Source organism: Protopterus annectens, chromosome 3.part1, assembly GCF_019279795.1.
Source record: "Protopterus annectens isolate FY-2018-M chromosome 3.part1, PAN1.0, whole genome shotgun sequence".
In the NCBI taxonomy this organism is placed as follows: domain Eukaryota; kingdom Metazoa; phylum Chordata; order Ceratodontiformes; family Protopteridae; genus Protopterus; species Protopterus annectens.
Genome location: NC_056732.1, coordinates 692,054,611 through 692,126,699, shown reverse-complemented (window position 1 = coordinate 692,126,699; position 72,089 = coordinate 692,054,611).

Below are 72,089 nucleotides of genomic sequence, written 5' to 3'. Positions count from 1 at the left end.
GGAGTATTACTGATGTGTGAAGGAACAGTTATAAGTGTAAAAGTCACCAAATGAGTTTTACTGAGTCATTTAGACATCAGTTTCCCCTGTCCCCATGAGGGAAGCCCTCCCTCCTTCACAACTCAATATAATGTACTCCAGGGCCATAGCACCTCAGAATATGTTATAAACTAGGGCAGTATTTTTGACATTTAAATGAGTCAGGAAAAATAATCAAGTCGATTTTAATTTGTCAGCTAATTCTTTGGATATTTGTGCTGCTCTACTGATGATTCACATAATGGGAGGGAACTTAATAAAATGTAACTTGCTTAATGCCAGTTGCCAACTGGCATTTGCCTGAAAGAGCAATTAACTGAATTGTCACTGATGTGTGAAATACTTACAGTGAATCATTTATGAGACATAGTCAGACAGGTAACTGTAAAGAAACATTATCAAGCTAAAATTAGCTCACCCTTATCTAACTGTTCTTTCTGCAAACATAGTGCAATGTCTGTGTTGGAATAATAAAACTGGGTAGAGTTATATGAAGGTTTAACCCACCAATGGAGGTGAAGCAAAATGAATACTGCTTAAATGGTGTTTTTGATGCCTTTTTCATTAATTAACAATAATCTTCTTTTTTGTCTCTTCCTGGAAATCTTTTTCATTCTTCAGGTGTACAATTGACAGTAGCAGTTCAGAGGGTACTGGTACTCAGTGCTGAGTAGCTGCTTAGCTATTTAATATCACCACATGTCTGCTGATGCACTATACTCCCTGTTATGGGATGATATCTGTTCTGCCTGATTTACATTTATTTGCATAACAAGGAACAACTTATTTATTTACTTGTTCATTTCTGATGTTATCCTATTCACCCGGGCTGTGCCTGCAAATGGTCCACTGAGATCAGTGCACTACCCCAGTAAACAAATACAAATAAATAAACAAAACATATTTACAGATGCAAGGATATACCGAAAAAAGCAAGTTTATATAAATATTTATAGATGCAACAACATGCTGCAAAATTCACTTCAGTAAGCAGTTTATAATGTCAAAACATGATAGAGAAATGGAAATATGCTTAGCAAAATTTTGTGAATAAGATGTAGCCATAATGACTGAGATGGCTTACGCTACAGGGATAGCAGCATATCATTATTTAGAGAGGTATAAAGGCACTAGAAGAGGCAAGTGAGAATATTTGCTCGAAGGATACCATGGGGAAAAGACAGAGAAAAGATGAGAGAGACATGCAGAGGAATAGAAAAGAGAAGACGTGTGAGACAGATGCAAAGAGAAGAGGGAAGTAAGATGAATGAGAGGCAGGCAGTAAGTAAGGGGATGACAAGATTAGATAAGGATTGATGAAATAGGGACAAAGGGGTGTCTGAAAGAGCTGCAGGGCTCATGTAATGTGACCTGACTGAGTGCAGCTGCACTTTACTTGGGCAAAGAGGTGTTCCTTGTGCTGTTGTCTGAAGTCCTGAGTACATTTGGATGTCTCAGACTGAGAAAGGAATGAAGTCCCATAGTTTATGTGCCAGGATTGGGAACGCACGGTCAGTGCAATAGAGTTTAGTTTTTGTAGTTAGTAGCTTAGCACCCTTTAAAGCAGAAAGAGTATGTAGACAGATGGTAGAAGCTTGTCTAGCATACCAGGTTAAGGTATCAGCCTAGTGGGAATAACCTAGGCAACGATGCATAAATAAAATACCTGAAAATCTAACTATTGACACTATGGTATGCCTTAAGCCCAAGTGCTCCATTTCCATATTATCTTAAAGTAAACGGAGATAAGCAAAGTAAAATGATGGTACAATAAATGGTAACTTGTAGCAGGTGGATATCTTGCAAATCATTGCTGTACCTTTAAAGGCCATCTGCTACATAACTTTAAAATTTTCTCTATGTCAGATTTGCAGTACGGAAAAAAACAACTTTTCCTAGTCTATAGACATTCTAAAATCTGAGTCAGAGTGGTAAGTTTTTTGGTGTTTTGTTACTTGTCTTGTTTTGTGTCTTTTAATATAAGATGTTTGTAACAGCTTTTATTTTTGTAAATACTTGCATATTTGCACATAACAGCCCCTAGCAAATAGCTGGTAACATGACTAAATACAATCAACTTCCAGTAGCTAATATAAATTAAACATGAAAACAAGAAGGGAGAGGTAGCAAACAGAAAAATGTCAGACAGCTAAACTATTTACAGAATATTTGGCAGCAGTTAAAACTTGCTTGCATGACAAAATGTATTAACTGTTGGCTTAATAAGACTGAAAAGTCTCGAACACACTGAGTATGATTAGACTTCAAAGACTAAATCTGTGTTCTTAGTGACTCATCATCTGCTGTCAATAAAATCTGTCATAAAGTACAGTCCTTCCTTCGATCCATCCATCCACAACCCTTTTTCCCCTTTTTATAGGTTCATAGGTTCATACTAGGCTATCTGCCCTAGGGCATTTATAAGCCTAGCCAGAGTGTGTTTGGCTTTCGCCACCCATTTTAAATTAATTTTGCTATGCCCTTTTTCGAGGTTAGTATACTGTGCCTCTGTCTAACAGTGACACAGAAGTGATATCCAGGGTAAACCTACGATCTCCCATCCACTCATCAAGATTCCTCTTGAAGAGAGTCAATGAGGGACTCTGCCTAACCTGGACTGGGATTTTATTCCAGAGTAAAGGGAGCCTCTGGGTTATGAATCTGTCCCTCCAGCATGTCCTATTTATTTCAGTGCTGAGGTTCAAATCTCTCGAGCGCGTAGCTCGATGGAATTTGGATTTTCTGAGGTGCAGCATGTCCATTAATTCCGGGTTGGACATGGCTTTATACGTCAGGCACAGACAGGGTTGCCAGATGTCCCTATTTGGGCGGGACTGTCTCGAGATCAGCAGCCTGATCCCGAGCCCCGGCCAGCCTCCGCTGATTGTCCCGTATACCTGGCATACTGGCCAATCAAAAATTAAAAAACACGGAGCTTCTTGTGTTCCACATTAAACACGAGAAGCTCCGTGTTTAGCGATTTTTGATTGGTCCATATTCCGGTATACGGGCCAATGAAAAACCGGTAAACACGGAGCTACTTGTGTTGAATGCGGAACTGCAATGCATTAAACACGAGAAGCTCCGTGTTTAGTGCAGAGCTACTGAGTGAGCTCAGTTCTTTAATGTGGAGCTCTGGTTTTTTTTTTTTTTTGGTCTTCAGTTGCCGAAGTTTTTTTTTTTTTTTTTTGGTCTCCACTTGCCGTGAGAGACCTTCTTTTTTTTTTTGTCCCTACCTGGGGTGCTGGAAATCTGGCAACCCTGTGCACACGCCTCTGAGCAGGCGGTATGCCACTGAGTAGAGCTGGAGTTTCTTAACCGGGCAGCATATGGCATCTGTTTGAGCCCTTTGATCCTCTTGGTGAGGTACTTTTGGGATCTTTCCAGTTGCTGCAGGTGTCTGGTAAGGTACATCCCAAAAGGGGCATTGTACTAAATTATGGGCCTGATGAGGGATAAGTAAAGAGGCACGATGACCTCCGCTGATCTAGATGTGAATCCCTTCATGAATAGGTGGGCTATATAAAATGTTTTTCTAACCTCTTTGGCCACGTGGTTGTCAAATGAGAGATTGCTATCAACTTGGGTCCCCAGGTCCCTAATTACTTCTTCTGTACTTAATGGATTACCACCTATGTGGTAATTTGTGGGCACTTTGTTTTTGACAAAGGGGATGACTGTACACTTTTTGGCGTTTAGCTTGAGGCCATGGCTCTGGCACCAGTTGTCTGTTTCTATGAGGCCCTTTTGGATGATGCTTGTGTCGGCTGGAGAGTCGATTATGGCGCCCAGTTTGCAGTCATCTGCGAATTTGGTCAGCCACAGTCCTTCCGTGTTGGCCTGTACCTCCGAGAAATATATACTGAACAAGAGAGGTCCCAGGACTGAGCCTTGTGGGATGCCACTTGTAACTGGTTTGGAGTCTGACATGGCTCCAGCAATTCTAACCATGTGGGTTCTGTCCTTGAGCCAGTTTGCAACCCATCTAGTGACATAGGGGTTTATATTTAAGCTGGTGAGCTTATCTATAATGCCCGAGTGGGGTATTGTATCGAAGGTTTTGCGAGGTCCAGGTAGGCTGTGTGGACCACCTTCCCCTCGTCAATGGCCTTAGTGACTGTTTCAAAGAAATCAACCAGGATTAAGAGGCAGGATCTGCCCTTAACAAAGCCGAACTGGGTAGGATCCAGTGTCTGTAGGTCCCCAATATCTTTATTTATGAGGTCCATGATGATCCTTTCCATAGCTTTGCAGACCAAGCTAGTCAGGCTTATGGGGCGATAGTTTCCAGGATCCGTTGAGGCACCACCTTTGTGGAGAGGGACCACTGTTGCTGTACGCCACTCTTTGGGTACATATCCTGTAGTAAGGCTGAGATTGAACAGTAGTTTTATGTTTGGGTTTAGCTCTTCTTGGAGTTCATGTAGGGGCAGCCCGGGACACCGCCTGGTCCCATTGATGCTGTGTTTTTGCTTTGGAGAGGGCAGCTCTTACCTGAGCATCTGAGATGTCAGGGGCAGCACTCTGCTGGGATAGATATTTGCCCTTTGGTGGAGGGGAGAAGTTTGCACTGAACCTGTCAGCTAGGATGTTGGCAATGTCTGTGGGTTCGTGTATTTTTGTCATTTTGGACTAATTTTGAGCATATCTGGGAATTCCCACCCAGGTTCCTAGCATAACTAAAGAAAGCCTTGTGATTATCCTTAGTGTCCTGTTCAACTTTTCTCTCGAAGCTGGCCTTAGACGATTTTATGAGTGCCCGTAGTTTTTTGCTAATACTGATCAGAGATGCCTTCCCTTTTTGGGATTTTGCTCTATCATGTAGTAGCTTCCTCCTTCTATTGTATAGTTTGTTTATGGCTGGGGTCCACCAGACAGAACGTCTGCCTTTGGGGGATTGGGTCTTGGTTTTATTTGGGATTGCATGATCCATGCATTCCTGAAGGTGTTCATAGAATGCGTTTATAAAGGATTCTGCGGTCTGGGCCGTATTTTCCACAGGCCCGGGGGCTTTGAAGGATTCCACCTCGGTTTTGAGGAGTGTGAAATTTGCTTTAGAGAAGTTTTTCACTGTGGTTTTCAGGGCAGTCGGGATGTGAATATCCAGTGAGATTAGTTTATGGTCTGATCTTACCAGTGAGGGATACACTTCTGGTCTGGAGCATAGAGTCCCCATGTTGGTGATGATCAGGTCCAGTATGTTTTCCCCTCTTGTGGGAGTGGTAACAAGTTGTTCCATAGCATTTGAGTTTATAAATTCTAGGAACCTTTGGGCTAGGGTGTTGGAGCTAGAGTAATGCTCCCAGTCTATGTTTGGGTAGTTGAAGTCGCCCAATATAATGGTGTTTGGAGAGACCTTCATATTTTCCAGTGTTCTCAGGAAGGCCGAGTGGGGTTCCTGGGTTTGGGAGGGTGGTCTGTAGCAGGCTATAAACTGGAAGGCAATTTTACCCACTGTTAGTTGCACATGGATAGTCTCTGATGCTTCGTGCTGTGCCACCAACCTGGAGGTGTGGGTATCTTTGACGAATATTGATACTCCCCCTCCTTTTGTGGTTCGGTCCAAGCATAGTATGAGGTATAACCTGGTAGTGCTGGGGTGCTCTCGGGAGCCTTGAACCAGGTTTCTGTTACTGCACAGATATCGATGTTCTCCATGCTAAGGAGAGTTTTGAGTGCATGCATCTTGAGGTTTAGACTTCTGGCGTTGAGTAGCATTACTCTTAGTTTCTTATCCCTTGTGATACCTATGGAGGTGGGTTTGTCTTTTGAGCCTTGCCTAAAAAAGGTACTATGGGGGTAGCAAGAGCATTTGCCAATATCCGAAAGTCCAGGGGTGACAGGTGCAAGCCGTCCCTAGCAAAGCATCATGGCTTGTCGAGCATGTCATCCCAGGCTGACAGGCATTGGATCCCCTTTGAATGACACCAATACTTAAGCCAATTGTTGAAATTGATCATCTTCTCTTCATATTGTGGCATCATTCTTGGTGAGGGTAAGATGCTACTCAAGGTCAGGGTCATACCGGCCTGGGCTACATGCTCAGAGAGCTCCTCTATGTCTCTTTTCATGTAGTCCAGGGAGGTACGTCTCAGATCATTCATACCAACATGGACAATGACTGAGTCATATTTGTACTTGCCTTGGACCTGAGAGCTTGTGTTATGTGGCGGATCCTAGCGCCCGACAGGCAGTTCACCGTGACCTTCTCCTTGTTCAGCCTGGTGAGCGGGATGTCAGTGTGCCTGATGATAGAGTCACCTATTACAAGTGTATCAGGTGTGTTGTTTAGCCTTAAGGGCTGTGACTGTTCGGCACACTGGTTTTGTGAGCTATGTGTTGCACGTGTTTTGTTTTGGGGTAGCGGTTGCTTGGGTGTCTGCTTTGGAGGTCTCTGCTGCTTAGGCAGATTTTTATTTAGAGCCTCCGAGTATGTTTTCATGTGTTTGTGTTTGGTTTGTTGTCATGGTAGGTCTATGTGAGACTGGAATTGTAGTGAGTGTGGTTTCCTTCTCCTCCTGACTGTTTTCGCCAGTACTGAGTTGAGAGAGCTTAGCCTCCAGTATGGCTATATGATTGCATCTCTCACATGTGTTGGAATTTGTTGGGAGGAGGAGAGGGTTGTCTGTGTACATGAGGCAGTTGTAACATTGCCTCAAGATTCCCAGATTCACCAGCTGGACCGGAGAGGAGATTGACAACTGACCTTTGGGCATGCTATAATAGTATTGGGAATTCCTTTATAATTGAAAAAAGGGCCAATGGGGAACGAGGTACTCAAGGGGAGTTTGTGAGGGTGCAGTGCTTTTAATATTTTAGTGCTGACTTATATAATTGCTTTAGTGAGCAAGTGCCAGGTAACTTAAATGCAATGTGTTACAGGTAACTTAAATGCAAAAACGACAAACAGTAGCTTTCTTTCAAGTGAAACAAGAAAATAAGTACAGTAAGCAATGCAGATATCACTAGGGATCCACAGAAGCGCTGAAAAGCCGCGTTTTAGGTGGAATTAGCGTTTCAGGGAAATAACAAGCAAACAAACAACAAGCATACAAATAAAGCTAGATTCAGTAGGCCTGGATCTAGTCTATGCTACAGCAAACAAGGTGTACCAATTTCAGTAAGAAACAGTTAAAATATGCAGGCACTATAAGCCTTTAACCAGAAATTCCCAGCTCAGAAGGGCAGAGTCCAGCCTCTCCTCCCACAAGAGTGCAGGCCACGAACCTTCTTAATGTAAAATAACTGTCCTGAAGCCCAAGTGCTTAAACCAGACTAATACACTTTTAGAATAACAGACACTGAGCCCTCAATCAGCAGTTCACAACTTAGAAGGATGTAAGCTACCTGTCCTGCCACCACAGTGCAGGCCACAAACCTTCCTAATGTAAAACAACTGGTCTGAAGCCCAAGTGCTTAATCCAAAAGACTTAGAATGATAGCTACATTTTAATCAAGTTACTACCAAGCAGTAATAGATACAATTGAATACTTTAAAGAATGCCTGGATTAGTGCTCAAGTTATACAAACAAAGCTAGATTCAGCAGGCCTGGATCTAGTCTATGCTACAGCAAACAAGGTGTACCAATTTCAGTAAGAAGCAGTTCAGATATGCAGGCACTATAAGCCTTTAACCAGAAATTCCCAGCTCAGAAGGGCAGAGTCCAGCCTCTCCTCCCACAAGAGTGCAGACCACGAACCCTTTTAATGTAAAATAACTGGCCTGAAGCCCAAGTGCTTAAACCAGAAATGTTAAGTTGTCTATCTCGCCTTCATTCTTGCTGGATGGGTTCGGAGCCGACCTCGGCTCCGACTCGGCCACTCTAAAAGCTCGAGAGTTGGTTCCACCGGCTCGAGGCTCCCCTTATATCCCACAATGCTAGGCGTGAGTTACCTCAGATCTCGTTTGCCGCTACAGCGATCAAGGTGTGTTTTCTACCGGCTCCAGGTTAGTGAAAGTTTAGACTAGTTTAAATTCTTTAAACTTAGGCTAGTTAGTGTAAATTTCTTTACCACTTAGTGTAGTGGACTTGTTTATCCCCTTTTTATCTTTCCAGTCCCCTCCTTTTATAAAGAACACTAGTTCTTCCCTAAGGCCTTCGGGCCCTTCCTTCCCTTTCCTTAGAGTGTGTATGTGTTTTACTTAGGAATTTTATTAACTTACCTTTAGTTTTAAATAATTCTTTAAACCTATCAGTGTAATCTGTGTGTGTGTTTTTGTGTGTGATTACACTTCGGGTTCCTTGAGTATGTCCAAGGATACAAAGGTTCAGGCTTCAAGAAGTGTGACTCGTGCTGTCAGAAAATGTCTCTGACAGACGGTCACACTTCTTGTGTGTACTGCCTGGGACCTTTACACCTGCAGGACTCTTGTGCTGTATGTCATGGCTTCAGCCCTAGAGTCCTGCAGGAGACAAAAATAAGCTCATTTTGAGGGGTTATTAAGCCTGAAGGTTCCCTTCCTGTGTCTTCAGGGAAACCTTCTAAGGCTTCTAGGACCTCGGCTCCAGCTTCAGAGTCGAGGCCTAAGGCTTTGAAGCCTACTGCTTCATCGGCTCCGGCTGGAGCCGATGAGTCTCTGACAGCTGTTTCAGTGGTTTCCTCGGCTGGCCGAGCCGAGGCATTAGAGAGTCATGGGTCGGCTCCGATCATACCGCGGAGCCGACATCTAGAAAGAGATCGAGGTCACCGTCCCTTGGCTCCGTTCATTCGGCTCCAGCGCTGCTGTCTGAATGGAGCCATAGATCTCACTCCTCCAGGTCATCGAGGCTATCAGATCACGACCTCCAGAGGGTAGTGAGTAGACTTTTGAAGTCCGAGGCACTGGCCCAAATGCTCCAGAGTCCGACTCATCAGTCAATGCCTCAGCTTGTTCCAATTAATATTCCTCCTCCGACTCCTTTGAGCTCGAGCCGGGCGCCTCGAACCCGAGACTGTGGTAGCGCGGGAGCCTATACATTTGTCTTCGGCTCCGCTGCCGGCTCCGATTTCTTCTTTGAGGAATCTTGGCGCCGGCTTCCTCGCCGGCTCGAGGGGTGAGTGGCATCGGACCCTTGTCCGACCCCCCTCTCCCTCTCGGTGCTTCGGCGCTGGTGAGTTCGGCTCTGACATCGGCCTCGGAGCCATCCCTGTCGGTGCCGAGGGAGGTTCTCAGCTTCTCGGAGCAGGGACCTCTGGCTCTGCCTGACAGGGGTGCATTCGAGGTCATGCGGAGTGTGTTGGAACCTTGTTTGACTCCACAGTCGGCTCCGTCCGCCCCTCCCACTTCGGTGCCTTTGGTTATGTCGACTCACTCCCTCATCCCAGACTGCAGAGAGCAAGCTCCTCAAGAATCCCCTGTTGGGATCTCATCCTCTTCCGAGGCCTCTCCTGAATTGGCAGGGGAGCCCCCTAGGAAGAGAAAGTGTAAGAGGAAGCACTTAGACTCACCTGAGTCTGTCATCTCTGACACAGATTTAGAGGATTCCGAGGGTTCCCCACGTTCCCCTTCTGAAGATGTCTCTTTCGCAGACATTCTAGAGATCCTGAAACAGAGGGGAAATTGGCCAGCCCTTAACCCTTCGGAGGATGAATCTGTGTATCTTGAGGCGTTGGGCTCTCCCCCTCCCCCCTCCGGGGTGTCCCCCTTTGATCCCTCATGCAGGTGGTTGCAAGAAGGCCTGGACGGCTCCTGATTCAGTGGACCCTACCCCCAGGAGACCCTCCAAATTTATAACAGCACCAACTGACAAGCAATTCCTCACAAAAGGTGTTTCTGTGGATGCTATGGTGGTAGCTGCTGCCACCAAGAAGGAACTAGCTGATCCTTCGGTGCCTGTCCATCCACCTAACAAGGAATCCAGGTCTATGGACAGGTACGGGAAGCGGATGTTCTCGTCAGTGACCTTTGCAATGCGTTCGCTGAACTACCTATGCCATTTTACTCGTCTTCAAAGGGACTTGATCAAGGAAGCGAGTGATATGTTGAAGGATCCTACAGCTGTGGGTTTTCAAGACAAGATGAACACTCAGCTGGCTACCCTGAACTCCATAGCTAACTCCTCCATGCCTCCTTTCTTATGTGGCTGATGGAGCGAGCAGGGCCGCAGGGACAGGTGTGGCCTTACGCAGGCACGCCTGGATGCGGTTATGCAACTTTGCGGACCCCTTTAAAACGTTTTTCACTAATTCCCCGTTTGATGGATCATCTCTTTTTGGTCCTCAAGTGAAAGAAACCTTGACTAGGTGCGAGACAGATGGCAAGACTCTTTCTGCCGTCGGAGTCCGTTTTTCTACTCCTTCTAGGCCTTACCCCAAAGGCCAGAAAAGTGGGAAAATGTGGTTCCGTCAACAATCTCAAGGGACTTCGCCTGATGCACAAAGTCAGTTCCCCGCCAGAGGCAGAGGGGGGAACAACAATGGTAGACGTCGCCCTAGAGGCAGGGGGGGTCCGCAGAACCAGGGCAATCGTGAAGTCTTCTCTGATAAGCCCTTTCAGCATCCCTGAGGTGTTGCCCGACTGCCTACCTTCGGAGGCAGTCGGGGGAAGATTGTCACTGTACCCAAAAGCCTGGCTATCCCTGACTCAAGACAAATGGGTACAGTCCATCATTTCCAAGGGTTATTCCATTCCCTTCTTTCGCATTCCAAACCAATCAAAAAAATCCCTTCCAGATGTTCCACCCGCTCAAAGGGATCTTGCAGCTTTGGAAATTTCAAAGCTGCTTGCAAAAAGAGCAATTCAGCCAGTTCCAGCAGACCAGCAAGGATCCGGAATCTACTCCAGGTTCTTTTTAGTTCCAAAGAAAACAGGGGACTGGAGACCAATTTTGGATCTCAGTATCTTGAACAAGTCAGTCAAGAAATCAAGATTTCGGATGGTCACGCTGCAGTCCATCCTTCCCCTTTTGGGAAAGGGAAGCTGGATGTGCTCTATAGATCTTCAGGATGCGTACTATCACATAAAAATGAAAAGACGCTCCAGAAGATTCCTCCGCTTCAGGCTGGGAACCAGTCATTTTCAATTCAGGGCCCTGCCCTTTGGTCTCACCACTGCCCCCCGGGTGTTTACCAAATGCATGGCAGTGGTAGCTTCTCACCTGAGACAACAAGGATTCCAGGTGTTTCCATATTTGGACGACTGGCTCCTCACAGCTCCCACCAAGCATCTTCTTCTAATGGCCAGGGACTACACAAAATAGTCTCACTCCTCTTCAGCAGCAACAGAATCAAAGCCAGGCTAGTTCTGAAAGTGTTGGGGATTATGGCGGCTGCCATACCTCTGCTTCCATTAGCCAGATTCCACATGAGAATCCTTCAATGGATGCTCTTCACGCAATGGTCGTACCAGCAACTTCCAATGTCTCACACCATTATGATCATGCAATCATGCAGAAATCATCTTCTGTGGTGGATGTCTTCCCCTCAGCTCTTATTGGGAAGACCCTTTGTTCCTTCCCCTCCGGTTGCTACTCTGACAACGGACGCCTCCCTGATCGGGTGGGGGGGGCATTATCAGGGCAGAACTGTCCAGGGCACATGGCAACCAGACGAATGCCACTTGCACATAAATGTTCTAGAGATGAGAGCAGTGCTTTTAGCATTGCAAGCCCTTCAAGACTCTCTTCCCTTGGGAACGATAGCAATCCAGACGGACAATATGTCTGTAGTGTGGTTTATCAACAAACAAGGCGGAACCAGGTCCTACCCCCTGTGTCGAGAAGCACTCAGACTGTGGCAATTTCTTCTCAGCGTTTTCTGATAGCAACGCACATCCCCGGGAAGTCCAATCAAATCGCGGACAAGTTGAGCAGAGCTATTCTCATGCCTCACGAGTGGTCTCTGAAAGACTCTGTTGTGAGAGAAATTTTTCTCAAGTGGGGCCAGCCTTGCTGTGACCTTTTTGCTACTCCCCAAAACAGCAAGTGCAGAGATTTTTTCACTCTTTTCCCGTTACCAGGCCAACCCAGCAGAGACGCTCTAGTCCAGGTTTGGCCCCGGGGACTTCTGTATGCTTTTCCTCCCTTCCCACTAATCTCTCAAGTGATACAGAAAGCTATTGCTCAGAAGGCTTCATTGATCCTCATTGCTCCGTACTGGCCTCGACAGGTTTGGTTCCCCTTTCTACATCAGTTTCTGTTGAGCGACCTTGGCATCTGGACCTAGTTCCAGATCTTTTGATCCATCAGTCGGGTCAGTTTCATCGCTCCCTTCCCTCCTGAACCTCACTGCTTGGTTCCTCCAATTCCAACCTTAGCCAGGCTTCCTCAAATATCTCACTCTGTTAGAGATATTTTGATAGCTTCCATAAATCTTCCACTGAAAGATTTATTTGAGTAAGTGGAAACGTTTACTATTGGGCTCAAGGAAGGGACATAGATCCTTTCACTGCTTCCATCCAAATGGTCCTTGATTTCCTAGCTGAACTCTTCCATGCAGGTTCATCTCCTTCTACTCTTAAAGTTCAATTGGCAGCTATTTCTAACTTTCATGTGGGCATTTCAGATTCTGCCATCATGTCCCACAAGCTTTGCAAAGCTTTTTGAAAGGAGTTTTTCTACTCAGACCTCCGTAAGAAATCCTCCTCCTCCTTGGGACCTAAATTTAGTTCTCAGTTCTTTAATTCTCTCTCCTTTCGAACCTGCAGCTTCCTGTTCTTTAAAATTACTATCATGGAAGACTCTCTTTCTAGTAGCTATTACTTCAGCTAGAAGAGTTTCAGAACTTCATGCACTCAGCTGCCGACCTCCTTATCTGTTGTTCCATAAGGACAGAGTATCTTTATGAACCAATCCGTCCTTCTTACCAAAAATAGCCTCCTCGGCTAACCTAAATCAAAGCATTGACCTTCCGGTGTTTTTTCCAGAATATTCTAACAGATCTGAACAAAGATTGCATTGGCTAGATGTTCATCGTCAGTTAAGGTACTATTTGGATAGAACAAAACAATTCAGAAAATCTGACCAGCTGTTCGTCTCTTATGCAGAAGGCAGAAAGGGACTTTCAGTTTCAAAGGTATCATTATCCAGATGGCTAACATCTCTGATCTCCCTTGTTTATGAAATTAGACATCAAAAGCTGCCTAGCAAACCTAAAGCCCATTCTACCAGAGCTTTGGCTACTTTTATAGCTTTCCAAGATAGACTGCCTATTGACACCATTTGTGCAGCGGCTACTTGGGCTACTCCTCACACTTTCATTTCTCATTATAAGCTGGATTTAGCCTCTAGACATAGAGCTAACTTTGGTTCCACTGTTCTCAAGAGTCTGTTCCGTTAGGCCACCCGGGACAAGGTGCTAGGGACGCGGTCCCATCCAGCAAGAATGAAGGCGAGATAGACAACTTAACATATAGAAGTTATGTTCTTACCATAACGTTCCATGTTAGTTGTCTTCTCGCCTTCTTCTTAAGGCCCCACCCTCCTTCCCCTGGCCTGGACAGACCTAGAGGAGTTTTGATTGTGACCTCTCTTTCTACCACCTCTGTACTTTAGGTATATGCTCTGCTGTGCATATTTCCTGGATCAGGATGTAGGTCACCCTTCTCTTCTCCCTTGTTTATAGAGGTGGACTTTGTTACTAGTTATTCTATTACTATTATAGGCTGGGCCTAGCTTACAAACGAGATCTGAGGTAACTCACGCCTAGCATTGTGGGATATAAGGGGAGCCTCGAGCCGGTGGAACCAACTCTCGAGCTTTTAGAGTGGCAGTGGAGCCGAGGTCGGCTCAACCCATCCAGCAAGAAGAAGGTGAGAAGAAGACAACTAACATGGAACGTTATGGTAAGAACATAACTTCTATTTAATACACTTTTAGAATAACAGACACTGAGCCCTCAATCAGCAGTTCCCAACTTAGAAGGATGTAAGCTACCTGTTCTGCCACTACAGTGCAGACCACAAACCTTCTTAATGTAAAACAACTGGCCTGAAGCCCAAGTGCTTAAACCAGAATTAATACACTTTTAGAATAACAGACACTGAGCCCTCAATCAGCAGTTCCCAACTTAGAAGGATGTAAGCTACCTGTCCTGCCACCACAGTGCAGGCCACAAACCTTCCTAATGTAAAACAGCTGGTCTGAAGCCCAAGTGCTTAATCCAAAAGACTTAGAATGATAGTTGCACTTTAATCAAGTTACTACCAAGCAGTAATAAATACAATTGAATACTTTAAAGAATGCCTGGATTAGTGCTCAAGTTATACAAACAAAGCTAGATTCAGCAGGCCTGGATCTAGTCTATGCTACAGCAAACAAGCTGTACCAATTTCAGTAAGAAGCAGTTTAAATATGCAGTTACTATAAGCCTTTAACCAGAAATGCCCAGCTAGAAGGGCAGAGTCCAGCCTCTCCTCCCACAAGAGTGCAGTCCACGAACCCTTTTAATGTAAAATAACTGGCCTGAAGCCCAAGTGCTTAAAACAGAATTAATACACTTTTAGAATAACAGACAATAAGCCCTCAATCAGCAGCTCCCAACTTAGAAGGATGTAAGCTACCTGTCCTGCCACTACAATGCAGACCACAAACCTTCCTAATGTAAAACAACTGGTCTGAAGCCCAAGTGCTTAAACTAAAAGGCTTAGAATGAGTTACACCAAGCAGTAATAAATACAATTGAGTACTTTTAAGATGACGCAAAAAGCAAAATAAAGTAGGAAGAAACAAAAATACAGTAAAAGCAGATAATTTTTTTTTTTTTTTTTTTTTTTGAGTGAGCAAATGAGATGGGCCCAGGAGTTACAGGTCAGAAACAAGTGCAAATGCAGGCCTTCAAATCAGAAAGTTGAGAGAGATGGAAGACCGCCCAAATGGCCAATAACTACAAATTCTGGGCCAGAACCACTCCCTATGTGGTAGACAGGTTACCTAGTGCTTACCACTCCCACTGATAAGCTAGAAGGCTTCCCTCCAACACAGAAAGGCTTGGGGGCTCAGAAGCTTACAAATAGTCCTGGATACAGCAAATCTGTATCTGGAACACTAATTACAGGAAAGGTAGGAAACAGGCTTACAATTTTTTTTTCAGAAAAGTAGCAAAAACAGTAGTAAAACAATTCACATGCAGTGCAAGCTGGCACACTTGAGTATGTAGCAATATTAGTCCACACACAGTTTGAAAAAATGTAATTAAATTAAAAAGGACTAAAAGCAAGTGCAGAAAGGGTTTATTAGGTAGAATGCGGTAAAGAGATGGGACTAGGGGAGTGTTCTAGATCAAATCTACAGTGGGGCGGGCACTGCAAAAGCCACCAAATTTAAACTACAACCAAGAACAGGGAGGGGGTAGGGAAAAGTTTCAACAGAGATGTGAGGAATCAGAGTACAAATTATAAAACCAAAAAAATATATACTGATCTCTGTATATTTGCAGAACACTAAGACAACAGATATCTAAGCAACAATTTAGCTCTATAATACAGAATAATACAGAAAAATATACTCAGCTCTATATATTTGCAGATAGTCTTGTAAGGCTGTCTCTCAACACACAGGTCCACTTTAAATGCCACTTTAAATTTTGCTCATGGGGTAGGGGTGTCACTTCAACAGTGACAATCGTCTACAATCCTTCCATTTATATTCAAAGGAAAATGGAAGCTTTTGTAAAAGAGGGAGGAAAAATATTCATAGAAGGGGCCAGCTGGAGAGGACAAAGTCCCATACCCTTTATGAAGAGTGAAGGCATCATATTAGCAGCTAAGAAAACATGGTTTATGTAATCTGGAGCATGTCTTATAAGAATGGGTCAGGAAAGTAAGTGGCTAATAAAAACAGACTAAATTCTGAACTTCTAAAAAAGTATTTGATAAACTAAAGTGCTTCTCCATCATCAGGACCTTCACTCAAAAAAGAGCAATAAAGTGTATGCTAATATTGTGAAAAATAGTGCCTTATTGTTACAGCATCTATGCCAAGTGACAATTTAATCTATATTTTTTAGTGTTTGACTCAAATATGTGGCATGCTATAGTGCATAAATTGCTAGTAACTAGTTCAGGCTGAGGTAGTTTTCTCACTGTTATTGCTGTCATGAGAAAATTTGATTTAGCTGTCGTGGGTTGTGGTGATTTAAAAAACATCTGATGAGCCAGTCAGAGAGTAATAGAAATAAAATGATTCATCTGCCTTGGTTTATTCATGGACATCATGTTTTTCCTGTACATAAAATGAAGCACTTTCAGCTGTTTACTAAATCTTTGTGGTTCTGCTATGTATAAGATATTTGTCCAAGTCTCTTATTCTGTCAAATGCATAGAATGACTAGAATAAGCCAATCATTTTTTAGAGTCAATGTGCATATATTTTCTGGTTATTTTTCTACATGTTTTTATTATATATCTGTGTTTCTGAAGAGACTGGTATATTTTATGGTTCTTCTGACTAGTAAAACAGTTTTCAAATAGTCTACAAAGCTTATAGTTAAGAGTCTGCAGTCATTTGTCACATTTGAACTTGATTTTACATGCTTGAGCAAAGCTGTGGCAGTTTCTTTGAAAATCTAACACCTTGTGTCATTCATTCAACATGTAGCCTCCAGGGATACCCTGAGATGGTGAAGATTGTTCTCATTTCAGATTCTTGTCCTATTAGATGACCATAAGCTTCATATATTGCTGATGCCAGAGGAGCTGTGATGGCCATGGATTTTGGTCATGCTACTTAATGCATTTTAGACTAGTGCTTACAGGTTGTTCATTAACATACCTGTTTACTGTTGTCATTTTCTCTGCCGCTTCTTAATACAGCTGGTCAGAATTTCTTCTTTTTAACACACATTTTATTCAGAAGAATTATTTTATCTTATCAGAAAAACACAATAATAATAAACAACATCTGGTTGTATATTACAGAATTGTGATACGAGTTGCAAGGCTACTTTGTAAACTATGCTCATTTTCAGTCTTAATTACATATGATGATCACAGAGTGGGTTTCCATGACAGAGCCTGAAAACTACATGCATTTCTTTTGATTTTGGTTGAAGAAGGTGCACCATTTGAATACATCGTCCTGATGCTTTGACGGCTTTGCATTTAGGATCACCACAAATAGATATCAGAGGTGAATTAGACATATACCATTCAGATGAGACTAAAGCGTTAAATATTTTTTGTGTATTAATGAAACTTTGATGAAAGCCTCCATGAAGAGAGAGAAGACTTAATAGACATTCTATTTTAAAGCAAGATTTTGTCACTTGTTACTCCAGTGTTTAACAATAAAAAATAGCCCAAGCAATAGTATTACTGAATGCAGCACTGGTCAGAGATTTAATAAAAAGATGTTTAGCGCTTTCACCCATGTTGAATAAGGACTTCAGCAGAACAATACAAGTAAAACAAATACACATTCAAATTTTGACGCAGTCATCATATGATCAGCTAAACCAAACAGGTTTTAAAGTGCAAATGTAGAAAAATGGAACAGTAGTGTTAAATAACATAAATGCTTGTAGACTGGACACATAATAAATATGTACCAGGTGTTTCAAGAAATCTAGACTTCTGAATAGTTTAAACAGCATGTGACATTCATACTAGAAATTGTAATGTTGTGCATTACTGAAATTCTCCAAACACAGCATTTGTAATAGCTTCTTACTAACACTTACTAAAGAGAAATGGAGGGGGGCTGATAAGTGTTAAGCATGGGTTTACTAGAACTGTTGCAGATTAGCTTATAGACAGAGCATTTTGTTGCATCAAATAGCCCCAGTGGGTGGATTTTGGCTGTTTCACACAAAATGTTCCAGCAAGAAATGATGGATCCTTTTAATTATGTGAGACTTTCAACAGCAACCAGGCAAAAAGAAACTCTGTTAAGTAAATAACTCTGTTTGATAGCAGTATGTTATATAAAACATGTATGGTGTTACATATGGTCTGGTACAAGTGCTAAAATGACTGCCTTAGGTGAGTAGAGTGGAATGTTTTTAATATAAATAGCAAGGGCATATATACGCCTTTTAATTATCCACAAGTTGGGAGTCAGAGTGCAACTGAAATAACAGGCAGGTTTGGTTTTGGATACAAAATTAAGTTGGACATAGCCTAGCAGAATTCTACCGAGATAATTTGGAGCAATATAGTCGGACACAGATTTAACAAGTTTCCGTTCATATGATTGAAATCTAACTATTTGAAATATATCAGTAAATTTACTTATAATTGATTCTTTAATATGCTTATACATTGCATGTATTTTTTTCATTGGTATTATCAGGACTCAGGAGATATTTCATCAGACAATAGATAACAGATACGCTTGCATGCAAACACTCATGAACTGATGCATGCTCACACAGACACACACATACTTATGAGAAAAGCTGTTCTTTCTGTCTTACTTCCTAGTCTCATTTGAATCTAAAAATATTCTGGTATTTTGCAGTTTTCTTTCTATATCTGGATTTTCTTGTCAGATAATCAGTTTATTTTTTCTTCTTTCAGGGTTGTTATGGTTGGAAATCCTTAAATACATAAAACGGTGTTACTAGAGACCAGTATTCTAGATGTAATTGTTCAAAAACATTTGAAAGTAATTCGGACACTCTGTGGTAACAGCTACCTGAACAGCTCAGCAAACAGAAAAGTTTCATTAAACAGTAATACAATCTATCTGGTTTGAGCTGACTACAGAATAAGCACTGCATCCCAGTTCAATATTTCCCTCTGTGCAGTGCACCATCTAGTTGCCTATGTGTTAGTACTTGAGCTCTAGCTATAGCCTTGTCATATCCACTGGTTTGGCAGTGTGATAAAGTGTGTGCACCTGGCAGGAACAATGTGGTGAAGAATCAGAGGTGCCGGAAGCTGCTGAAGCCTGCGTGGGTGGTAGGCAAAATGGGCACTTAGTGGTCTAAAGGGCATTTTTTTAGTTGTTTACTGCCATAACAGAAGCATCTCTGTAACTCAAGATGTATTTAGGGTATATACAGTGTATGCAGTGTAAATATGACTTACATTAGGAATGACTGCACAAACATTTCATAGAAATGTACAAATGATGCAAATGTTGTGCCTGCATGTGATTCAGTAGCCATATATACAAAAAGTTAGTCGTAAACTTGCAGTATTGCTGTAAGATGCTTACTGTTATCATACAGAGAACACCCACCACAGAAGAGTTGTGGGAAGCTGTTAGACATGTCATTTAGACTGTTAAACACTTTGGTTGGACTATAGAAAAAGAAGTGCTTGACAACTCGGAATTGCTCTTTTATGGTGACCAGGGATTGCTGTTAATGTACTAGTGTGTGACTAGAGCTTAACAGTAGTAAGAAATATTTAATAAAACCTTGTTAAGCACCTTTCTGGTGTTATAATGGTGCTAAACAAGCCTGATTTCCTCTAAATTCAGAGCATAATCACAGGGTTCCATATATTACAAATCATTGTCTTTCAAAAATAAAATGTGAAATACATCACAGAACGTCTAGATCCGATCAGTATCCACGACTCAGGTTGGTAGAAGTGGAGTTTGACATAAGCTTACGCGGGATTCTGCCATGGACTCACCTGTTGTACAACTGGCTCTGCTCAGAGGGGTGTGCACAGAAGGCTGCTATAGCTTGTGTTTGTGCATGGTGGGGGCTGGGAACTGTTTATTACATTCACCTCACAATTGAACTTCAGAGATAAACACAGAAGGTCACTGCAACTTGTTTGGGACTGGGGAAAGTGTGGTCATTATTTCTCAAATTTTTCTCACAACTAAACCTCAGAGGTATACAAAGACAATCCCTGTGACTTTTGTGTGGTTTTGACAGTACGGTCATTATTTCTTTAACTTTTCATAAATCATACCGCACAGGTATTCACATAATATCACTATAGTTTGTGTAAGAGCAGTGTACTGTTTAGGAGCAACAGGCTGGAATATAGGACTGTAATTATTTTTCTTTTTCACAATCACATATCAGAAGTGTATACGGGTGGCTAACTTTGGGAAGTAGGGATATGGTGGCATATGGTGAATATACACCTGTGATCATATTTTGGTTGTCACACGGATAGCTGTTTTTAGAGGTGGGGGCATACAAGTATCCAGATATTTGGACGTCTGGATTTCTGCTTCATATTTTCACCCCGTTCCTCATAAAATTTGTTGTTTTCTGCCAAATCACTCAGAAATGATATCACTAAATAATGGCACACAGTTGAGTTTCAGACTTCATATCCTTCAGAAAATCCATGTTAATGCAAAACCTGTTATTCTAGCAACTTTCTAAGTTTATAAGAGCAACATTTAAATTCTGTCCCTATTTTTTTACCTTTGTACTCCCATTATTTTAGGCTTTGTCCAGATTTTTTATGCTAAGAGTTGAGTGGTATGGGTGGGGATGAAGAGACAAGCTGTATGATGTGTGACAGCAGCAACTTCAATTACATGACTGAGGCCATTTTTTCATTCACTTTCATCCCAATCTAACATCAGAGAGATACACAGAAGGCGGTTATCTTTTTTTGACAGAGAGATGGATGCTTATTATAAGACATTATTCATGTAATTTTTTTTTTTTGCAGCCATCTTTTCATATTATTGGGAACTACTTTTTTGTCAGCTTTGATCATTAAGCCTTGGGCACAGCTTATTTCTTCCTTGGAAAAAAATAAGACTGAATTTCTTTATTTAGCTGTGTTTTTTGTCCAGTTTTGTCCAGGCCATAATTCTAACTAAAGGCTGGGGCAAATCGTTAAAAGGTATCTCACAGCATCTAGAATCCCTTGGCAGCTGAAGCCCAAGCAGCCTCCAGACTCTCAGAATAAGTCTGTTGCTTCCTCTACAGTTGTTACACTGCAGTTTTGACCATTTAGGGAGTAGTACAAGGATAAAAGTCTTTCGGCTTTTCCCGGTTAGGGGTCGCCACAGCGGAACTCCAGTCCGCTCATGATTGGCAGTGGATTTTTACAGTGCCAAGTTGCCAGCCCGACGCCCAACCTTCAAAGAAGGCACGCCCATTCACGCTCACACCTACCTGCATGTCTTTAGCATCACTCCGCCACAAGGAGGACATGCAGACTTCACACAGAAGGTGCTCCAGCCGAGAATTGAATGGAAGAACCTCTTGTTGTGAGGCGACAATGCTAATCACTGCACCACCGCTGCATAATGCAGGAAGAAAATTAAGAGTAAGAATGAATTTCTTTCTTTAGCCATGATTTTTGTTCTGGCCATTTTGTCTTATAAGGTTTGAAAAAGCTCTAAAAGACAACTAAGAGTACCTAGAACCCAATGGTTTGGGGGGGGGGGCAGACCTCTGGCTTAAATTGTTTTCTCCTAATTTATTATGGTATAATTGTGGACAGTCAGGATGTACTGAAATAGTGCAGGAAGAAACTCAAGTGTACAACAAAGTATGAGAAAACAAGAAGAAAATTAAGGTAAATGGTGTGGCAAGGCCATGATGGGGGGGGGCAGGGGGCACACTAGGGGTACAGTGGATAACAGGAGACTCATGAAATCTTTTCCAAGGGTTTCATTTCACCAAAGGCAAGAGTAAAAATATTCCAGTACTACCAGGGACTGCCCCATTTAAATACATCTCACAGCTTATCAACAAGTTTTTTTACTCTCTGTAAAGCAAAGCATGCCATATGTGTGGTTTTGTCAGACTTCTGGTATAGAGCAATCTTTTTTGCAACTTTATTTACTTCTACAAATCATATACCTGGTTGCATAATAGTGTTAAACATGTCCTTGCAGACAGTCCTCAAACTGGTTAAAATAAATGTAGCTACTGTTTTTGTGTCTGATGAGTAGTGCACTGCAATGGTGATACCCCCTTCTAAGTGTGGCCTTACATCCAACCTGGGTAATTACAGACCCATCAGCCTTAGAAGCCTCATCTGCAAAATTATGGGGTGTATTCTACGTAACCTCAAAAACTATGATATCAAAAGTATTGTTTGACTTGGCCCCCAACAGTTCAGATTTGTCAAGGATAGATCTTGTCTAGTTAACCTGGTAAACTTCTTAAAACTTCTTCAAAAGAGTTACAGAGGCTGTAGAGATGGTGGCTTTGCAGAACATGTGATGTATCTTAATCTGGTGAATGTCTTCAAAGCCATTCCCCATGCATCATACAAAATCTAATTGCTTTAAAAACTGACCCATATGTGGCAAGTTGTATAGCAAACTGGCTGAAAGACAGAGCCCACACAGTGCAGGTTGCAGATTCCTCATCAGTAAGTATGAAAGTCATCAGTGGTGTCCCTCAGGGACCAGTGCTAGGAGCTCTCCTTTTTGATATTTACTTCTCATATCTCCAAATGGAAAGACAAGACCTCTGGCTTAACAAAGTTTGCAGATGACTGCAAACTGGAGGTTGTTAAATCACCTTATGATAAACTAACTCTCCTGAATGAACCCTGTCTAGCAAAGCCTTGGTGCAAAAAAAGTGTAATGTCACTTAGTAAACAATCCCCTCCCCCATCATACTGTAACTCCAACACACCACTACAAAATGAATATTTTGTCAGGGACCTAGAATCTTGGGCTGATAGCTCCGTGTCTTTTGTACATCATGTGGCAACAGTTGTCAGTAAATCTTGACTGCCAAGGGAATATTAGCACAGTGTAAAGAGGTAATTATACCATTATAGTCAGCAAAGGTTAGGCCAATTATCAAGTACAATAGCCTCCTTTAGGATGTATTTCACTAAATCTATCAAACAGTTAGAAAGACCCCAAAGTCTCCTAACTAGTAAAATCACAGGCTTAAAGTCTCTGAGCTATCAAGAGAGGCTGGAAACCTTATTTATTCAATGTCTTACAGACTTTTGAGAAGAGATCTGTCTTGCTTACTGCATAATTAGAGAAACAGTTGTCCTGGACATTCTGTTTCTCTGCATGCCTATTATCTCCAACAATCTCCACCAGAATTAGAACCAGGAACCTAAATCTTCACCAAAAGCACAGTGGAGAGGCATGCCTATAAACAGGGCCGGCCTTAGCTGAAACGGCGCCCTAGGCGAACAACTGCTCTGGTGCCCCTTAAGCCCCACCCACACCATACTCAAGGAACACCCCTATTTGACCACGCCCACAGATGGGTCACTCCCACAAAAGCCACTCCAGTTCTTTCAAAGTTTAAATGCATGAAAAATCAGTCATACTGTAACAAACACCTTGTAGCCAAAGGTGGTTGCAGAGGGTGACCATCCACATGACCCAACACTAGGTGCAATGGCTGGAGCAGTCTAAGGTGGTTGCAGAGGGTGACCATCCCCATGTCCCAGCACTAGGTGCATTGGACGGAGCAGTCTAAGGCAGCTGCAGAGTCTACACATACTGCACCACAGCTGAATCTGCAGAAAGAGGAGACAAAACTAGGATTTCAGTTTGATGATTTTTTTACTGCTACTGTTACATCTTGAAGAAGTTTTGATCTGGGATGAAAACGCTGTGATACGTGAATGCGTTTTATGTTTTTATTTATTTGTTGGATAAATTTTATTTTAAGCCTGGTCAAGTGTTGGGCTGTCTTTTCAAAGTACCTTTTGTGGATTATTCGTGTTTGTGGTGGTTTTGGGAGCTTTTCCTCACTTTTTGTGTATTTGTATGTGACAGCACAATGTTTTATGGCCATGATTTAGAGATGATCATTACCTCACTGTTACAATCACCAAATTACGAAGCCTGTTAAAATGGGAGATTGCCATGTTGTGGATGACTACATTGTTGTCTTTCGGCTTTTCTCAGTTAGGGGTCGCCACAGCGGAACTCCGGTCTGCTAATGATTGGCAGTAGATTTTGATGAATGCCAAGGTGCCAGCTCGACGTTCAACCTTCAACAAAGGCATGCCCATTTACGCATGTCTTTCGAACGCCCACCCAACCGCAGGGAGGACATGTAGACTCCACACAGAAGGCACTCCCCGCACTCAAATACATACACATTATATATATTTTCTCCCAACAGCTCTGAAGAAAAGGGTCATCTACATATGTCTAATAAGAATATATTGGTTAACAAATGCAAATAAAAAAAGACAGATTTGTGTGCAGTGGGATTATGTACTTTACATGTCAACACCACCTCTAACAGTTAAAACAACTTGTCAGTGCACTGCTCGTTTCTTAATTATTAATGCCCCCCCCCCAACACATAAGCTACGCTCAACATCACATGTACGCACGGCTCTCAACCAAATCAGGGACAAATCCATAATTAGGGACATTTAAAATATCAGTGCTATCAAACTGGGGTATTAAAAGAATAAGGGAATGTGACTTAATATACATTTTATGTGTTGACAAGGTTTAGGTCCCTAGAGCATGTAGCTCGGAGGGACTGGGATTTCTTTAAGTGGAGCATGTCCAACAGCTCTGCGTTTGACATAGCTTTGAATGTTAGGCAGAGATCGCCTCTGAGTAGGTGATATGCGACAGAGGAAAAGCTGGAGTTTTTTGAGTCGGTCTGCGTAGGGCATCTGTTTGAGGCCAGGAATCCTCTTTGTGAGGTATTTCTGCGGCCTTTCCAGTTGCTGTAGATGTCTTGTGAGGTACATACCAAAAGGGGCGTTGTACTCTATAATGGGTCTAATGAGTGATGAGTAGAGGGGAACAATGACCTATTTTTTTCTGGATGACAAACCTTTTGTGATGAGTTGTGCCACGTAGAAGGATTTCCTGACCACTGTGGCAATGTGATTATCAAAGGAGAGACTACTGTCCACCTGTGTCCCAAGGTCTCTTATCACACTTTCAGTGTTAAGTAGACTTCTGCCTACATCGTAGTGCATGGGTATAGAGTTTTTACCAAAGGGGATGACGACGCACTTTTTGGCATTGAGCTTGAGACCATGGCTTTGATACCAGGCATCTGTCTCAGTGAGGCCCTTTTGTAGGATGTCCACATCGTTAGGAGTTTCTATTATGGCTCCTGGTTTGCAGTCATCTGCGAATTTAGTTAGCCAAAGACCTTCTGTGTTAGCCTCTACTTCAAAGAAGTAGATACCAAACAGGAGAGGACCCAGGACTGAACCCTGTGGTACTCCAGTTGTAACTGGTCTGAAGTTTGACTTAGAGTTTGCTACTTTCACCAGTTGACCAAAGGCAGGCCCTGCTAGCAGAGAGATCATCTGCTATGTTAATGCTCTACTCACGATATGCAAAACTGTCATATTTTGTTAGTTTTGCATCTGTGATAATACCTGCATTAAACATGCAATACTAACATTTCACTGTTTTTTCAAAGACCTACACAGCATCCATATGCAGACTATAAAATCAGCACGTACGAAATTTTATAAAGCCACTTGGGCAGAAACCTAAAATGTGTTGCTGTGTACCACAAACTGCCCTAATAACTACTGCAATATAATATTTTACAAAAAGAGTGCACACCCCTACCCCCTACAGCCATATCTAAATAGTTTGCGTCAACGCACCTATAAACGTACACAGAACACCAAATGCTTAAGACCACAGTAATTTTACTTGTGATTTATAATCATAAGGTTCAAATACATGACCCTTAACAATTCAGCTTTAAAAGACACCAAGATGTTATACTTCACTGTTTCTTTCTCAATCCCAGAACATTTCCACTTTTTATAGTTGAACCAAAGTAAGCAAAAAAAAAAAAAAACACGAGAAATTCCAGAGATATTTTTATTCGTTTTCCCATAGGACCCTACTACTGATGTTTTCTGTAATGGAAGAAACACCGCCACTACAGTTTAACGATACCGTACTGGAGTGCAGCCTCGTTCGCAATAAACCTTCTCACATACACACCTACTAACACATCTCCTAACACTTACCAGCCGCTTTAGATCTCCTTCGGACAAACCGGCGTAGCTGTACCTCTGCTGTTCGAATTCGTATCTCGTGGTCTTTACTAAGGTCACCACCTTTGATGGGTTAAACTGCAATCCATGCTCTGATTTTGGGCTTGCCGTGCTAACATGCCTGCTGCCCAAGAGTGGAAGCTACTCACTGCACCCCATGAATGCCAGCACCTTTGTTTTTTACCGAGAGAAGTGCAGCACTATGCCAGACCAAGCCATGACAGTGGCAAGTGCGTTTAGACTTGAGCACTATTTTCTTTCAGAAACCTTGTCAACACTTAACAAGACCGTCATACAAGAAGTACTTGCAACTTTAAACACTTTCTGCTGCAAATGCCTGTAAAGCAACACCTGCCCAGGTCTTGTTACTGATACCTTTAATACTTCTTTTCAACTTTCATGACACACAATGTAAGATCATAATAATAAAACTATAAAATCCGCAAATGAACTGATCCCCCTAGAAGTTGTTTGCAATGTTATCATCTCACATGGAAAACATTATGGAAGAACAGTTTGTCTTTTCACTACGTTTGGCTCAGTGGCTGCAGGGACGTCAGCAGTATGAAAGCATCACTGATTGGATGCTCAACAAGAGCAGCCACTGAGATTCATTATATAGATGCAGGGGGAGGGAGAGAATGGAAGAACAGAGCAGGGGGCCGTTCAGTGTGTTGTGGTGGATGAATCGTTCTTTTAATTACGGAAGTGGGGGAGGGCGCAATGCTACAGCTGAAAAGTGGAGAGAAGTAAAGTAAGTTAACTCACTTAATTTGTGCCCTTTATGATGCCGGCTTTTACGGCGCCCTAGGCGGTCGCCTAGTTTGCCTATGCCTAAGGCCGGCCATGCCTATAAAGCAGCACCCCCGTTACCTTTGTAATAAACTTCCCTTACATGTTGAGCAGTGCAATTCACTGTCTTACATTAATATAAACTAGTGACTGAATGGGTATCCACAAATTTACTCTGGGTCTTACACTGGTATGGCCCTCCTGGAAGAAGGAGGTGCTGCCTGAGGGAGGGTATTGACAAAGCAAAACTGGTTGTAAGATTTATTGGCCTTGGAATACCTATGAATCTAAACTGTTTTCATGGATTACTCCCATAGCTTGTCAGGAAATCTCTACTTGTACCCATAATGTGCCTGAATAGCATGAAGTAGGTGTAGTAGAATGAATGAATAAATAATTAAACACAGCAAAACAGTTACTACATTTTAAGTCAGTCTATTTCCAGTGAAATGTATATCTATTGAAAATTCTGCCTAAAACAGGCTTAGACAGGAGGACAAAAGCCTATCCTGGCATTCATTAGGTGAAAGGCAATAAAACAGGCAAGTCTGCACTAACTTACAGAAACAATAAAAATAATTTATAGAAATTAAACTTTACTTATAGAATACACCTTTTAATTGTATAAAGTATGTACGTGAATGCAATGTTTTATTGTACTTTTGTAAGTGTTGACTTTACTGCTGTTGATCCTGGGTTGAGTCTGAAAGGGGTCAACAGACCAGCCTACTTTCCTTGTAAACAATCAGAAATAAATAAATAAATAAATAAATAAATAAACTCTCCAGAATTTTGCAGAATGTCTGGATCATTGCCTCATGTTTTTGGTCTGTTCGCTGTAAAATCGATGTTATTTTGGCATACCATTGAGGATTGTGCTCTCTGAGTAATGAAATATTCGAGTCTTGCACTTTGTATCCTTTAGAAAATGCATGCTAATATAAAACCTGTTATTCTAGCAACATTTTAAACTTATAAGAGCAATATTTTAAATTTGCCCCTGATTTTGGCCCTTTATCCCCCCATTATTTTTTCGCTTTGTTCAGAATTCTTATGCAAATGTTTTGAGGTATGCAGAGGATTACAGTCAGTCACTAATGACAGACATTAAAGTTTCATACTTCCACTGTTCAGAAAATGCATGTTGAAGCAAAACTGCGAGGCTACAGTTAAACTATTCCAGGTGCCAGAAAGTCTGCTGTTCAAAATTTCCCTTAGAACTAGTTGGTTTCTCAGTAGTAGCACTAAAATCTGAACCCCTGTGACTAGTACTTGCTCTAGAACCTGCTGGAAAGCACTAGGAAGCCTGAAACTGATACAAGCACTCAACTCTCCTTGTCAATAAGGAGAAATTAATCGTAGGCACTAAACAACCTATAACTGCAAAGTACCTTTCAAAGGTAAGGGAAAATAGCTCTTATACTTTACAAAAAAAGGACCTAAACAGGCATGTCCAAGGGTCAGCTTCTGGTGATTTCTCCTGTCCACCTGATGAATCTGTGTGTACTGGGGCAATGCGGCAACTGCCTCACGTACACAGACAATCCTCTCATCCTACCGCCCAACACTACAACCTGCGAGAGATGCACATAGCCAGACTGGAAGCAAAGCTCTCTCCGGCCAAGATTGTGCTAGACAATCAAGAGGAGAAGGTTAACACCTGCACTACACCTCAAGCAACTCATAGCCCTTCAAAACCCACACCATCAACACCCACACATAGCAACACTAAACCCACATATGCAGAGGCCCTTAACATTAACCTGCCCAAGCAACAAGGACCTCTGAAGCTGAAACGCAAACAAACACCATTCACAACCAAAGTGACACATAGCTCACAACACCAGTGTGCCACCAAACAACAGGCCCTAAGGCAAGACAATGTACTCAACAGTTTAGTCATAGGTGACTCTATAGTCAGGCACACTGATGTCCCACTCACCAGGCTGAACAAGGAGAAAATTACAATCAGCTGCATGTCGGGTGCCAGGATCTGCCACATAACGCATACACTCAAGTCACTCCACAACAAGTACAAATACGACTCTGTCAGTATCCATGCTGGAGTGAATGACTTGAGACGTACCTCCCTGGATTGCATGAAAAGAGACATGGAAGAGCTCTTGGATCATGTGGCCCAGGCAGGTATGACCCTAGCCCTGAGTAGCATCATGCCTTCGCCCTGAATTATACCACAGTATAAGGACAAAATGATTGACTTCAACAATTGGCTAAGCCTCTGGTGTCTTTCATAGGGGATCCAGTATCTGTCTGCCTGGGAAGACATGATCGACAAACCACGATGCTTTGCCAGAGATGGTCTGTACCTGTCACCCCTGGGATTCAGGTTACTGGCTAAAGCTCTTGCCACCCCTATAGTGCCTTTTTTAGGCAAGGTTCAAAGGATAAAATCACCACCGTAACAGATACAAGCATGCAAAATCTGAAGGTAATGCTACTCAATGCTCGAAGTCTAAACCTCAAAATGCACTCTATGTTAAGTTGTCAATCTCGCCTTCATTCTTGCTTGATGGGGTTCGCAGCCGATCCTCGGATCCGACTCGGCACTTTGCTAAGCTCAAGAGTCACTTTTACCAGCTTGAGGCAGCCCCATATCCCATGATGCAAGGCGGTAAGTACCCAGATCTCGTTTGCCGCTTCGCTGATGAGGTCTTCCTTTTGCCAGCTCCTGGTAAGTGTTAGCTTTTAACTACTTTTTGCCCCTAAATTTTAACATTTTTCACTTTTCTTTAAAATACCTTCCTTTTTACTTAATTGTAAGCCCTTTTCTGACTAAAATTATATTTCCTTTCCCTTCTTTAGTCAGGCCTTCATTCCCTCCCATCCCCCTCCCCTGTCAGGGTGTGTGTGTGTGAGAGGTTAGTTACTATATATTTTAGATAACTTTAGTTGTCTGATTGGGACTGTGTTGTTGTGTACTGCTTGTGCAACTATGTCCAAAGAAAGGGTCTCAGGCTTTAAGAAGTGTGACTCGTGCTGTCAGAAGATGTCTCTGACAGACGGTCACACTTCTTGTTTATATTGCCTGGGACCTCTCCACCTGCAGGACTCCTGTGCGATTTGTCATTCCTTTAGCCAGAGAGTCCTGCAGGAGAGGAGAAATAAGTTGATTTTAAGGGGTCTCCTTAAACCGGAGGGCTCTCCGGCCAAATCGGCTCCGAGCAAGACTTCTAAGTCTTCTAAGGCCCAGGCTTCTGTATCTAAGCCGGTGGCCTCGGCTCCGACTCCTTCGGAGTCGAGATCGGCTCCGGCTGGAGCCGATCCTGTCTTGCAAAAATCTTCGGCACCGATGGCTATCGGTGCCGATACTGTTTTGGTCACATTGGTGTCGGCTCTGACTGGCTCCGACCACCATGTGGCTCAGGCTTCGGTGTCGGCACCGATCGGCTCCGACACCGTTACTGTTGTGTCTGTATTGGCTCCAGCTGGAGCCGATGCATCGAGACTTTCATTCGGAGCCGAAAAGTCCTCGGCTCCGTCTGGATCTGTGGTTTCTTCGGCTCTGATGGTTCCTTTGAGGAAGAGGTCCAGGTCCCCTTCCTTGGAACTGATACTCTCAGCTCCGGCCTCACCTCTCCTCTCGGAACGGAGCCATCGGAGCCGATCATCTAGGTCGTCCAGGCTTTCAGACCATGATTTAGAGAGGGTGGTAAGTAGATTATTGAAATCACAGGCACTGGCCCAGATGCTGCATAGTCCGTCTCAACAGACGACTATTAGTCCACACCCTCTTCAAGTTCCTCCTTCGACTCTACCTCAGAGTTTGGAGTCTTCGGGGATAGTTACTGCTATGGCTGAGGGGCGGATACCCCCCCTTCTGCACCTCGGCATCTACTCTTATCTCCTCTTCGAGACCTTCCTTGGAGGGATTCGGTGGTCAGGCTTCCCTGGTCTCCTCCGAGGGGGTGAGTGGCATCGGACCCTTGTCCGACCCCGCTCTTCCCCTTGGAGCCTCGGCCTTGGTGAGCTCGGCTCCGACATCTGCCTCGGAGCCTTCCCTTTCAGTGGGCCCTGGAGTCCCGGTTTCTTCGGAACGGGTTCTCTTGGACCTCCCTGGGAGGGGGGCCTTCGAGGTGATGAAGAGTGTGCTGGCCACTGGGCTCAGCCAGCAGTCCATTCCCTTAGCTCCTCCCTCTACAGTGCCTGTCGATATCTCTTCCATCTCTCTTGCTCCCGGACCCAGAGATCCACCGCCTCAGGTTTCCCCACTGGGAATAACCCCCTCTTCCGAGGATTCTCCTGATCAGTCAGGAGATCCTCCGCGCAAGAGGACTTGTAAGAGGAAACACCTAGACTCCCCTGAGTCTATCACTTCAGATACCGACTTAGATGAGTCGGAGGGATCCCCAAGATCCTCCTCTGAGGATGTCTCCTTTTCAGACATCCTAGAACTCCTAAAACAGAGGGGAAACTGGCCCTCCACAAATCCCTCTGAGGATGAGTCGGTATACCTAGAGGCGTTTGGATCTCGGCCCTCCACCTCCTGGGTGTCTCCGCCTTTCGACCCCCTTATGGAGGTTATTGCTCGAAAGGCTTGGGCTGCTCCTGACTCTGTAGAGCCAGTTCCTAGGAGGCCATCTAAATTTATTACTGCCCCTTCGGAAAAGCAATTCCTTATGAAAGGTGTCCCTGTTGATGCCATGGTGGTGGCGGCTGCCACTAAGAAGGAACTTGCAGATCCTTCCGTACCTGTCCATCCTCCTAATAAGGATTCTAGGACCATGGATAGGTATGGTAAGGGAAAACCAACATTCTAGCGGACAGATTGAGCAGAGCTATTCTCATGCCTCACGAGTGGTCTCTCAAACAATCTATAGTGGAGGAGATTTTTCTAGAATGGGGCCGCCCATGTTGCGATCTTTTTGCTACTCCCCAAAACAGCAAATGCCCAGACTTCTTTTCTCTCTTCCCACTGCCAGGCCATCCCCCCAGAGATGCTCTAACTCAGGATTGGCCCCAGGGACTTCTTTATGCCTTTCCTCCCTTTCCACTGATTCCACAAGTTCTCCAGAAAGCCACCGTTTTGCGAGCCAAAATGATTCTCATTGCTCCCTATTGGCCTCGACAAATTTGGTTTCCGTTCCTCCATCGTCACCTTTTGGTGCAGCCGTGGCATCTGGACCCAGTACCAGACCTTCTGATTCACCAATTGGGTCAGCTGCACCGGTCTATCCCTTCTCTCAACCTCACAGCATGGTTGCTCCACTTCCTTCCTTAGCCAGGCTTCCTATGATCTCTAATCCTGTTAGGGATATCATAGTGGCTTCCCTAAAATCCTCTACTAGAAGGATTTATACCAGCAAATGGAAACGCTTTTCTTGTTGGGCAAAAGCTAAAAATATTGATCCTTTTACTGCTCCAGTTCAAGCAGTTTTGGATTTCTTAGCGGAAATCTTTCACGCGGGCTCTTCTTCTTCCACGGTCAAAGTTCAGTTGGCTGCTATCTCGAACTTTCATGTCGGGTTCGCAGATCACAACATTATGTCCCACAGGCTTTGTAGAGCCTTCTTAAAAGGAATCTTTCTCCTGAAACCTCCAGTCAGGAGTCCTCCTCCTCAATGGGACCTAAATTTAGTGCTGACATTCTTGATTCTTCCTCCCTTCGAGCCAGCTGTTTCATGTTCCCTGAAATTTCTTTCATGGAAAACACTCTTCCTGGTTGCTATTACCTCGGCTAGGAGAGTGTCTGAACTTCATGCTCTCTGTTCGTCCCCCTTATTTGGTCTTCCACAAAGACAGGGTATCCTTGAGAACTAATCCGACCTTTTTGCCTAAGGTCGCCTCAAAGAGTAATTTGAATCAGTCTATTGACCTTCCTGTATTTTTCCCAAATTACTCAAACAGATCGGAACAAAAATTACATTATCTTGATGTTCACCGCCAACTCAGATATTATTTGGACAGAACAAAACAATTCAGGAAATCCGATCAGCTCTTTATTTCTTATGCTGATAACAAAAAAGGCCTTCCTGTCTCTAAAGTAACCTTATCTAGATGGCTTTCTTCTGTCATCTCTGAAATCTATCAGCTCAGGGGAAAACAGCTGTGCTCGAAACCTAAAGCGCATTCAACCAGAAGCTTAGCCACTTCCACAGCCTTTCAGGCTAGACTTCCATTAGACACTATTTGTGCAGCAGCCACTTGGGCCACTCCTCATACCTTTGTTTCTCATTACAAATTGGATTTGGCCTCCAGGGATAGAGCCAGTTTTGGCTCTACAGTTCTCAAGAGTCTGTTCCATTGAGCCACCCAGGATAGAGGTGCTAGGGACGCGGTCCCATCAAGCAAGAATGAAGGCGAGATTGACAACTTAACATTGAGAAGTTATGTACCTACCATAACGTTCCATGTTAGTTGTCTTCTCTCGCCTTCTTTCTTGCGACCCTCCCTCCTTCCCCCTGGCCTGGACAGGCCTTTTTTTCTCCCTACATGGAAGAATGCTTCTTAAGACCATACAGTTCTGGTCTTCCTAACCTAACCTTCAGGCTTTTTCTCTGCCTTCTTTCTTCCTTTTGGGAAGTTTTTTATGCTAGGTGTTATTGCCTATAGACAACAAACGAGATCTGGGTACTTACCGCCTTGCATCATGGGATATGGAGCTGCCTCGAGCTGGTAAAAGTGACTCTCGAGCTTAGCAAAGTGCCGAACCCCATCAAGCAAGAAAGAAGGCGAGAGAAGACAACTAACATGGAACGTTATGGTAGGTACATAACTTCTCAATCGAGGCACTCCTAAAAATGGAGAACATCGATATCTGTGCAGTAACTGAGACCTGGTTCAATGCTCCAGAGAGCACCCCTGTAATACCAGGTTACAACTCTTACCACACTTTTCAGCCACAAAACCAAGACTGAAACACTGAAGGTGGAGGAGTGTCCATATTCACTAAGGATATTCACACCTCCAGGCTAGTTGCCCAACACAATGCATCTGAAATTCTCCAGGTGCAACTAACACTAGGTAAGACTGCAATCCAAATTGTAGCTTGCTACAGATCCCCCGCCATGTCCCAAGATTCTCACTACACCTTTCTAAACATACTGGAAAATATTAAGATACAACCAAACACCCTAATACTGGGTGATTTCAACTACCCTGCCATTAACTGGGAAAACTACCCACGTACTAACTCTTTTTCCCAATGGTTCTTGGAATTCATAAATTCCAGCGCCCTGGATCAACTAATCCATTGTCCCACCAGGGACTCCACTATCCTAGACCTGGTCATTACCAACATGGGAGATAGACGCTCCACACCAGTGGTCACCCCCTCATTGGTCAGGGCTGACCATAAGCAAATCACCCTTGACATCCACATCCCACCCCCACCCCCCAGTAAGGAAACCTCCTTAAAAAAACTTCTCCAAAGCCAACTTCATGCTACTGAAGTCAGAAGTGACAAACTTCGTGACACCCATGCAGACAGGATCTGAAAGTTTGACTGCAGAATCCCTTACTAAGGTACTGTATGAGCATATCCACTCGTGCATGAATCGTGCCATCCCAAATAGAACCAAGATGCTCTTCTCCAAAAAAATGAAGCTGATTTGGTGGTCCCCTGCCATAAACAAACTATACAACAGAAGGAAGAAACTGTTGCAGAAAAGAGGAAAATCCCAGGATGCAAAAAACTCCCTCACCAGCCTCAGTAATAAGCTGAGACCCCTCATAAAAATCCTCAAAAGCTAGTTACAAAAATAAAATTGCCAAAGATTCCAAAGACAACCACAAGGCATTCTATAGTTATGTCAAGAACCTAAATGGCAATGCTCAGATCTGCTCTGAACTACAACAGAATGGCATTAAATATACTGTTCCCAAGGGTATTGCCAATATCCTGGCAGATCAATTTAGTTCCAACTTCACCCCTCTCTCACCCCTAAAGAGCCCATATCAATACCAAAAGTTTGCCAAATTCCGGAAATCACGGCCACACAGGTAGAAACCGCACTCTCCAAAGCTAAGAATACAGCATCCATGAGACCAGATGACATCCCAGGCTGTGTACTACATGAACTACAAAATGAACTGGCACCTCACCTAAGTGTCATGTTTAATCATAGCCTCACCTCAGGCTTCGTGCCCACTGAGTGACACACAGCTACAGTCATCCCACTCCACAAGGTGGGATCTGCCTTGGATCCCGGGAACTACCATCCCATCAGTCTGACAAGCCTGATCTGCAAGGGCATGGAATGCATTATCATGGAGCTTATAAACAAAGACATTGGCAACCTTCAAACACTGGACTCCACCCAGTTTTTGTTTGTGAAGGGTCGATCTTGTCTCCTGAATCTGATTGACTTCTTCTAATCAGTCTCCAGAGCTGTGGACGAGGGTAAGGCGGTCCACACAGCCTATCTGAACCTTGCCACAGCCTTCGACACCATCCCCCACTCTGGAATCATAGATAAACTTACTAAGCTGGGCATAAATCCCTACGTTACTTGATGGGTTGTCAACTGGCTTACTGACAGAACCCAGTCTGTAAAAGTAGCCGACTCCAAATCCAGCTCCAGACAAGTGACAAGTGGAGTACCTCAGGGTTCAGTCCTGGGACCACTCCTGTTTGGCATCTACTTCTCTGAAGTACAGGCCAACACTAAGGGACTCTGGCTAACAAAGTTCGCAGATGACTGCAAACTGGGAGCCATTATTGAATCCCCAAATGATGTGGATATTCTACAAAACGGGCCTTACAGAAACAGATGCCTGGTGCCAGGACCATGGGCTCAAGCTTAATGCCAAGAAATGTATACTTATCCCCTTTGGAAAAAAACATGTACCCATGAATTACCACATAGGTGGCAGTGCAGTAAACATCGAAAGTGTGATGAGAGACTTAAGGACACAGGTGGACAGTGGTCTCACTTTCGATAACCACATCGCCACAACAGTCAGGAAATCCTTCTATGTGGCACACCTCATCACTAAGAGCTTTTCATCCAGAAAAAAGGAGGTCATTGTTCCACTGTACTCATCCCTCATTAGACCCATTATAGAGTATAATGCTTCATTTGGTATGTACCTCACAAGACATCTGCAACAGTTGGAAAGGCCACAGAAATACCTCACTAAAAGAATCACAGGCCTAAAGCAGATGCCATATGCTGACCGTCTGAAAAAACTCAAGCTATACTCTGTGGCATATTGTCTATTCAAGGGGCAATCTCTGCTTAACATACAAGGCCATGTCAAACCCTGAGCTGTTGGACATGCTCCACTTAAAGAAATCTCAATCCCTCAGAGCCACACGCTCCAGGGATCTAAACCTTGTCATCACAATGAACAAGACATGCTGGAGGGATAGGTTCCTGACCCAGAGACTCCCGATACTCTGGAATAGACTACCCATACATGTCAAGCAGAGCGCCTCCTTGGCCCTCTTCAAAAGGAACCTTGATGATTGGATGGGAGATAGGAAATTCACCCCGGGGATCATGTCAGTCACCCTGCTAGACAGGGGTCCAGAGAAGTAAATATTGTGGGAAGAAATATCCAGGGAATTGTTATGGCTAGGCTTGTATAGGCCCTGCCCCATGGTGGTGGTGCTGCGGTAGTGTTGTCGCCTCACAGTAAGACGCTGTCCAGTTCGATACTCAGCTAGTCTGCGTGGAGACACGCATGAATGTGCGTACCTTCGTTGAAGGTTGTGCGTCAGGGCTGGTAACTCGGCACGTAGAAATCAACTACCAATCATTAGCGGACCGGAGTTCCACTGTGGCGACCCCTAACCGGGAAAAGCCGAAAGACACAAGGCTTGTATAGGCCCTAGGGCCGATAGCCTAGTACCAACCTATAAACCTATGAACCTATAATGACAGACATTAAAGTTTCATACTTCCACTGTTCAGAAAATGCATGTTGAGACAAAACCAGTTTGTTCTGTTAACACTTTAAATGAATAAGTTAAAATTTATCCCTGTTTCGAGCCTTCACTCTCCTGTTATTTTTGGCTTTATCAAATTCTTGATGAAAGAAGTTTGATTCGTATACCTCAGAAACACTTGCATAAGCATTTCCATGGTAACCTCAAGCATTTTCCAGCTGCCTGAGATCGTGGTTACCTCGGAAATGGCAATACAAATGCTTCTGTGTAATCACTACTCTGGCAGCAGTTTGAGGGCACATTAGACAACTGCTGAAGGTGTGTGTGTGTGTGTGTGGGGGGGGGCTTCGGCCCCCTCCCCCCACCCTATGGTTCCAGTGTCCATGTGAAGTATCCTTTACTTTCAGTCCTGAATCAGTGAGCAATTTCTTCAATAAGTAGTGTCCTTGAATATCATCATAGAATGGCTTCAGCTTAGTATGGCATCTAGCTCTAAATTATTTTGTGTGTCCTGCATGCCACTGTAGGCTAAGGTACTGTCTGGGATCAGTCCTGCAGTGACAGCACCCACACCCTCCCTGTAGCTTGAGTAAGCTGATCACTGAGTGACTGATCCTATCTTTCCCATCCATGTCAGACTGCATTTGTCAAACCTAGTTAGTAGTGGTGCAGTTGGGAATATAAGCTTTTTTAGTGCGCCAACTGTGACAGTTGTTTAACTTTAGGGAAGAAAATACTAAACCCTGGATAAAAACGCTGAGGAAGATAGTTAAATGATAATCTAGATGAATACAGATACTGTCATTATTTTCATTGTTTTTAAATGTGTTTATTTATTTATTTTGTTTTTAATTGTAGACCTGAGAAGAGCCCTTTTAAATTGACATAAGCCTCAAGGAACATACCTTTGTCTTGTATGGGGTTTGCAGCAGACCTAAAAAACAAACAAAGAAAAAAAAGGCGGTCTTATGGTGCCATGCCAGGTAACCTTATTTCTTATCCATACATTCCATCGACTGCTTACACTAAGGATTTTTCTGCTTTTGGGGAAGGGATCTGATCTGAAATGGTAACTTGGATAGGTGTCAGGGAAGGTAAAGCTGATGATCAGAGAAGGGCTAAGGAGTGGAAACCCATGGTGGCAGACAGCTATGGAGAGCACCAAAAATTATTTAATAAAATAGTTCTCTTGTTCTTCAAATCTTGAAAGCAAATGCTCTCCATCTATTGAAATGTACTTGTCTTAAAATAAATCCCTCAGTTCAATTCATTATTCACACCTTAGTTTAGTCAACAAAATACAGTTGCTTTAACAATTGTTAAAAAACATTTTATATCATCTCACATGACGTCTAATACTTGTATATACTGCATTTACCGCAGCTGGCTCTTAAACTGTATTTCCAATTTTATCTTTGTTCTATTTATCTTGAAATTTAATTACATCTTCTTCTTCCTCTAACAGTCAAACTACTATGGATATTTCTTGCATCTGTAATATGTCACACAGTACTGTTTATGTATTTGTACATGTACTTGTCTTTGCTCAGGAAGTCCATTCCTTGCAGTTAACAAACAAACAAATATTTATTTATTAACATTTGTTTACCGGGAAAGTCTGACTGGGACAGAACCCATTTTCAGCGGAGGCCAGGGGAGAAACGCTCCAGACGCATGTCTCTGGAATCGAAAAATAAATCAATACCATAATTGTACACCTTTTGTTTTCTGTTATTTTCCATTGCAAACTTTCCTAAAGTATTGACTAGATGAATGCCTTGAACTAAACCTTTTGCTTTATAAGCTACTTTAGAAAAGCAACAATACTATTTAGCAGGAGCTGCCATTTTGGCTTACTTTACATGCCAAGAAAAATGTTTCAGACTTTTAAGTAGTAAAACATTAAACACTTACTGACTTACTATATCATATTATCATGGAAATAAAAAAAAAGGGTAGTAAGGCAGATAATAGGCAGTGTTGATTTTCTAGTCCGAAAGCATTGCCTTTTTACAGTGCTGCATTAAGATTTTTTGCTGCATTGTAATGGGATTAACCCAAATACACTAGTGCCAGACTGACACTAAAGAGATGTGCACAATGATATTTATAAACCTCCCTTTTCAAGACAGTACCGAAGATATGTAAATTACCCTGGAACTAGAAATGCTTCAGCACGATTGCACAAAAATATGCCTTGGCACACTGTTCTTTATTAATGCAGTCAGATCAGAAAGCCAGGCATATGCTTGTGTGTTTTGTTATTACAGCCTTTTTGCATACTTCCAAGTATAACCTAGCATGTTCTCTGAAATATTTGACTTACAAGAAGCATGCTCATCTTCTTTTGATGTCTTTGTGCATTTATTATTTAAAGAAGCATTTTGATTCACAACAAGCAGGTACGATGCTTAGCGCTTAGATTACTGTTGCTGATACACATTTATTGAAAAAGCAAGTAGTTTATTTGGTCTTTTAGGCAGACTATGCAGATAAATTGTCATTTTCTCCTGTTACTTTTTATGACTATCTATTTCCTCCTGCCAACAACACAAATAAAATATGCAATCACCTAGTTTTACGGTACTAAACTCAGTCTGATTTTACTGTCAGATACTGCAAAAGCTCTGCAATAGCTTGTAATCAGCATTTTAGAAAAAGTATCCTGTGTCTGCTTTTAGCTTTATGAAGCAGTTTTCCCTTATCTTTCTACCTCTCAGTGACATTTCTAGGTTTGTTTGTCCCTTCATCCTTCTGTAGTATTGAATTACAATGAAGTGTACCTAAATGAGCATTTTATCATGAGATATGTGCCTAAACTTGATTTTTCATCTTCTGTTCTTGCTATAATGCTGTAGAATCTGTTATTTCAAATTGTCTTCCTGGTATAAGAAAAGAGGTGAGTGTGTGTGTGTGTGTGTGTGTGTGTGTGTGTGTGTGTGTGTGTGTGTGTGTGTGTGTGTGTGTGTGTGTGTGTGTGTGTGTCTATGTAATTTTATTATGTTTCATGTCTCACCAGCAAAACTGGATACCCTTTATTAAAAGCCTAACTAAATGCGTAATGCTTTAGTCATGGAATAAAGGTATCTCTTTTTATGAACTATATATATATATATATATATATATATATATATATATATATATATATATCTTTACAAAAAAGGATACACAGGTAGCCACGGCAACTGTGGCAAATATTTCTTTTACAACTTCTGAAATATCTACATTCTTTGGTAAACATAATATTGAAGCAGTATTGAATCTGCTGCATGCTGCAGCTCATAGCTAATTGTATCACATAACTATTTCATTATGATTTTTATACCAATATCTGTTTATTGAAATTATTAAATAACAAAACTGGAGAAGCATAATTAGCATGACAACAACCGTAAATTGGTAAACAGCTAAACAGAACATTCTAAAATCTATATACATAAACAGCATTTCAGAATTATTTTTAATGTTAAAAGATTTTAATAAACTAAATTGTTGCATATGTCATATGTGCTAGGAGTTATATTCTTACATTCTTGTGGGATTTGGATTTAGATGAATGGCTCTTCATTTGGTGAGTCATATGGTGATTGGTTGGTAATTTCATTTTTTTTTTATTCACTAGCTACAAGCCTCTCCTCAGGGGCAACACTGGAGAACTGTTTGGTTAAGTGACTGAAGAGTTACACAGTTGGCAGATGGAGTCTAAGGGAATCAAACCCTGGACTAAAGGATGATACTCTTTAATAGCTCATAGCCTTAATCCTGTTTGCTACTTGCCAGAAAAATTAGTTGTTACATAGCAAAAAAGGGTGCATTTGTAACATTCTGCTTAGTGCATGTGTGATAGTTTTGTGTGTACATTATTTTTCTACTTGTTAGCCAGGCTGTTGGACTAGTTTACTTAGAGACTTGAGTAGCAATGATAAAATTCGTATCATGAAACCTGACAAAGGGGGAGGGGTGGTTATTATGGATAGATGGGATTACATTAAGAAAATGAAGGATATTTTGGACAAGGAAGAACAATATGGTTCAGTAACAAAGAATGAGATCAATATTTCATACAGGAAGATAGATCTCATTCTGGAAGACGATCTGTTTACAGGAATGATTGATATGGAACTGTACAAATTTTTAACAGTACCAAAACCCGTCATTCCGGGTATTTTTGGTATACCCAAAATACATAAATCCCTACACAATCCACCTATGAGACCCATAGTGTCATCTCAGGGATCAAAAACTCAGCCTTTGGCAATTTATGTAGACACTATATTAAAAGGATTCAATACTAAATATGACCATATTCTGATTGATTCATGGGATTTTTTGAAAAAAAATAGGTGGGAGTACTTATTTAGATAACATGTTGTTTATTACTATTGATGTTAAAGAATTGTTTTCAGTTATACCCCAAGACATTGGTTTAGACTGGTTTGAAAAAGTACTTGTTGAAATGAAACTAGTAAAATCACTGAACCCACAGACATTGCCAACATACTGGCAGACAGGTTCAGTGCAAACTTCACCCCCCTCTCCCCCCCTAAAGGAGAGATAACTATCCCAGCGGAGTGTAGCCTCCCAGACATCTCAAATGCGCAGGTGAAAGCTGCTCTCTCTAAAGCTAAAAACACAGCATCAATGGGACCGGATGGTGTCCCCGGCTGTGTGTTACACTAGCTAAATGAGGAATTAAACCCGCACATAAGGCAGCTGTTTAATCTCAGCCTTACCACAGGATACATGCCCAAAGAGTGGCATACGGCAACTGTCGTCCCACTCCACAAAGGCGGTGCCTCTACGGACCCTGGTAATTACCGCCCCATAAGCTTAACAAGTCAAGTCTGCAAAGCTATGGAGAGGATCATAATGGAGCTCATAAACAAAGATATAGGGACTTGCAGACATTGGACCCAACCCATTTTGGCTTCGTCAAGGGAAGATCATGCCTTTTGAACTTGGTTGACTTCTTCGAAACAGTCACCAAGGCCATTGATGAGGGAAAGGCAGTCCATACAGCCTACCTTGACCTTGCAAAGGCTTCGACACAATACCCCACTCGGGTATTGTAGAAAACTTACCAGCTTAAATGTAAACCCATATGTCACAAGATGGGTTGCAAACTGGCTTAAGGACAGAACCCAAAGGGTTAGAGTTGCTGGCGCTATGTCAGACTCCAAGCCGGTCACAAGTGGTGTCCCACAGGGCTCGGTCCTTGGCCCCCTATTGTTCGGCATCTACTTCTCAGACGTACAGGCCAACATGGGAGGACTTTGGCTGACAAAGTTTGCAGACGACTGCAAACTGGGCGCCATAGTGGAAAGTGCATCGGACACGGATATCCTTCAGAAGGGACTCACGGAAACAGATAGCTGGTGCCAGAGCCATGGCCTGAAGTTAAACGCCAAAAAATGTATAGTCATACCCTTCGGGAAAAACAAGGTAACCCCAAGCTACCATATAGGTGGCAATCCACTAAGCACAGAAGAGGTTATCAGGGACCTGGGGACCCAGGTTGACAGTGGCCTTTCTTTTGACACTCACGTTGCTAAAGTGGTTAGAAAGACCTTCTACATTGCCCACCTGATCATGAAGGGATTCACATCCAGATCTAGTGAGGTCATTGTTCCCCTGTACTCTTCACTTATCAGACCAATGATCGAGTACAATGCCCCATTCGGGATGTATCTCACCCGACATCTGCAGCAATTGGAGAGACCCCAAAAGTTCCTCACCAAAAGGATAAAGGGACTCCAAAATCTGTCATATGCTGCCAGATTGAAGAAACTCCAGCTCTATTCAGTCGCATACTGTCTGCTCAGAGGTGACATGTCAGGCACATGTCACCTCTATTCAGTCTCATACCGTCTGCTCAGAGGTGACATGTGCCTGACATACAAGGCCATGTCCAACCCGGAATTAATGGACATGCTCCACCTCAAAAAATCCAAATCCACCAAAACCACTAGAGCAAGCGACTTAAACCTTAGCACGGATATAAATAGGACGTGCTGGAGGGATAGATTTATCACTCAGAGACTCCCTATGCTGTGGAATAAAATCCTGGTCCATGTGAGGCAGAGCACCTCGCTGGCTCTGTTCAAGAGAAATCTTGACCTGTGGATGGGAGATCGAGGTTTACCCCTGAATCATCTCTGTGTCACTGCTGGACAGAGGCACAACAAACTAATGGGCACAGTAGTTTTTCATATAAGGGGTGGCGTAAGCCACAAACATTTGGGCTAGCCTTATAAATGCCTTAGGGCAGATAGCCTAGTATAAACCTATGAACCTATGAACCTATGAACAGTTTTGGAATGTATGGAACTGATATTAAAGTACAACTATGTGTATTTTGAGGGCGATTACTACCACCAGAAAGAAGGAGTTGCCATGGGCTCAGCTTGTGCCCCTATGTATGCTAACATCATTATGTTATTTTGGGAAAATAATTATGTGTTCAACTCTATATACAGTCAATATATTAGTAATTATTTTCGTTTTCTGGACGATATATTTGTTTTATGGTCTGGGCCATATGAGTACATTCAAGAGTTTATACAGTATATAAACCAGACAACCACATTTTTGAATTTTACACACCAAATAGATGCAGAGGAAATACATTTTTTAGATATTAAATTAAGTAAGGACAATCAGAGTAAATGTTATAGGTCTAATGTATTTAGAAAGGAACATCATTCCAATGCCTACCTACATTTCAATAGTGATCATCCTTACCAACTTAAGAAAAACATAGTGAAAGGACAAATGATTAGGATGGCCAGAATGATCTCAGACGACACAGATTTTTTAAAAGAAATTGATAATGTAGAAAAAATGTTTTATGAAAGAGGCTATCCTATGGATTTCATTAGCCCTATAAAAGAATATGTAATATCAGAAAGAGGCAACAAATATAATGCTTTGTTAGCTAAAGAATGGTGTGTGGAGCCCACAGTTATTAATAGTGATAAGAGTAGTTCTAATACTCCTAACTCAATTGTAGTAAGTGATACACCCTATCTGACGATTACATACCATCAAGGTGTAAAATGGTTGAGAAAAAGTATTGATGACACCTGGGAGATGTTCAGGAACATAGCAACGAAAACTGATGTATTTCAAAGTGACATAAAATACAGTTTTAGAAGGAACAAGAATATCAAAAATATTATTGAACAGAGAAATACTAGTGTCAGGGGGGCTAACAAGAGACATGGCACTTTTAAATGTGGTAAGTGTGCACAATGCACATTCATTGCTGGATTGAAAGAAATCAGAATACCTAGTTTGGACATAACTTTAAAAGCCAAAAGGTACAATAGTTGTTACTCAAAAGGAGTAGTATACTTAGTATTCTGTAAAGTATGCTGGAGTTACTATATAGGCAAAACTGAACGCCATCGTAGGAACAGAATATATGAACACACAAGGGACATTAGCAAACATAATGACAATAATGCATTATATAGGCACGCAATGGTATGTAAACAGGCAGATTTTAAATTTTGGGTGCTAGAGGAAATTGAACCCATGGATAGAGGAGGTGATTGGGAGACTAAGCTAGAGTACAGGAAATTATCTGGCAGTTGAGATTAGACGCATGTAGTGGAAAAGGATTAAACAATCATATATCTATAACTCCGGCGTTAAAAATATTGGCGGCAGACCCAAAGAAAAGGTAAAATGACCAGATTCAAGGAAAAACTGTAAAACCTACAAATAGGTTCCTTTCTAAAGGGTTTTACTATGTTTTTAGGGTTGTAATATATTTTATTTATTTATTTATTTATTTATATCTATATATTTTTTATACACACATAGTTTGTTATTGCGATATTAACACAACATTTCTATCAGTTTCAACAATCTTCAAGTTGTAATATTTTTAAACAAAACTATCAGTATAATATTTTTAAACAATACTATCAGTATTATTTTAAACAAAACTATTAGTATTATATTAATCAATTATTTATTTATTTACTTATTTATTATCAATATTTGGTGACTTGTCTAAATACTTTTTAATATTTGTCTTTATGAATTGAATGAACATATTGATAAGAATAGGCTTTGTCGAGGCATCATTTATTACATTAGTTATTCTTAATTGATGTTTTAATTTATGTATAATTATATACTACCAATTTTTAAAAAATGTATTCATTATTTATTCATGTATATATTATAAATAGGTACATATTTGTTATATCTGTATATTATTTATGTCTACACATATACATATTGAGATAGACGTATGCATTTACTTTGCATATATGTATTTAACAAAATATTTATTTATTTGTTGACTCAATCAATTATTAATTTTTTTGGGGGGGTTTTCTTTGGTTAACAAGTCAATATGTATTTATTTAAAAACGTGCCTTTGGCAAAAACTGAATGTATATATTTATTTATTTATATATTTATATATATATTTATTTATTTATATATTTATATATATATATATATATATGTATATATGTATATATATATATATATATATATATATATACACATATATATATTAATTATACATATATATAAATATATATTTTTTGTATGTATGTTGGCTTGTTTAACACAATTTTACTCAAAATGTTTTTTCAGTGTTGCAGAAATTCATTATTGAAGTCTAGCCCTTTAATTTATAAGTATAAGCAATTAATCAGATAAATGTTCAATTAGTAATTAAGTATGTGTGATATATAAAGTAAGAATTGTGAATGGTAACTGGATTCTGAGGAAGTCTCTGGTGTTGGAGATGAAAGCGCTAAATCAGTTACTTTGTCTTTATTCTTTTTGAATCTACGTGTTTAAAGTATATTATTTTTATTTTCATTTTTTGGTAATAAATGTTTCTATTACTCCGTGTGAGATCGATGTTTGTATCACCTACATAGAGTGATACGTGGGTACAAGGACAGCCTTTATTGTATTTGGAACTACGCTTTCTAGTTTAAAGATCATTTTTAAACCTTGGCAAAATGACATACAGTAAGTACCATACACCTGAAAGATAACCAATTGAAAAAACATATTTTAACTTCTGTCATTTGCCAGTAAGAAGTCCTGTAAGTCCTTCTTTGAATTATTGAGTTGCTTGTATTGCAAAATACAAATTCTATAATTTTTAGTTTTTTTGTTTTGAGTTATGCAGATATCTGTATTATTTGGTGCACTTCTTCTATAAGTACCTAGTAGATCATGTATTATGACTGTAGTCCATGTGTTTAATTACCTGGACAAATGCAAAACCTCGATATGTCTGCACTTGTGTTTAGAAGCACTGTACACATGAAGAGATGGCCTTAATAATGGAACACCAAGTTTGTTTCAGTCATATCAGAAGACTTTTTTTTTCAGAAGAGTGTTTTGCACTGGTGATAAAATAAATAAATTAATGATTGCTTAATCAATCTCTTTATTCATTCTTTCATTTGGTCATGTATTTATTTATATTCTCTTATCTTGTTGACTAGACTGCTCGTACTATTTTCAGAGGAGATCCTAGGAGAAAAGTTACAAAAAATAGTAATATACCAACTGCTATATAAGCAGCAGTTAACTAAATTGGTAAAACATGATTAGTAACTGCATATATATGCAGTTTATGAGAGATGTGTAATACAACAGAATATCTTTATATATTTCAAAGAAAGAGCAAGGCAAACAAGCTTGCAAAAAAATCATATTTTCCATGTGCAGGGCATGAGGTGTCGTACATTACTGCAGGCAGCATTTGCAGACATAGTGCATAAGTGCACAGGGTTGGTTCTAGATATAAATCATAAAGAAGTGCCTTAGACAAGTCCTGTGAGTCTAAGGAATACCTGCATACACCACTACATACCTGAAATAATCCAGGTTAGGATATGCAAATAACTACATTCCCTCTCCATTTTCTTTTTTTTTTTTGCATTTCACAAGTACACAGATCACAGTTTCAAGTGTGTAGATGAAGCTAAGATATAGGGGGACTGCCAATGCAGACTAACCACACACCAAAACTAGAAACAGTATCCCTGATGGCCCTGGGAAATTGATGTTAAACTCAGCACATGTTTGAAAAAAAAAAAAAACATAAACAAGACTGAGTAGTGAATAGAAATGTGTATACATATTAAGTCTCAATGGAGCCTATGCTGGAAGGTCTACTAATAACAAGACACTGACAATTAAACCATATTGTAACCCACACACACTGAAGAAGCAGTTTCTGCAAAAGGGAACATTAACAGGACTCAAGCCCTTCATTTACATACTATGCAAATGAATCATTTTCGTTGTCATGGCAAAGTCTGAAATTCAATGACTTGCCACATACATATTTTATATCTAACTGTGTATCTATATATGTATGTATGCTGCATGCCAGAATGGCTGTGCTATGCCTCCTCTTGATGGAGAGTCCCCATTTCAGTCTGTGCCTGCTGCCTTTTTCTAGATGGATCAGCATTTGCATGCTTATGCTGTCTTTAGGAAGATTTTTATATGTTACGAAATCAATCTGTCACTTTTTTCATTGAGAGAAGGAAAGGTTAGCATTTCCTACTGCATACCACTCCAGACCACCAGCATCCCCCACAGACTGGAAGATAAGGTTGATGGGGTCAGTATAGTCTCTTACAAATGGATGTTCTTTGCAGGTACCATGAGTATCAGGAACATCTATCACTGTGCTGACCACCTGCTCTAGATTGTTGCCATATAGACATAAGTGAAGACTGGAACACTCTTAAACAACATTATACTCAATGAAAGATTTTGTTAGATGACCTCTTGCAGCAAGCCAAGCTAATGTAGATTATCAAAGTGGTACAACAGCCAGGTGTCTGATATCAGATTTTGTGGTCACTATGCAGTTCCTATCGATGGTATGTTTGCGGTATGAACATGTGTGCCAGGTAACATTAGAACAGTTCTATTTTGTGAGTCACTTATTGTCACAGCCACATACACTGCAAATTGTGCACAGCCTAGTTACTGAAGTGTGCACTATGTTTGTGAATGTATTTTCCTATCCACAGTTGAATATAACCAGTCATATAAAAGACATGTGGCTAGCATACTGTAGATGTTTATTAAAAATAAATTAAAATGTTCACTGTGGCATATTATAGCAAAAAAAAAATGCAAAATGCAGAGAAGTAGACTGTAGACAGAGCTATTTTAAAGACTTCATTGTACAATTCCAGTATTTTGTGATATTTGTGTTGGAAAAAAACAGATATTATGACACTGTATGGTTAGGACACAAAGATATGTTTATACCCAAGCCTTTGATTTTGTTAATGAAAATCATATGATTTGATTAGGAAGTCTATTTCAAAGGAAAGGTAAAAAAATGAAATATAAATAGGCAACCTGTCACCAACAGTGGAGAAAAGTTTTGTTAACCTTAAAACATGTAATGAGGCAGACCAGATATTTCTTCCTGATGTATGCCACTGTAATACAGCAGAAAATTTAGGACAAGTATTTACAAAATACAGAATGACAGGTAGTAACTGCTAGTAAGATATAAAGGTTGTTCAGGCCCAACTACCTTAGCTTCTTTAGTACTCGGCAGTGATAAGAATGATGTTAATAGATCATTAATACAATAAGTTGTTCTATTATATGTAAACCCTACATGGGTGCTACTTGTTCACCTGTTTACTCCAATTTGGTCTTACTTGGTTGGGAGATTGGTTGGGAGATTCAACATGTATTTGGGGGCCCTTTTTGGTCCCATATCAAATGATATCTCCGTTACCTTGATGACATATTCATTTTGTGGGGGGGTGTAGAAGAGGACATACATAGTTTCATCAATTACATTAATTCAAGTACAGACTTTTTGTCTTTTACTTTTCAATATAATGATACAGGCATTAGTTATTTAGACACCCTAATAACTAAGGATATACAAAAGAAATGTTTTGAATCAAAAATCTTTAGGAAAAAGACATTTTGTAATGCTTACTTACATTTTGAAAGCAATCACCCCTTAGTTCAAAAGATAAGTATTATTAAAGGGCAGGCAATCAGGATTGCAAGAATGACTTCTAATCAAAAAGATTTGGATGTAGAATTTGATTTATTAAAGAAGATGTTCCTGGAGAGAGGATACCCTTTAAATTTAATTAATTCTACATTACAGGATATATATAATTCATGGGGGCACAAATATCTACCTCTTTTAGGTACAGCCAATGGACCTGATCTATTGGGAGAGAATAGGGGAAATAATGGTTGCAGTTTTAGTGATAATTCCAAAACAGTCTGTGTCCTGACGCACAACACGAGAACACCAGCTGTTAAAAGTATTTTTGTGAGAAATTGGAACATACTAAGAACTAACACAGCCATATACAATAAGGTTGGTAGTAAACCAACATTTGTGACTAGGGTGGGCAAAAATATGAAACAGTTGTTGGAAAATAAGATCAGTGACAATATCAGAGTGAATGATGGGACAAAAAGATGTGGTATGTGTCACTATTGTTCCTTTATCAATATTGAACCTACAGTAACATTGAACAATATTATGAAGAGTAGGGTATATTTTAAGCAGGGAAATTGTAACACTAGGGGAGTCATTTATCTTGCTATATGTAAAACTTGCAAACAATTCTATGTGGGGAAAACAGAGCGTCTTTTAAAAAACAGAATCTATGAACATCTTTATGAGATAAGGACAAACAGAAATACAAATGCACTGTACAAACACAGTTTAGTGTGCAATGGTTTTGAAAAGTTTGTGTTTGGTATTTTGGACATGGTCAAGATTGATATTAGAGGTGGTGATTAGAAAAACCTTTTGAAGAAGAAAGAAAGCCAGTGGCAGTTCAGACTGGCTTCTATGTACCCTCTGGGTCTTAATGAATCAGTTTCATTGGTTCCCTATTTAATAGAAAGGTCCAATAATTTATGAATTTTTGTATTGGTGAATTTATTATATATATAAAAAAACATTTATTTACTTACAATAACATATTTTGGGGTGTATTTTTAAAAAAATTCTTCATTCATTATATTGTTGCACTTCAGTTTCTTTTAGAGTTTTTAATGTTGTATAATATATATTTAAATTCACCGTATATATAGTTTTAAATAAGAACATAACTATAATATATTTCAATATGTGATTGTTGTCTAGACCTTTGTGCCAATGTTGAAAACAATTTTTTAACCATGGTTTTTAATATACAATAGATTTAAAATGTATGTAGTGCTTTAGATTTCTACAAGTTTTGTGATGTCATTAATTGCTAATACTATATAAAGTGTTAATTAATTAAGTTCTTTGTTTCTGATGAAGTCTCTTTTGAAGAGATGAAAGCGCTAAAACTTTTTGGTGAATAAAGGTGGAGTGTGTTTCAATAACCAACTTGGCGTCCTGGATTCCTGGTTCATGTTACTTTTCATGGTTTATTAGTTTGTTTTTTTCTAGGATCCGGAATCTACTCAAGGTTCTTTTTAGTACTAAAAAAGATAGGGGACTGGAGACCAATATTAGATCTCAGAAAACTAAACAAGTTTGTAAAGAAAACAAGATTCCGGATGGTCACGCTTCAGTCCATTCTACCCTTTCTGGGCAAGGACAATTGGATGTGCTCGGTAGACCTTCAGGATGCGTACTATCACATAAAAATTCACAGGCGCTCCAGAAGGTTTCTCCGCTTTCGGCTGGGGGCCAGTCACTTCCAATTCAGAGCCCTGCCATTTGGACTCACTACAGCCCCCAGAGTGTTCACCAAATGTATGGCAGTGGTTACGGCTCACCTGAGACGTCAAGGATTCCAGGTGTTTCCATATCTAGACGACTGACTCCTCACTGCCACCACCAGGCATCAACTTCTCCAAGCCAGAGATTACACCATTCACATTTGCAGAGGGCTAGGGATTTCTATAAATTTAGAAAAATCTGCCTTGTCGCCCTGTCAATCTATTACCTTTATAGGCGCCAAGTTAGACACCGTACAACTTTCAGCAAAGTTAACAGACCAAAGGATCTTGGATATTTAAAACCACATCCATGTGATTCTTCACAGCGACAAAATTCAGGCCAGATTTGCTCTGAAAGTATTGGGTCTTATCGTGGCCGCCATAACACTTCTTCCCCTTGCCCGCTTCTACATGCGTCTCCTACAATGGATGTTGTTCGCCCAATGGTCCTTTCAATGACTTCCCATGCGTCACAGGATCATAATAACTCCAATTTGCAAAAGGCATCTGACCTGGTGGATATTGTCCCCTCAAGTCCATCAGGGCAGACCCTTTGTTCCTCCCGCTCCGGTCGCCACGGTTACATCGGACACCTCCCTGATTGGGTGGGGGGGGGCATTATCAGGGCAGGATGGTCCATGGCACTTGGCAACCTTTTGAATGCCACCTGCACATAAATGTCCTGGAGATGAGAGCAGTGCTTTTAACGTTGCAAGCCCTCCACGACTCTCTTCCCCTGGGAACTATTGCAGTCCAAACGGACAATATGTCCGTAGTGTGGTATATCAACAAGCAGGGCGGAACCAAGTCCTATCCACTGTGTCGAGAGGCACTCAGACTTTGGCAGTGGGCAATCTCTTCTCAGCGGTTTCTGATAGCAACACATATGCCCGGGAAATCCAACATCATAGCGGACAGGTTGAGCAGAGCTATTCTCATGCCTCACGAGTGGTCTCTCAAACAATCTGTGACGGAAGAGATTTTTCAGAAGTGGGGCCTTCCTTGCTGCAAACCTTTTGCTACCCCTCAAAACAGCAAATGCCCTGACTTCTTCTCTCTCTTCCCCCTTCCAGGCCATCCCCCCAGAGACGCTCTAATCCAAGATTGGCCCCGGGGACTTCTCTATGCCTTTCCTCCTTTCCCTCTAATACCACAAGTAATTCAGAAAGCAACCGCCTTGAGAACCAAGATGATTCTCATTGCCCCTTATTGGCCTCGACAGATATGGTTTCCATTCCTACATAGTTATCTTTTGGTACAGCCATGGCATCTGGACCTGGTTCCAGATCTTCTGACCCACCAGTCGGGGCAGCTGCACCAATCCATACCTTCTCTCAACCTCACTGCTTGGTTGCTCCACTTTCATCCCTAGCCAGGCTTCCTATGATTTCTAATCCCGTCCGGGATATCATAGTAGCTTCCCTTAAATCTTCCACCAGAAGGATTTACACTAGTAAATGGCAACATTTCTCCTTCTGGGCAAAAGCTAGGAACATAGATCCCTTCACTGCTCCGATTCATTCGGTCTTGGACTTCCTAGCCGAGATTTTTCATTCAGGATCTTCTTCCTCCACAGTAAAAGTTCAGCTGGCAGCCATTTCAAATTTTCATATCGGCTTGTTGGACCACAACATCATGTCACATAAACTTTGCAAGGCATTTCTCAGAGGTATATTTCTACTTAAACCTCCGATTAGAGACCCCCCACCACAGTGGGATCTAAATTTAATTTTAACATCCTTGATTCTTCCCCCTTTCGAACCTGCGGCTACCTGTTCATTGAAATTTCTTTCTTGGAAGACACTCTTTCTAGTCGCCATTACTTCTGCCAGGAGAGTATCTGAGCTTCATGCCCTCTGCATTCGTCCTCCCTACTTAATTTTCTACAAAGACAGAGTTTCTCTAAGGACTAATCCGTCTTTCTTACCCAAAGTGGCATCGCAGACGAACTTAAATCAATCTATTGATCTTCCAGTTTTTTTTACCAAATTATTCTAATAGAGCGGAACAAAAACTACATTATCTCGATGTTCACTGCCAACTCAGATATTATCTGGACAGAACCAAACATTTTAGGAAATTTGATCAACTGTTTTTATCCTATGCAGAGAACAGGAAAGGCCTTCCAGTATCCAAAGTAACCCTATCTAGATGGCTGTCTTCTGTGATTACATGCATTTATCAGCTCAGAGATAAAGAGTTGATTTCTAAGCCAAAAGCCCATTCTACCAGAGCACTAGCTACATCTACAGCTTTTCAGGCTAGACTCCCAATAGACACTATTTGTGCAGCAGCCACATGGGCCTCTCCTCATACCTTTGTTTCGCATTACAAATTAGACTTGGCCTCCAGAGACAGAGCAAATTTTGGTTCCACCGTTCTCAAGAGTCTGTTCCATTGAGCCACCCAGGATAGAGGTGCTAGGGACGCGGTCCCATCCAGCAAGAATGAAGGCGAGATTGACAACTTAACATTGAGAAGTTATGTACCTACCATAACGTTCCATGTTAGTTGTCTTCTCTCGCCTTCTTTCTTGCGTCCCGCCCACCATCCCCCTAGCCTGGTCAGACCGAGAAGATTGTTCCTCTTCCTTGAAGAGTCTTGATCCAATTTTTCTATCTAATCAGCTTACTAGTGTCACTAGATCAGGTTGGTCCTTTTCAGGGGATTATTATTATTACCTCTTCCTCCTCCTCTCCAGTTGGAGGAATATATTGCATAATTTTCCGTAGCTACCAAAAGAGATCTGGGTAGTCATCGCCTTGCATTATGGGATATAGGGTTGCCTCGAGCTGGTAAAATTAGCTCTCGAGCTTAGTAAGTGGCCGAGTCGGAGCCAAGGATTGGCTCCGAACCCATCCAGCAAGAAAGAAGGCGAGAGAAGACAACTAACATGGAACGTTATGGTAGGTACATAACTTCTCATTTTGTTTAGAAACTTTATTTGTGACTTTGTCATGTTTTTGGAAAGTTTGATATGAAGTACCATTATATATTTTTAAGCTGTGTACTTCTCTGAAGCTATATATGCTTTAGCCGATAAGCTGCTTTTACAAGAAGAGTTGACAATTTTAGGAATATCTTTGCCAAAGAATATAATTGTCTTTTTTTTTATAATAAGAGTCTACTATGTTTACACCAGCTAGAGATATTTTCAAAGTTGGTTAAAGACTTTCTGAAACTTGGAGTAAATGCTAAAGTGGAATGTCAGTGGTACAAGTAGCACACTTGCCTTTGGTGCAGAAAGCTGTGGGTTTTATTCTCGCACCAGGTATATCAATTGCCGATACTCCAGAGCAACATAAGTGGAGTGCTTAACTCCTTCAGATGAGACATTAAATTGAGGCCCATCTGCATGAGTTAGTGGCAGCTTAGGTGGATGTACAAAATCCCAAGGCACCCATCAAAAAGGGTGGAGGAAGTTCCCTGACACCCTGGCTAAATTTCCCCATGTAGTATAAATACCACCTTAAGTGTCCCCTGAAAAGAGGCCACTAGTCTTGTGGGACTAACTCGATCAACAAAATGAAATCATTGCATATTATGCTAAAGGATGTAATATGCACTTGCTTATCTGCAGCTTAATATTAGTGGTGTTATATGGAAAATAGTGGATGACCTGAAAAAGATCCCTGTGCTACAGCAGCCTTAACACCATCAGCAATTACATTCTGATATTACATGGTTAAAGCATGAAAGACATTGAAGCAGGTAAGGAAGGAAGAGAAAGATAAAAGAGAAATAAGTGGCACTTGCATTATAACTGATTGCTAATGTGCTTGCTGAAGTATATGAGACTTTTCTTTTTTGTCATCATGACACTTGTATTATATTGTGAAACCTCATATGTGTTGTCATAATTTTCTTTAGTATAAAGCATATACTCAGCATTTTAGATTACAGTTTGATTATTTTGCTCTAGCTACTTACATAATGCAGTACGATAACTAAAAACACAAACATGGCAGGGAGAGGTTGATTTGTATTTTCGCAACAGTAGGAGATGTTTTGGCGCTAACTGCACAACCATAATAGATTCCCCTACCCCACTGTTAGTAAAATATGAATTGTCCATGGCCCACCCATGGTAGACTGCTATTGTGCAGTGGCAATATATTAAAATAAACATCTTATCTTTTTAAAATAATGCTGTTGTATAAGGTGAATTTTAATTCATCTTTCAATTGCTTGTACTGATTTTACTCAGCAAAGCAGTGTACTGCACATGTACATGAATTTGTACATGGAAATGCAGGACGTTGTGTGAGTAAACGTCACCTCAGTGTAAGAGACTTGAAATGTTGTAGAACTAATGGTAACACACAGGGTGGGTAATGCTAATATAAAAAGAAGCTAAATTCATAAAAATTAAAATATACCCTTTTGAGTCCAGACATTTCTGGAAAGGTGGGAAATATAATTTTGGACATTTATCAGCGTTTAAAAACAGTGGACATTATTATTAATGTTTTGGTAGCTAGACTGATATGTATTATATTGAAGTTGCCAAACTCATTGGCAGGTACATTCCCCAGATTCTCAAAAGCTTGCACGCGTGCATGATTAGTATAAGAGGTAATGTTGGCAATATGGTGGCCGAGTGATCCACGTACGTGCTCGTTTGACGTGCATGAATGCTCTTGCACTAGTCCTGCACGTTCCCAGCCCCTGTATGCAAATTAACCCATTTGCAGGTGAAAACCATGCAAATGAGGTAAATCTGCTATCCAGGAAGCTGGAATCAGGCCGTGCAGGACTAGCATAATTTGCAGTAATGTACTCTGTTAGTAACCGAGTACGGTTTTGCAAAATCCAAAACGGAGACATGACAGCTCCAAATAAAAGCTGCATATCATTGAGGAAGCATGCCAATGGCCAAGTATAAGGCCATTGGCATTGCAAAAAATGCAAAATATAAAAAAATACAACTTTTATTTTATTACTGCCTATCACGGCTGTTTAAGCATAGGGCAGCGGCGCACAAACGGGATCGGTGGGAAAATAAGAAAATAAGCCTAAAACAAGCATTCCAACTAAAATCAGTATTCTGCCATGCAAGTCAGTGGCAGGCAAAAGACAACCTGGCCAGTGAATAGTGGTTGTTAAGGTGGGAGGCTCAGTGTGACACATGTAACTATGCATTAGCAGGCAATAGTACGCAAATGAGGGGAAGGATAGTGAATCCCAGTTTTCTCCAGCATGTGAGGCAGGTCCCAACAGTGTAAGAGTATGAATAGCCGAGTGTAAGACTAGGAGGTAGGTGACATCATGTATGTCAGGCATACTGTAAGCGAATTGGAGCCCTGTGGCTCGGGTTTGCTCCTAGCTTAGCACAGCTAAGCTATGGGGTGTGTCTAAACCTGCCTAGCACTTTTGACAAAGTGTAAGTGGGTGTGCGCGCTGCGCACTGGGATTTACAGGAAGAAAAGGGAAGTTAAACCAGGAAATAGCAGCAGTGTGCACATTTGAGTACTTTGATTGCACGGCGTGCCCCCAGGCTGAAACAGAAGGGCAATCGGAAGGGAAAACAGCAGTAGGAATATAATCAAGGGGTACTAGGTTATCTGCCAGGTGAAATGTATCGGAACCAGCCAATTACACAGGCAGCAGACCAGCCCAGCCAAGAACATTATTATAAACTATGCAAAAACCTACCCCTCTGTTTTTTCCCACACTCTACACCACCGGTGTATGCAAACGGGGAAATTTTAACAAACAAACAAACCTACAAAATGAGAAGGGCTGCAGCAGGCAACATAGAACAACATGTACAAGTGGCTGAAGGTGGTGAGGATGTGCATGCTGCTGAACAACCCACAGTGAGTAGACAAAGAAGAGTGTACAGATGCAGGGTAACCTACCAGGGGCTACATAAGTTTGGAGATAATGGAGCACTATAGGGTGGACAGAGACCTTCTACAGCAAGTAGTTGAGCTGTACCGGCCACACCTGACACACCAAACTGACTGAGGGGAACCCGTTCCAGTGGATACCAAGGTAGATGTAGGCCTATGTATACTAGCCACAGGTACTTCCCAAAGCACAACTGGGGATATCATGGGGATTTCACAGGCATCAGCATCCATAGCATTCCACCAGTTCCTGGATGCCATGTCAGCATATGACAGTGAGCATGTATATTTCCTCAACACCTGTGAGGTGTTGACCAGCAATATGTGTCTCTTCCACCAAATAGCAGAATACCCTGGGGTGGTGCGTGCTATAGACTGCATGCACATATGCATCAAAGCACCGCCCGGTGAGCAGGATAGGGCCGACATCAACCGCAGGGGCATCCCCTCCATCAACTGCCAGGTCGTATGTGATGCCCAGGCAATATAATGAATGTGTGGGCTGGCTGCCCTGGAAGCTTTGACGATTCCCACATATGGCATCTGACGCAGCTGTACCAGAGATTTGCCAATGGGGACATCCCCTATGGTTACCTAGTGGGGGATGCTGAGTACACACTGGAGCTGCGGCTGATGACACCCATCAGAAATGCACACACACCTGAAAAAGAACGCCATAATGAGGTACACGCACAGGCCAGACATATAATATAGCATGTGTTTGGGATGCTCAGGTCACTGTTCCGGTGTCTGGACACATCTCATCTGGTGGAGCCTTGCAGTATTCACCAGCTACTTGTATCCAGATTGTTATGGTATGTGCTATGCTAGACAATATGATCCTGCGGAAACAGCTGCAGCAGGAACAGCATGGGGCAGGACCACACAGCCCCCCACCAGTGCCAAGGCCTCCACAGGCACAGAGTGACCTGGAGGAGGAAGAACCTGAGACTGCCCCAGTAGGCAGAAGGAGGGGTGCCCAGTATGCCCTGGCCTTGGCAAAGAGGCATTGCATAGCACATGCACTCACACAGTAGGGTCCCAGGGAATGACATTTCTCTCTGACTTGCACATACAGTAAAAGGGATGGCAAACATGACACCACCTGTGCTCAACCATGTATAGGGAGTGTACTATGTGCATCCGACATAGGCAGCCCTCCAGCACCATCTGCAAGTCTGGCACATCCACAAGGTAAGTCAATCAACCTACCAATTGCCAAATGGAGTAGAATGTGTTGTCACCTGTAGCTATGGTATGAATGTGAGCATGCACAGGAGTTGGGTGGCCGAATGTTACGGCAGCAAACAGTAGACACCCATAGTGGCACCCTGACATGTGTAACACTTACTGGAGTCACCATAATAGCCAGTACTACATAGGGTAACAAAAACCACCGCAGGAAATGTGCTGAGTGAAATGTGTGTCCATATGACCCCACATGCCAGTCAGGACGGTTCACATACCCAACAACAGTCGCAGCTAGCAGGTCAGGTGGACACAAACCCAAACAGGGCCTGTGCCATAGCCCCAGAATGATGGTTATGGTTAACCCCAACCCCAGGCCTACACAGACAGACCACAGCAGGGCAGGCAGTGGGATGTCAGTTCTGAAGGGTAGGACTTAAGACAATAATGTGTAGGGCAACCAAAGCCACGATCTGTAGTACACTGGTGTGCCTCTAGACAGCATGATAGTTAGCAATACAGAATGAAATGGAATACATGACATACCAGTACAGTCATAGCAAATGTGTACAAGTGTCATTTGTGCCCCCCATCCTACATAGCAATGTAATAACAGTCAGGTGTGCCCTCCCACTCCCATGTAGACATGTAGAAACAGCCAGGTGTGCCCCTACCCCCCAAGCCAGCGTAGAAATGTAGTAATAGTCAGGTGTGCCCCCCAATCCTGTGTAGACATGTAGAAACAGTCAGGTGTGTCCCCCCACAATCCTATGTAGTAACAGTCAGGTGTGCCCCCCCCACTCATATGTAGACATGTAGAAACAGACAGGTGTGCCCCTTCCCCCAATCCAGTTCCGAAATGTAGTAACATGCATGAGTAGGTATAATACGAGTGGAGCAGAGATGCCCAGAGGTGGCCAAGGTAGCAGGATAGGTTGTAGCATTTGCACAATATGTAGGTCTGTGTGTGTTAAGATGGTGTGTGTTTCATATTGTGTGAGAGTGGTCAGTATGTATGCATGTTGAGGTAAGACCTGGTGGCCATTGCCCACTACTGCTGATGACCAGGACAAGCCCTCACAACTGCAGTGCCAAGGACAATCCCCACCAGTATAACACGTGCTAGCAGTAAGCCATTGTAAATGTATGGTGGTAATATGTGTCACCATCTGAAAGACTGACATGGCATGGCTGTTGGGCTAGATATACAAGCAGTACACAGGGGAAAGTACCCCAGACATACAGTATATATTGTATCACTGTGAAATGGAGACATCCTTGGAATTGTACATACAGGTATGCAGCATCACAGTAACCAGTCCTGTAGTAGGGGATACTGATGATGAATGCCCGAACACCTGCAGATCACAAAAAAGGTAGGACTGATGTATTGGGAAACAGCTGATGTACATGCCAGCATAACTGGAATGCCCCATGCATATCTGTGTGTCAGATGCAAGTAGTGTCCATAGCACACATGCACTCAGCTCATGCAAACACCACCCACAGGTACCTCTCTGGTCATATCCCTGCTGTAGGGAATGGGTACAGTATGACCCCACCTGTATATGGCAATAGTGGAAGAATGCAGCATGCAGTGCAGGTGTCCCATGCAGGTATGTCCCTAGCTGTAAGTAGCACCCTGCCAGCATCCACACCACCTGATCAAGACTGACAGAAGATATTTGCATGAACGCCTATCACACCTACCCTGTCACACCAGGGGCATATACTGTATGGTGGTCTGAGACTGTAGGCCTGACAGAATGCAATGGCCTGCCACATGTGGCCTGCAGCAACACCTAATGCCCCACAGGCCTCTGCCAAAGGTCTGTGTCTTACACTTACTGCCATGCATGTTATGTCATGGACACCCAAATAACATAACACACTCCACATAAGCCACATGCAAGGCCATGTGGACAAACCACAATAACATGTCCACCATGTTCCACTGTATGAGCTGTAGACCAACACTAACACACACCTGTGATGGGGTGATACCCTTAGGGAAAGTATCAGAGAATGTATGCATAATGTATGGAAGAGGTTAGAATAACAGAATGGGGGGTGGGAGCATGGGCAACATGGAATATGCAGGGTTTGACACCAAGCTGTGTGCGCACACTATCCCTGGCTGCAAACACATAAATGGGTGGCTACACACCTGCCCGTACACCACAATAGGGTTAATGTCCTGACCCATGTCCCCTGCCTCTTGGCAACTTGTGTGAATCTGTACAGCTGTGAGGCATCGCCACAGCAAGATAAGCCCATACTGTCATGTCAATGGGTGTACAAGTATGGGATCCCCTGCCAGCACTGTACCAAGGTGCTGAACCGGATACACAGACCCAGCAGCAAGAGTCTGCAGCTCCCCCTCCAGAATGGCATAACTTACCATGAATATGTAGGTGTCTACAGCTGTGTCCGGTATTGTGGGCAGTCACCCTTGTCCCCCAAGACAGCACTGTGAGCAAGAATGTCCACCTGGCAGTACATGAAGACAGAAAACATCACTGTGTATAACAGCACACATGTCTGAATATCTCTGCTAACCACAGTACCATGCAGCTGAAGCAGCACAGACACAATCACCTACAGTACACACAATCCCCTGCACAGTTTGTCCCCATATTGCCAAATGATCGACGGATACTCTGCAGAAACACTTTGCTACCTGTAGGTGTACAACACAAAGGTCTGCACTGGAGTACAAACTACCTGGAATTGATCCACACCTTCTATACAGAAGGGCATACTGGGCATGCTCACACACTTAGAGAAATGAAGGCAATGTCAGTCAACAACATACTGAAAGGTCATACTGGGCTTGCTCACACACTTAAACAAGTGAAGCCCATGTCTGCAAACAACAGTGGACCAGACATATCTGGCAGGCATAGATATTAGTGCAGACACTCCTCAGTATGCACCACTCATGCTTTGCACACACAGTAGATAGGAATACAGGAATATATCCAAGGACAATACACTATAATAAGCCAAACGTGCATGTACATAGATGTGTGGAAGAGAGTAACTGTGACAAGGAGCCAACCATTATGAGGCTTGTCCCACTCAGCACACAGCCAAAAGGCTACAACCACATGATTCATAGGTTCATAGATTAGTACTAAGCTAACTGCTCTTTTGAGCCATTTTAAGCTTAGCCAATTTTCCCTTGAGAGACTCAAACCCTGCAACTTGTATTTGTAAGGCAAACGCCTTAACCATTAGGCCACCCTTTATAAATGCTCAGATGTCACTCACTGTAGACATTAGCCACCGGTATCTATCAGCATTATGGACTATGTGGTGCAAGTGCTAGCTGTGCAACATGATTATACAAGGAAGTAGTCATCTAGCAGCTGTATACATGTACCTGTGGAATATAAATCTGCGTGTGCCTGCATGTTGTGTGTCAACCTCTAGATGAATGGGTTATGGCCCATGCACACACACACTGCCCTCCCCATAGCCCTACTATGACAAACCCGCTGAGGTCATCCACTTTGAAATACACCCTTGGGAAAAGTGTAGCCCAGTAATCTCCATAGCGTGTCCTGTAACAGCGTACTGCTGTAGTGTGATAAAGTAGCTAGGTAGGTGTTCTAACCCCAGACATGGCAAATGTGTGTGTGTGTTAGTGTGCATGTCTGTCTGTGTAGAGAGCAATGCTTTTTAGGGTAGCCACACTCCTTACAATTCCTATACTTGACTTTGGCAAGGATGCTGATGTCACCCACCTAGAAATACACCTCTGGGAAGGTTGTAGCCCAGTAATCTCTGTAGTGCATCCCATAACTGTGTACTGCTGTAGTGTGATAAAGTAGCTAGGTAGGTGTTCTAACTGCAGACGTGGCAACTCTGTGTGTGTGTGTGTGTGTGTGTGTGTGTGTGTGTGTGTGTGTGTGTGTGTGTCTGTCTGTCTGTCTCTGTCTATGTAGAGAGCAAGGCTTTTTAGGGTAGCCACACTCCTTACAATTCCTATACTCGACTTTGGCAAGGCTGCTGATGTCACCCACCTAGAAATACACCTCTGGGAAGGTTGTAGCCCAGTAATCTCCGTAGCGCGTCCTGTAACTGCATACGGTTGTAGTGTGATAAAGTAGCTAGGTAGGTGTTCTAACCCCAGACGTGGCAACTGTGTGTGTGTGTGTGTGTGTGTCTGTCTCTGTCTATGTAGAGAGCAATGTTTTTAGGGTAGCCACACTCCTTACAATTCCTATACTTGACTTTGGCAAGGCTGCTGATGTCACCCACCTAGAAATACACCTCTGGGAAGGTTGTAGCCCAGTAGTCTCCATAGCACGCCCTGTAACTGCATATCGCTGGATTGTGATTTAGAACTGTGTAGGGTTCCATCCCCACCCATGGCAGTTCTGGATGTTTTGTGTGTGTCCATGTCTGTATACGGAGCAATGCATTATAGGCCAGTCACATGCAGTACATTTCAAATGGCTCACTTTGGCAATCCAGCTGATGTCATTCATTGTAAAATACAGCTTTGGGGAAGGAGTTCTCTAGTAATACCAGTGGTCCGTCCTATAACAGCTCCATGCTGTATGACCTCTGTCAGGGGTTCTATACCCACATATGTCGGTTGTAGATGTTTTGTTTGTGTCTCACTGTCTGTGTAGGGAGCAATGCATTTTAGGGTAGTCACCCGCAGTACATTTCAAATGGCCTACTTTGGCAATCCTGCTGATGTCATTCATTGGGAAATACACCTTTGGGGAAGGAGTACCTCAGTAATGTGCGTGGTGCGTACTATAACTGTGTAGTGCTGAAGTGTAATAAACTAGTTGGGTAGGGGTTATACTTCCAGACACGACAGGTGTGTGTGTGTGTGTGTGTGTGTGTGTGTGTGTGTGTGTGTGTGTGTGTCTCTGTGTTCGCAACTCATACCCTGTGTAGAGGTGGTTGTGAGCATCTAACACCTGTGGCCAATGTGGAACAGGTTTTGCATATGTCTTATATGGAGGCCCTACTATATAGCACAATGTACACCATACAGGGATAAAAGATGTAAAATAGCTGAGAGGCTGGGATGCAAAGCCATACCCATACATGTGACATCAAGGCAGGCAATCACATTTAGCAACCCCAGTATTACCCAGAGCATACTCTCAACCCATGTCTCATACACACACACACACACACACACACACACACACACACACACACACACACACACACACACACACATGTCTAGGCAACAGCCAATATGTGGGTAGTACACTGCATACTGGCCACTGATAGTAACTATGGAGTGATAGCAGTGGGCTACAGAGGGCATGTCACCCTGTCCATCTGTCCAATATGCACGTACATGCTGACAGTGCACCTCCCCTGTGTTCCCCAATGGATACCTGCACCACCTGTGGTGCCATCACATGTGTCCCACAATGGACATACCATGCCTGATAACATGCCCTGTATGGACAGATGCCACTGACATCAGGGAATGATGTCATTATGCTGTCAATGTAGGTGCAGAGTAAACCTGGTGCCCATTACCAGTCCCCGCCACAGGTGGGAAAGACTGGCACATATGATGGTAATTTGTGTTCACAACATGGTCCAGACACCCCAGGTACAGTTCCACATGTCACTGTGCATGCATGTGGGAGGTGTGCACTTCTCACACACCATCCATGTCATGGAGTAAGGAATGACAAGCGATGTACAGCATTGGCCACACACAATAGTTAAGTAGGTGACTGGATGGGGGATACAGTACCCACCTGTGTGGGCAAGTGCAGAAACTACAGCCCTGAGACACAATGCAGACCATTGTCATGTGGCCTGATGCTAAGGTATACCCATCGCCTACCCTTGTATAGCCTGCTGCCACAGTCGACCACCACACACCCATGCAGACATGCACCCATGCATGTCAGTACTGGCACCCTGTGTGTTTGTCTGTGTGTTGCATGGTGCGTATGTTCACAGCCACACTCACTACAACCCCCTTGGGCATACAGAAGCATGCTGTCTGATGTCAGACACCTCCTCATGACCTTTGTCCATACAACCGCCATATGACCCATGTGGTGCATGTGATACCTGCACAGTGATGTGTTGTGGCAATCCCGCTACTGATGCATTGTACCCCTGGCCCTGCCAAGTGTGTCAATGTGTGCGTGTCCTTGTGAGAATGTGGCTGTGTTGATGCTGGCACCTGTTCATGCTGACAGGCACATGTACGTCACCTACCGTATAGCTACCGTATCCCTGTTGCAGATGTCCCTCACCATCACAGATATGTTCTGAGGGCTCTATAACAGCTAACCTATGTGGTGCATCCAATAACTGCATCGAACTGTGAAAGCAGTACATAGTTGTCAGGGGTTTGATACCCTCTGCTGGCAGGTGTGTGACACAAACAAGCTGCAGTTTTACTCTCCCACCCCTCCCTGACATGCCTTTGCCTCTGTCTGCCTCTCCCACTCCCTGTCTGGTGGATGTGAAGACCTACACCTGCTTTGCTTAGGCAGCAGCATGTGTATTTTAAGTGATATTCATGATCAGCTGATGGCCTCTGCACGAATCGCAGCCCTCCCCTAGATGATTGCATGTGGAACAGCTGTGGTAGCATTCCCATAGCCAATTGCATGGAAACACACTCCGATATCTAGGAACATCATGTTGGTGTTGGTCCTTGTCATTCACTGTGAGCAGGAACTAGATCTGTTGGTTGGCAACCAGCATCTGAGATGGATTGGGAATTTACCTCTAACAACATACACTGTGGAAACAGGGCAACACACAGGAGGGGGATGTGCCTGAGCTGCCTACGGACTGTAAATGCTGCTATACTGCATGTGACATACTGTTGGTTTAAGTGTGTGTGTGTGTGTGTGTGTGTGTGTGTGTGTGTGTGTGTGTGTGTGTGTGTGTGTGTGTGTGTGTGTGTGTGTGTGTGTGTGTGTGTGTGTGTGTGGATATGTCTTTCCTACATGTCTCCATACCTGCGATGTCAGTTCCATGTTTATGTGGAATCCCTATCTGCAGGGTCATCTGCAGACAGGGCAGTGTGTTGTGCCTTTGGTTTCATGTGTTACCAAAGGAGCATCAGTCTGTGGACCGCAGACGGTAGTGTGAGGATTGCAGTCTGTAGATGGTGAAAGCCGTGACAGTTACTGGTGTCTTATCCGTCATAGGACATATGTTGCCACAAACCCTGTTACAACAGTAGATGTATGAGGTTATCACAGCAATATGTCATTATTGGCCCTGTGTATGTGCTGCCAGCCACAATTCTGCCAACTTGTGTACATATGTCGTGCATGACGTAGTGCGTATGTGCTGGACACCATAATTAGTGTCATCATATCTGCTAGCAAGCCAGTGAGATATCAGACCGCCTCATATATTATGTACAGTAGGGGTTATATTTGATGACATAACCTGGACATTCTGTGGATGTCTGTACAGTCCTACATGCATGTGGGCATCAGTGTTACAAACAGCAGGTAGCAATACCTTCTACAGGAGAACCGGCACACTCAGGGCAGCTACATATTTGCAGGAGGTTCAGGAACTACAGACAGAGAGTGAGTAGACTTGTGTTGTGCTTTGTATAGTACTGGTGTTACAAGGTGTGTGTACATACTACTTTACCTTGGAATGCAGTCTGTCTACATAGCTCTCAAATGTGGGCATATCCTCTTGGTGACCAGAGGTGTGCCTATCATGTGTTGTCTGTCCACCACACAGGTCCTGTATCAGATATTCCACTGGCAGTGTGTGTGTTGAGTGCTATCGGTACATGACCTACATATCAAGCTTTGCACATACGACATGCTGTGGGGTGTGTTCCATAGTGGGCAGTGAGTATATCACACTGCCATTGCTGCCATCAGTCCACTTCTATTGTATCCCCAACACATATGGTGGGGCTGGGACAGTATATGTGTGGGTGTCACCTACACAATACATGTGTGCTCTTATGCACTCCAGAGGCCAGTATATGTAACAGTGGTATATGGCCCTATATTACTGAGTCTGTGGGGGAACCATAAATGACCTAGGCTGTTAAATATGTGGGGGTATCAGGGGTGAGCTGCCTTAAGGTATCTGGATGTAAAGTGCCATATACTTCACCTATATTTACATCACTTACATATATTCGATTACTGCAAGCCTACTGCCTCCTGCCAGACAGACTGTTCTGTTTGTCAGTGTGCATGTGATGATGTCAGTTATGCCTTGTTGTGTCACAGTTACAACCCATGTGGTCACATGACGTCTTTAACATCCACTATTTTTAGTACACTTATTTCTTGTAGCTGTAATACTTGGAACCAAAACTGATGATTCTCTCCTAGTTGTAGAGTGTGTTTGGCTAAAGTACTATATATATAGAAGGATAAAATGAAATGAATTATTACTTTGGTTGTTTATATTTATATTTATATTGATATTGATATTTATTTATCCATACTTATCTATTGCTGCTTAGGCATTTCATTACTTAGCATTCATTGTATTTTGTCCTCACTGTTACACTTTAATAGCAGTTGTATTTCATTGCATTGTATGCGTTCTACTGAGCAGTTAATATTTAAAGTTTAGCTTAGCTGTGGAAAATTCCTTTCTAGTGAACTAATTGTTTAATTGATTGATTGCTGCAGCTTAGCTATAGGTTACTTTTTAATTGTTTTAGTGTTTTAGCTATTTAAATCAAAGACTGATGGATTTTTGAATATACGTCTGAAGAAGCGTTTTTTATTGCCATGAAAGTGCTTATGTTTCCTTTGGCCTAATAAAATACTTGGATTTTACATCAATTTTATCCTGTTGCCTTCCTGATTTTCATCTTGGTTTGGGTGTGTTCGTATATGTGTATATATATATATATATATATATATATATATATATATATATATGGGAACACTTCACATAATCGAATTACTGAAATCTCGAATTTCATATGGTCGAGACCATATGATCGAGATTTTAGTAAATTGAATGAGTGTAGTGTTTAGAAATAAGACTTTACTTACCTTAATACATTACGTGCACACAGAGGCAAGTATTGTTGTACGCCCTGTGTGTACGTAATGTTTTATTTGTTTTGCGGTGTTGGCAGGAAGTGAGAAATCTCCCATTTTGCGCTTTCGCATACAGCGCAAGATGGGAGATTTCCCATCTCCCCACTGTAGCTGATCTTGGAGTTGGTATATTTAAGTAGGGGGTGGGGCATAGCCCCCACATGGGGTGCAGGTGGGCGAAGCCCCCCTGCTAAAGCGAAGTTTGTGTTTTTTTTTTTTTTTTTGATGGTTTCCTTTCAGAAGTTCGAGTTTCCGAAACTCGAGCTTTTGGTTTCTGTTATTTGCAGTTCGAGATTTTGGAAATTCGATCTTCTGAAGTGAATATACATATATATATATATATATATATATATATATATATATATATATATATATACATATATATATATATATATATATATATATATCTGCTGACATATATGTAACTATGTCCGTATATACCTACATAGATGTATATCTGCATACACATATGTAACTTGTTGTGTATATGTAGACATATAGGTGTGGACACATAAATGTGTTGATGTAGCCATTAGCATGTATATATGTTCATATATAGTAATATATATATATATATATATATATATATATATATATATATATATATATATATATATATGTTGCAGCAGTGTAGATATTAATATATTTACACACAGATACATCTAGATGATGGTATACATTCTCTGTACAATTGCATGACTGGACTGGATGATAGGTTTCAGATATTGCCTTGACTTTATACAGTTGTAGTGGCTTACTGTTAGACCATTGTAGCTGTGTTGCGAAGGGTCCTGGGGTCAAGAAATGCATGTGCTGGATATTGCATTGCACAGCATATCTGTTACGGCTGTGGTGGTGGAGAACATAGCAGTCACCCTCATTTGAGCCCCCACCCCCATCAAATGTGCATAAGGACAGTTATTTTGTGGTGGGGGTTCCGGTTGTTATTCAATCAGGTGCTGCTATTGACATATCTGTCCGTATACACATATATCTATATATATATATATATATATATATATATATATATATGTAATGTATATGTATATCTATATATATCTAAATATATGTAAACATATTTATCCATCTACCTATATACCATTGATGTGATATGATGTATGTGTGAGTCATACATTTATATGTACCTGTGTATATCTCTACATTTACAGATCTATAACTATCCATATGTCCATGCATGATTGGCTCACAATATTGGCCTGTCCCACATTCATCTGGCCAATTGACGTGGATGATGTCAGGCATGTGGTCAGTCAGGAATGCCGATACATTACAGTTGCAGATATCATGTTGTTCAGATTATGTGTATTACAACAGATCACTGTTTAACTAGCAAGGTTTTACATGTATATGAACAATATTTCACATTTGTCCCAGTTTGTACCCCACTTTTGTCGCACTGTATCCACAATGTTTGCAATAAGAGGTTGAGTGTTATGGTATTAGTATAATTTCCCATATGCAGATTGACTGTGCTGCATGATATATCTGGGAATACATGGGTTGTATGTATATCCAACATGGTGTAGTGTTAATTCACTATGATTGTGGTATGCAAGCTCCTGGGTTCGGGCCGTGCAGTGGCTGTCAATTATGTTGCAGGGTTGAACAAGGGAGGTGGGATGCATGGTGATTAAGGCACTTGTAAGCAGTTGTGAGCATGTTTGCACGACGGTAAGCATTGCCAACTGCAGGTAACATCCAGTTACACCAGGTTAGCCTCGACATTGCTTAATTTGTGTACGCAGTGCTCACTGTCATGCAAACACAGACCTCTAGTTACATATGCCTAGAGATAGTTTGCATCAGATTTGCTAAGCCTGTAAACGTAAACTCGCTTACTAGTGCTGACATATGCTTACAACAGCTTATTACTGCTTAACCTAACTACTGCTGTATGCATTATGCATTTCCTGCAGTACTCCTGTTTATATATATATATATATATATATATATATATATATATATAGTGTTATTTTGTGACCACAGTACTCCAGTTCATATATATATATATATTTTATTCCGTGGGTTATGCAACATACATATTACCCATAATGTGGTTTGCCATGGGAAATGGTATGTCCCAGTACCTTCCCTGTGTCCCCCCCTCCTTTCTCGCTGACATCCAAGGGCTGGTCCCCTTAGAACGGATTTATCCAACCCTGGCACGCCTCGGTCCATAATGTCATATTCCTCATCCCCCCGCCATTCCCCCACCACATCAGTCATCCTTCCTACAGGTTCCAGCCGAATCTAACCATATCACTACACATTGCCCACTCTCCACTTCTCAGGACCCTTCATGTATGTTGTCCCAACTCATGGATCTTCAGGCTTCCTACACATTTAGTCTGCAAACATACGTTACCATTTTTGCTTACCTTTGAGGCATGGTATGTTACCCTGAGGACTCTTTTTGGCAGACGTTTGGGGTCATCCCGCCAGGGACAGACGTGTTTAAGAGTAGACTTAGCAGGTTGACACTGTTTCTCCCACTGGTAGTATCCTGCCAGTAGTCTGGGAGCCAGTGCTCTGCTATGCTTAGCGGTGCGTATTATTAGATTTGCATGATATTTGCCTTTTGGCATTGATTTCTCCTTTGGCACTTGTTATATATGTGTCATGTATCCTTGACACATGTGTACGTACACTGTATGGGGTCCTGGGAACTTCTGCACTTTATTACATTAACACTTCACATCTGGAATTACTGCAGTACTCCAGTTCACATATGCATTTTCTGTAGTCAGCTATGGCACATATGACTGTATACTAATGCCTTTCACAGATTCAGTTTGGTTATACTATGGTGAGGACATGTTTACTACTACCCAAATTCTTCTGTACGTCTGTTATGGCTTGGTGGATAGCTACTGGGACTATGGTATATAGGGTCCTGGGTTCATGACCTGCATGGTTGTTTATTTTGTTGCTGGGCTGACAAAGGCCCATTGGATACAGAGTGATTAAGGCACTTTAAAGCAGTTGTAAGGCCTTAAGCCCGCTTACTAGTGCGTACATATGCTTACTATTGCCTATTTGTGCTTACACCTGATTACTAGTGCCTTATTCCGTCTGACACTGATACATCACGTGCATTTCTTGCGGTACTCCAGTTCATATAGATAAGCTATTTAGTGGGTTTTACAACAAAAATATTGGTTATAACGTGCTTTGCCATGTAAAATAGACTGTGCTACAGTGGGACTCGAACCGGGAATGCCTGCTCATTGGTCGGATGCTCTACCAACTACACTATTGCTGTTCTGCTTCATTTGCATATTTCTACCATAATGTAATACCCATGTTTCCTTCCCCGGGTCTCCGAGCTCCACATACACAGCATCCATCCATTCTGCAGTTGCTAGCCTAGCCATACCACACCTCCACACATTTCCCTCTCTGCACGTGTCAGTACTCCTCCATTACACTGTCTCGACCTAAGCTTCTGCAGGCTCTTCATCCATTTAGTCCACGTACATACGAGCCTTCCTTCATCCTCCTCCGATACTGTTGGAAACATCTATGTGACTCACAAAGTTTGGTTTGTCTCACCAGGGACAGACCTGTTGTTGTGTCATGAGTAGACTTAGCTGGTCTACACTGTTTCTCCCACTGGAAGCATCTTGCCAGGGGTTTGAGAAGCAGCGGTTTGCTCATACACCAGGCCAGCCTCATCTCCCGGTCCCACTGAACCAATGCCCCAGGTATGACATTCTGTGCATGAAGCACGCCCCCACGCCCCTACAGCATGCACCATTTTTCATTATTTTCTTCAAGACTACTGTCCTCACAGTATGATTGGACAGGCAGTGTTCTTTGATACACATAGACTGCTTGGAATACTGTGATTGAGCAATGTACACATGTTTGTTGGTATTAATCTACATACTTTTATACATTTCCTATACTGTTGAATGACTGTGCTGGATGATATGTTTGTGATAACAGCAGCTGAATGTGTATCTGCCATGGCTTAGTGGTAACTCACTTAGACTATAGTGTGTAGGGTTGGGGGGTTGGAGCCTGGGAGTGCAGATAATTTTGTTAATGGGCACGATGAGAGCTGTTGGCTACAGAGTGACTAAGGCACTGTAGAGCAAGTGTAGGCAGGTGTGTGCTGGTTTGCACGAGGCTCAGCATTGCTGACCTCTGGTTACGGCGTCTTACACTGAGTTGGCCTCTACATTGCTTAACCAGTGTTGGCATTGCTTAACGCCGCCCAAACAGGCTTAACCCTGCTTGCTGCCGCATACCCCCGCACTACTTCATGTATTTAGTTCACATTTGTTGACTGGGACAATCCGACTGGATGTGTCTCCATTGTCAGTGGTGGCCCGCGGAGTGGAGCTCCACAGTAAACCCCAGCTACACATTACAAGTAATACTGAGGTGTACACATTCATAGAGAGTAATAGACTTAACATAGCTACGTACACATTCTTCATGCTTAGTTTACATTAACATGTCTGTATTATACATGCTTAAGTCAGGTTTACATGTCAGGTATGACTGTTGACGAAGGTCATTTTAAGGTGAAGTTATATTCCAGTGTAACAGTTCTGGATAGGTTGCACTCAGGTATTCAGGTTAGGTTTAGTTATTCCATACCTGGATAGGTTACACTCAGGTATTCGGGTTAGGTTTAGTTATTCCACACCTGTGTGGTAGAGTAGAAGAGAATAGTGAAGGGGTAGGTAGGTAGGTAGAGGGGGAGACATTGTAACTGTATAGTAGGCCATTGGAATGATTGGTAGGGGAGCAATAGGGAAGGTTTGAAGGGTGTTGGGATTTGTTTGCGAGGCAGGACAGGAGGTTTCGGTTTTACTAGTTGATGTAGGGGTATAGAGTGTAAGTTGGGGGGGGGATTCGCCAGGTGGTAAGCATGTGCTGATCCAAGTGTGCTTGAGGTGTTCCTTCATGTGTTATTTACATGTTTCGTGTGGGACAGCTGAGGTAATACACATGGGTAGGGGGTTCCAGATTCTGCCAATATAGTTGGGGAAGAGGGTGTCACCTACTTGTGACTGTGAACATTAATAGTAATGTAAAAGGGGTTGATAGGTAAGTGGTGTTAATGGGGCACACAGAGAGAGAGATAGTAGGGGAAATATCCAGGGATGTGCAGGAAGGCTGACGGGAAGGTTCACAGCTGGCCATTTCGTCTACAGCAACAGCTGTGTATATCAACTACATTTGGTGGTAGGTTTGGACACTCACACCCCTGGGTGGGGGTGAGGACAACAATAATACCTTGTGATGCCAATTAGATTGGCTTACATGCCTACAGTGGGGTGTTGCGACCATGTGTTCTTTGGTGTTATTTAGTGGGATTTGCAACAACACATCTGGTTATACCGTGCTTTGCCATGTAAAATAGACTGTGCTGCAGTGGGACTCGTACCGGGAGTGGCTGCTTGTTAGGCGGCAGCTCTGCCCAATGCACACTATTGCTTACATCACCAGGGTGGTCCGAATAGAACTGCACCAGCCAACACCTGCATGCCTCAGCCCATAATTTCATACCCATAGTTCCCCCCCCCCGCACCTCCTCTACAGCACTCATCCTTACTCTGGGTGCAGGTCAGGTCTAAACACACCACTACACACTGCCCACTATCCACTTCTCGGGACCCATCTCATACGTTGTCTCCCCCACTCTGGTTGTATCCTGCCTATGGTTTGGGGAGCAGTGGATTGTTTACATTGTGTGTTTGTTTGTATGTTTCACCTGTCTGGCAGGGGGGGTAATGGTACGTGTCACACGTATGTTGATTGGGCCTCTCAC